Source organism: Ambystoma mexicanum, chromosome 14 (assembly GCF_040938575.1).
Source record: "Ambystoma mexicanum isolate Mex_15411 chromosome 14, UKY_AmexF1_1, whole genome shotgun sequence".
NCBI lineage: Eukaryota > Metazoa > Chordata > Amphibia > Caudata > Ambystomatidae > Ambystoma > Ambystoma mexicanum.
In genome coordinates, this window is record NC_090940.1 from 291,219,545 (window position 1) to 291,291,633 (window position 72,089).

The following is a 72,089-nucleotide window of genomic DNA, read 5'->3' on the forward strand; positions in this document are numbered from 1 at the left end:
CGAGAGAGGGAGGTATGGGAACCTCGCGGGACGTGATTTTCAGAGGGGAGTTCAGCGCCTGTAGGCCCGTTATGTTGGAGACGTGGCGGTCAGTGGGGCCCGTGAAGACAAAGCCCGGAGAGATCAGGTGAGAGCGACCCACGGGTCGAGAGCAGTGGCGCGTAGTGCTCGCCGCAGGAGCCGGGTGGTAGTTCAAGTGGGTCTATGGGGGGGTAGGGAGGAGCCCCGACCGGCCCCCCAGCGAGATGGACAGGCTGAGATTCCAGAACAGCCAAGTAAAGTGTACCAAGTCCCGAGGTTTTTCAGGCCATGAGGACCCTCAATGTAGATGACAATACTGCTGTGGGTGACTGGGTCAATTGGGACAATTGCCAGATCCGCAGGAGAGAGGGGCCCCCAGGCGGTGCAACTCCAGGGCGCGGTCGGCTGCGCTGAGCAACAGCGCCAGCACACAGCAAGGTGGACCCCAAGGCAATGAGGCTGGCGCTACCCCCACGTGCCACGTACCTTACTGGGCCCGGGGCCCTACAGTGTGTGTCAGCAGGGGGAGCGCGGTGCTGGGCGCCCAGGAAGGCACCGCAGCTCGACCCCTCCGTAGTGGTGTCCCCGGGGGGGGGACTCCAGCCGTCGGTCCCCACGGTTGCAGGTCCACCGTCCGGAAGGGGCCAGGCCACAGCGGTGGTGAGGACACACCGCGAGGCGGCGCCGGGTCCGACGCGGCCGCGGCCATGTGTGTGCCGCCCTCCCACGACGACAGAAAGCGCAGGGTCTGGGCTCCAGGGGAGGCCCCACAGTCAGTGCCCCCCGGCGGGGGTAGGCGATGATCCTCTCCGGAGCTTGTGGAGGCTCCAGCCGTCAGAGAAGTCCGGCCCGTCCCGCGGCCGAGGAAGGACGTCGGCCCGAGGCCGCTCCGCAGGTGGGGGAGGGGCGGAGAGGTAACTGGATCTCGGGGTCCCCGGCTCCGTTTCGCGCCGGGGTTCGATCCGGATGGAGCACGGATCGTCCTCGGTCGTGTCGTGCCCTTCGGGGTCCGGTGCGGATCAAGGAAGGTGCCGCAAAATAGGATGCTGTGACTGCCCGCCGCGGAGAGTCACGTTCAGGCGGCCATCTTGTTCGGCGCTCAACAGCGCCCCCGAGATGGGCATCTTAATAGATATTTTGGTTGTGTATTTAGTCTGTTTGTTGTAAGTTCTAACAGAAAAGAATTTTTTAATGACGCCCTTTTTTCACTATTCTGGATCCAACATGATAATTGGAAGCGTTTTTTAACCAATTGCGGTTGCCACTGCAGAGACGCTATTTCAATATCGGCTGCTAACAAAATTTGATCCACTTTGTGAGCCCAGTCCTTTATGATGTTTGATGTTGGATCTGATGGATTTGATTTAAATATTTTGTATGCTGGTTCGCCAGGATGTTCTCTTATTTTGCGTAACAATGCACATGCTTTCCAGACAGCTGTGTTATACAGAGAGGTGATCGCCAATTCATGGCGCAGAGTGGTCATTGAGAGATAGCGAGGTAATCTTAATACTTTGTGCCAGAACAGCCCTTCAAGTACGTCCCATACCTTGAAATCAAGATTCCAAGCACATTCAGTCATTCAGTCCCAAATGTGATGGCCGGTGTAACTTTGTTCAAATAGAATGTTAACACTGGTTGGATGGAGAATTTGCCGTATTCGTTGTGTATCTTCAACCCTTGTAGCGCATAAGTTATCATTCTATTTCTCAAGTCTTGGTACCATGGCCTTTCTCGGATTGATGTATTAAAAATTACTCCAAGGTAGCGTATTGATGTCGTTGTTTCAATTTCCTTATTTGCAACATGCCATTTAAAGTTTCTATTTTTCTGCCCCTTCATGTATGTATTTAGTTTTGTTAGCAGTCGCTGTAGGCCTATTGCTGTTTGGTCCGCCAGGACTATATCATCTGCATATATAATGCAGTTTAGTGGTTGGCCATTTATTTTCGGTGGGAAACATTGCACCACTTTTAATTTGTCTGGTAAATCGGAGATGAATAGTTTAAATAACAGGACAGCCTTGTTTTACTCCTTTTGATGTAGGAATTATGTTTATCAAATCACCCTTCTGGTTTGTCGGAATGCGCATCGATGTGTCTTCATGTAGGGCTCTAATCGGCTCCAATGTGTTCACTGGACATTGCCAATTTTCAGGTTTTTGCCAAAGGAGATGTCGATTTATTTTGTCAAAAGCTTGCCTCATATCTACAAACGCCAGGAATATGTTCTTTTAGCGAGGCTAATTTTAATAAGTTCAGAAGCAATACGTTTACTTCAGTGCCTACACCTTTTGTAAATCCTGTTTGTTGACAGTCGGCAATCTCTACATGTGCGGCCCATGTTGTCAGTTTTTTTTAAGGAATGAGGCGAATAGTTTCCCAATTGTATCTAACAATGCAATAGGGCGGTAGTTTCCTGGATCAGCCCTTGACCCCTTTTTGTGTATTGGTACTACCACCGCTATTCTCCAGGATGAAGGAACTTCTTGTGTAATTGCTATTTTTTAAAATAACACTGCAATAAACTGTGCCCACAGTTCTGCTTCTCGTTTAAGCATCACGTTTGAGATGTTATCTGGTCCTACTGCTCTTGAGTTTTTCAACTGCTTAATTGCAGTCAATATTTCAGCACTAGATTCCACTACGTTTCATCGTTCAGTTGATATCTTTTGGATTATTTCCTTCTCTTTCTCTCCATCATTGAATGATTTGAAGAAGTAAGATTCCCAGGTTTGGGGAGCTACTTCATTGATCAGTAGTTGGTTGCCTTTAGTATTACTAGTGTTCAAAATAGCCCAAATTTCTCGAGAATTATGTTTTTGAAATAATTCTAGCATTAATTCAGCACGTTCTTGATCTCTTTGAGTGGCAAATGCTTTAACCCAGTTTCTATATTGTTGTTGGCGATGTCGTAGATGCTCTTCTCGCATAATATTTTTCGATTTCTGCATTTTCCTTATGTCTCGCAGAAAGGATTTTTTTCCGTCGCCAACAGCCTGCTATAATTGTGTTGATGTTGATGACCGACTATCCCCTTGGCGTTCGTTTTCACTAAAAATGTATTTAACAACGGCGCGTAATTGGGGTCATGTGGTGCTGTAGCTTTCCCAAATATGTCGGTCAACTGACAGATCTGATTCTCATTCATTCAAAGGCGAGTTCCACTTGCATTTGTAGCAACAGCGTGGGCGTATTTGATTGGTGGATCTTGCTCAGTCTCATGCCAGGTCAACTTTAACTTAACTTAAATTATAGTAGAAAAATGTCTCTCCTTGTCTGGTATCCTCTTACGGTAATGTCTCTACTTTTTCCAAAGTTCCCTTCAGTATGATATCTTCGAATAGCCTCTTGTCACCTTCTGGAGAAGGTCCTTTAGCTTGCTTATAATGTACTTAAGTTTGCTCTTCCCTCTTGGGAAAGTTGCTGCACAATGCTTTGTATTCCTCTTTCTTCTACTTTGTTCCAGGTATATATCGCTTTCTGACTTCTGTATCTCTGGCCTTTTTAATTTGGCTATCCTTTGTAGCAACGCGAGCTTACCCCTTTTCTGACGTGGCTCTGTTTGATTAGTTCTTCCCTGTTCTGCTCGACTTGACTTCAGTTCTGATTTAGGCTTCCACCCTTCTTCCCTTGGTGTTTGCATCCAATTCCTAATACTTTCTCTTTTAGATTGATTAGTTGCTCTCCAGACCACCTTAACACATTTCCCCTTTTTGGGCTTTATATTTTAGACACTCTTCTAAATAGGGGGAGGCTCCCACTTGGGGAAAAGGGATGGAAACCCTTGATACATCACACTAACCTCTTAAACCTGGGCAAAGTTTCTCTAAAATGATCTGCAGTCTTCCTCTAATCTCATGGTGACACTCCAGTATGTTTACCGTTAACCATGAATTTTAATGCCAGCCTGAATCTACTCAAATTTCCTTTTAGAGTTATACATCTTCTAGGAACTTCGGGGGACATTTGGGCAATTATGTGGGAAAAAATGCACACAAAATGACTTAAGAGGCTCCAGGAAGAGAGAGAAAAGGTAGGGAAATCTTATGGGTCGGGTGAGGCTGGGTGGGAGAGTCAGCAAGAGGAAATGGACTCTTGAGCGTCTGTAGATGTCATCCAAATAGGGCAGTACATTAACCTCTGCAGTAAGATATCTCAGTAGATCCATGTACCTACTGAGATCTATGTGTCTGGGTAAGAAGATCTCAGCCTTTAATCCTTCTGAGGTTGATCAAATAGTAAAGATGACTTGACTGGCATACCTACGTCTGCTTTGCATCATTTAAAGGTTGACACATTGTGTATTATTGAGGTTTATAATATTACAATATAGGAAATTCATAACAGACATAGACCTCTGAAAAGTCTAGAGGGCTGGGGAAGAGTCAATCATGCATTAGAGAGGCATGAACCTTCTATGCTGAGTTTGCTTCCATGAGGAACACTAAGGTTATTTATTTAATAATAGGAACAGTTCATAATTGCAGTTCAATGACCCCAGAAAGGCTAGTAGGGCTGAGGCAGTCAGTCCGATGTCAAGCATTCATGATGTGGACGTTCCAAAAAGCAATACCATTTAGTGAGGTAGGATTTTAATATTATGAACTCTTGGGAAAAACAATTCATAAATATCAAGAGTAAGACACCTAAGGGTGCAGGGAGTGCCAGACATGCTACCTACCTACCTACCTACAACAGTGTAACTTAGGAGGATGGCCAGCACATCATTTGTGCTGCAGAATAGTCCCATGGAAATGTGCAGGCCATAATTGTGAATAGGGTGACCCCTGTGCAGTTCTCAAAGTGATGCAAATAAAAAAATCACGGTCTGAATTATTTTTTTTGCATTCTTTTTTGAAGTGTGTTTAAAATAAAATATATATATATATATATATATATATATATTTCAATTATTTGTCAGCTCCAAACAAATAATGAACTTTGGTTTCTACATTAAAGAATCAGCCAGGTTCAAGCCATTAGTCATTTAGACAATGTTCTTTTTAATGAGAGCATCCTTGTTATTATTATTATTATTATTATTGTATTTATTGAGCACAGACCTAGCTTCGGGGCGCTTTACAGAGGTATACAACAATACAGATACACAAAGGAGCATTTTAGAGAGGTACAACAGTACAGATGCATAACGGAATGCTTTTCAGAGGTAACAACAGAACAGATATATAGTGGGGGGAAAAGATACAGAGGGGTACAGGTGTACAAGGTGGCGAGTCAGATGGCGTGGGGGGTGATGTGATGACCTAGGTGTGGAGGAGGAGAGACTCCTTGAAGTGGTGGGTCTTAGCAGCATGTTCTGAACTGCTGACCTATTCTATTAACTTTATACTTTGCTTACTTTAAACATATGCTAGCAGGAAAAGGTCAGACGAATGCAACTGTTTACAGAAACATTTAATCAGCATGAATTTGTTAGACACTTAACTCAAATTTGTCATCCGAATCCCTTAAATGTTCAGCGGAACCCGAATCACTCGAATATAGTTAACATTCATTTGTTTTGGGGATCAGCATTAGTTATTAACCCAGGCTTTTAATCCATATCCCATGCTCACAATAGGGGATAACGTGCAACCACTTCCATTCTTAAAAACAAAGGAGCGAAAACAATATAACAGCCTCCCTCTCTTTCCAAAGGAGCTTATAATATTCTGACTGTCCTGCCGAAGACAGAAAAAGGTCAAATCCAATTTCAGGAGGAGAAAGCTTTCCAACAAGAGAAGGGAGCGAGAGTTGCAGGAATCCAGCAGACATTGAGAGAAGCAGATCAGAGCACTGAAACCCAAATGTGCCAATCCATATCTTGTAGTCTCTGTTCCATTAGACACACAGATTTAACAAGGGGGGTCCTGGGAGTCCCTCTGCCAGACATTAGTCCTGGTTGCGAGAGACTTACCCAGAGTCTTTAGCTCACTATCTTTCACAGAGAAGAAATATCCCAAACATATCAGTCTTTGTCCTGCCCTGGGGCAGTCCAGCACCGAAATGCAAGGCAATTCTCCTCTGAACAAGAGTACCAACAGAAACCCCAGACACGTGTTTCGGTCTGGTTGGACCTCATCAGTAGGGTGGATCTGTGCCTCTCTAAGAATAGTGAGCAAGGGGTCCACGTCTGGATTCCCCTAGTAACTTAGGGTGAGACCCAAAGTTACTTAAATATGCAGATTTAACAAGGGGGGTCCTGGGAGTCCCTCTGCCAGACATTAGTCCTGGTTGCGAGAGACTTACCCAGAGTCTTTAGCTCACTATCTTTCACAGAGAAGAAATATCCCAAACATATCAGTCTTTGTCCAACCAGACCGAAACACGTGTCTGGGGTTTCTGTTGGTACTCTTGTTCAGAGGAGAATTGCCTAGCATTTCGGTGCTGGACTGCCCCAGGGCAGGACAAAGACTGATATGTTTGGGATATTTCTTCTCTGTGAAAGATAGTGAGCTAAAGACTCTGGGTAAGTCTCTCGTAACCAGGACTAATGTCTGGCAGAGGGACTCCCAGGACCCCCCCTTGTTAATTTGCATATTTAAGTAACTTTGGGTCTCACCCTAAGTTACTAGGGGAATCCAGACGTGGACCCCTTGCTCACTATTCTTAGAGAGGCACAGATCCACCCTACTGATGAGGTCCAACCAGACCGAAACACGTGTCTGGGGTTTCTGTTGGTACTCTTGTTCAGAGGAGAATTGCCTAGCATTTCGGTGCTGGACTGCCCCAGGGCAGGACAAAGACTGATATGTTTGGGATATTTCTTCTCTGTGAAAGATAGTGAGCTAAAGACTCTGGGTAAGTCTCTCGTAACCAGGACTAATGTCTGGCAGAGGGACTCCCAGGACCCCCCCTTGTTAATTTCCATTAGACACACACCCAGAGGAGATACAGGAAGGAAGCAGCCTCAGCCATTCACTACACATCCCTCCCCATCAGCCTGAGAGCGAGCCCACGGGAGGAGCAAACCCCCAATAAAAGGAAACTCAGCCTAGCTAAGTTGGTGGAGAGCTTGAGAGGAGAACAGACCATGTTTGTTAGGAGCCGTAGAGAAGGAGGATCATCCTGGAGGAGCAACGCATGGAGGGGACTTGGTGACACTTTAGAGGGAGAGCAGAGCCTTCTGTACCAACTCTCTGCATGTCAAGCATTTTGCTAAACAGAGTGCCGGTGGCCGATCTCTTTCAGCAAGACTCTAGAAGATAAAGCACTTCGCAATAAGCAAAGTCTAGAATATTACAAAGGTGGTAGCCACTATACTGGCCGTAAGTCCCTTTTTTATTCTCATAACATACAAGCGTTTAATATACAAATTAAAAGATGGCGCCATTATTCTGGGAAAACCATCAACCCGTGGCCAATGGACCACCAAGAGCTTACATGCCCTCCACTGCAGTAGACACAAAAATAAAGAAAAGGAAGAGGTAAGATGGAATACAAGTGAGTTAGATTCACTTATAAGAATGAACAAATAATTCTAATACGCAAAATAGTGCGAAACTAAACACTATATAGCAAATATAATGAGTACATGAAAAACGTCCTTTTCTCCTACTAACTTTTAGATAAGCGGGGGCATGTCCGGCAGCCATGGGGTGAGGACGTGCCGCTGAAGAGCTCGTAGCAAATCCTAAAGCAGATGATCTTTCCGTGTTCATAATTGCTTGTCTACAAGATTTTAAAAGCCCTTAGGACCCCAAGGCCCTATATTGCTTAGATTGATGCAGCTTGGGTTGAGGGAAGACCCTGGGAACCGAGACCGATACCCCAGTAAGAAAGCTGGCACCAAGAGAGGATTAGACGGGACGGTGCAGCCGTGGAGAAAGAAAATAAATCTCTGGCGTCTTGGGCCTCTACCTGGGGCTCGGCTGCCAGAAGAGGGTGGAGATACCACAGCAGTGCACACAGGAGTGGGCCAGGCTTAGGAATACCTCCACTGGAGTGCGCACAGAGGTCAACCGCCGGTAATATGGGGAGAAATGCGGGTGGACTCAGGAGGATGACAAGGCAGAGGGTGTGGCTGAGCACATATGAGGGGATACGACCAGAGACATACTTCAGGAGACGAGGGTACCCTACGGGTCACAAGTAATGGCAGGGGTTGCTGACAGCCAGGCCTAGTTGAAAGAGAAGTTCGGGGTGCCCAAGCCTGATCCGCTAATAAAGGGGGAGCGTGCCAGATTTGTATATGGCAGCAAGCATGAGAGGAGTGCAAGCAGTGGCATTGGAGCCTACAGCAGAGATCTCACACACACAGGGGGCACCTGAGCAGGTGAAATAGCTGTGTTGACCAGCCCGGGGGTGAAGGCTGCAGGAGAATAATGTCAATAGGGGCTAAGTACAGAAGTAACCAATGCTTGATTGGGTCCAATGCCCAACAGGAAAACTGCTGTGAAGGCCAAACAAACGAAAAAATGGAGGCCTTTGCCTGTAAGTAGGAGGCGAGAGTCCATTCTCCCTCAGCACGGGATAGCACCATGGTCATGACTGTACTTACAGCACCTGGGAAAATACTCAAATGCTGGAGGCCGTTTTGGCACTAAGGGCATCTATGGAAACAAGGAAAGACAGGGTAAAGATAGATGTGAGACTGCTTAGCCAAGATGTGCGTTCCCTGACAGAGAGAGTGGGAGCATCATAGACAAATATGGAGGTTACAATGAACGTCACCAAGGAACCGTGGCTAATCGTGCAAGACTTGATGGTACATGTGCAGACCCTGCAATGCAGAGCAGAAGACTTGGAGGGGAGACACAGAGAAACACAATTAGGATTTTGGGTCTGCCGGAGGGAAAGGAAGGAAGTTATCCTACCACTGCTCCAGGAAGTTAACCCAGGGACGCTGATGCAGGGATTCATGGTGGAGAGGGCACACAGATCCGCTATGTGCCCCTCCGTGACCGCAAAGTGAAAACATTTGGAATTTTAAGGATAGGGAGTGGATTTTGGCATTCTCCAGAAGTAGAGGTATTACACAACAAGTGTGCTCTGCACTAGCGATATAGCCAGATTACAGAGTGCATGTGCAGTGATGGAGGAGCCTGTTTGGTCCGACGAAAGATAGACTCCAACAACAAAGGCTGTGCTGACTAATACACCACCAAAATGAAAATTCTCCATAATGGGAAATCCCACTTCTTTGAAAGCCCGATAGGAGTTGAATCATTAGATGGATATCAATAAAATGGTCCCCATGAGAGAAAGGTGGGAAAATAATTGTTGAAGAGAGAATGGGTCATGATAAACTTGCAGGGTTCTAGGGAATCAGAGACAAAAGGCATACAAGCTTCACAAGATAAGAATTGAGTACCAGGTCAGGGGCTCGAGCAGAGAGCATGGACCAGTTGGTGTTACATTTTATTTTTGGTTGTGGTTAAGCCCTGACAATCTGGAGTTGGGGGGTCGGGATCCAGGGGCTGGGAACAGATATGAATCCTACATCTGGAATGATGAGGGAAGGAAGCAAAAAATCAAGGTATGTGGAAAAGCCTAAGGAAAGTGATACACTACTCTTGTCATGCTTCATACTGCTTTTGGGAAGCCGGGAGAGTGGGACGCCAGGGATGATGGGGAGGGGGGAGTTCACATGCGGTCCTGGGTCTCCTGGAATGTGCGGGGCCAGAAAAGCTATATTAAATGCAATAGAGTTAGTACGTACCTCTGTAGGAAATATGTTGGGATAGTTCTGCTGCAGGAAACACACTGTACGTTGGAAAAACAGGCTACTATTGTGGAGAAATGGGGTGGATATGTAGCTACATTCTCCTCATATGCCAGGGAGTCATCATATGGTGACACCCTATGTACCTTTTAAACTACGGGAGGTTAAAATAGATGATGAAGGTAGTATGGTCTTAATTCATTGCCATGTGGAAAGCAGTAGTGGTGGATCCAGGGGAGGGGCACGGGAATGGCTGCCCCCTCCCCCAAGGCTTTGCCCCGGTGCCCAGTGTGTTCCCCAGTGTTGCATGGGTTTTGTATCATCTGCCCCCATCACCAAAAGCAGCCTCTGCTGCTGCCCTACCTACTAGTAATTACCACATCTTGGTATGGTGGAGCTCACTTCTCCTCCTACAGGAGAGAGTGGTAGAGACAGAGAGAGAATAGTCAAGTCAAACAACTTTATTCGGTCAAAAGAAATGACCATCAAAGTACATCCTACAAAACATTTCTAAAAATAAAAATGCGATTCTAATACAGCGTTGCAAAAAAATCAACCACAGAGAAGACGACAGGGCAGAACGGGCAAACCACCCCCTCCAATGGAGACCATAAGCAGATCATTAGGTCTAAAATCAGGTCCCACCATCCCCATGCCTCCTCCAACACCCATGGCGCCTAGGGCCTAGGACAGTCAAATTAGCACCTGAAAGGAGGCTGTTACTAGGGAGGACCCCGATCTTTACTAAGGCAGATCTAGCAGGGGTGACAGGGCTGAGGAAAGGGGGCATACTGATTGAAATCCCACTTTTCGATAATTTGCTGGCCCGACTGCAACCTCCCCAAACCCTGTGTGCCAAACTATGGTCCCAAAAAGTCAATTTAATGCTGTCCAGGGAGTTTTTGTCCATGCTGGAAATTCTGCTGCACCCCGCCAAAGCCTCTCTACGTACAAACGGGCAGCCTCCAGTGGTATTTAGCCAGAATAGGCATTTGTTAAGTAAAGCGTCCCTTGGCTCTGGCTTGTCTGCTGCCAGTTTGGGCACCCCCTGAAGAAAGACTATTGCATGATTGGGACTTCCTGATTCCAGCAGCTTTAGTTGAGCCCCCAACTTCCATGGACCCAGGGCTTTGGGGTTGATACAATCGGAGATCATGGGGGCAGAGACCTGAACCTGTATTGGGTCAATGGCAGACCCGTTGGGGGTGGACAAAACCAAAGGGACCTCTACAGGAGGACAAGCTGAGGGATTTTCCAGAAGTGGGCATGTGTGCCCTTCGTCAGCTGGGGTGTTGGTCATAGGCTCCTCCACTTGAACAGTTCCATCTCCCTTCTTTTGAGCCTCTAGCAAAGTGTACAACAGATCCTTGATGATGGCCAGTTCCGCCAGTACTTGGGTACACCTGCACCCCCTATGCAAAGGCGCTTCCTCAATGGGTTGGTCAGAGGTCAATTTGGGCTCATGGTAGCTCTCAGCCGGTGTATTGTTTTGGATGGTTACCTCGACCGGCCTAGAAGGGGACACACCAAGGGGGGAGCTACCCCCTAAACTAGTAGATGAAAGAATATCGCTCCACGAACTATTGTGGGAGCTATTGTGGGAACTGGAGGAGGAGTTGCCCCCTTGGGCAGTTTGGGCAGTTAGTGTCAGTCTGTCCCCCGCAGCAAAAACAGATGAAAGAGGAGAGTCCAGCCGGGGCCCAGAGGGTAAAACAACCTGACTCCGTGCAGGTAGGGGGAAGGGCTCTTGTACTAGAACAGAGTTTTGTCCATCCAGATTTAGGGCTTTGACTGGCACTCCCTTCTGATCCCGGGCGTGGGACCTCTTCACAGCCAGGACCTTCCGCTTGGAGATAGGGCCACTCTTTTGGCGGGCGAGATGGACCTCTGAGCAAAAAGGAGGAAGGTGGAAGGGTGAGAGCGCTGGTGACGGAGGGGGGGGGGGGTTTCCTAGGGGGGGCCATGGGCTTTCAAGGATCTGAGGGACTTGAGGAGTGACATTACGGGTTTGGTTGGTCCACACCAGTTTTCACCAGTTTTCAGCCCCTATGTCCAGAACAGACAACAACTCCTCTTACAGACCCTCGCCAACACTTACTTTCACCCTTTTTCTCCAGGCGGCCGGGCCTTCCTCTTCACCTCCTGAACACTGCGTCCTTGCACCGCCTTAAGGTCAGAGTGACAAAGTCCTGAAGTCCTGAAGTCCTGAAGGTACACCTCCACGGGATCCAAACATACTAAATAATGACCTAAATAGTACGCTTTTATTCTTTCTTTTGTTACCTTGGCATTATAGAGGACAACGGATCTTCTTGCTTTACTCCCCTGTGGCGGAGCTCATTTTTAGCAGTAACTGTCTGAAGCCACGCTGTGTGAGATTCTGCCAATGGGGAATGTCAGAGCTTTGCTCTGTGTTCTTTGGCGCTCTTCATTGACTATACAACAGGCTTTACTCTGCTTTGCCCATGTTTACTCACCTGCGGGGACCACACATTTTCAAGCGGTGAGGCAAACATCTTTTTACAAGTTGCTCTGCCACCACCGTCCGATCAGCTCGCTTCTTTACAGTCACGTCACCTGAGGTGAATTTACGGTATCATGCTGACACAAGGGCATTGGTTGAAGGATGAAGAGAGGCCTAGTCAATACTGACACCTACACCACAATACAGGTGCTACCTTCCCCTATTCTTTACATTCTATTTATTTACTGTATCATTTTAACACTGATTTAAACATTACTACTTCATTTAATTATTTTACGATGTGTAAACAAACTCCTTCTGTTGGCTCAATGGAATTAACTACCATAATTATGGGGATGGAAAAAATAAGAAGTGAACAAACTATCATTCAATCCTCAATATCTAAATTAGACTCCAGGTCCTTGCCAATTCAAGACGATAATGGGTTGTTTACAAATTAAATTAAATTAATTAATGGAAGATTAAATGAGGCGGAAGAGCGCAACTCCACTAGTGAAGATACAATCGAGGGTTTAAAATATTTGCAGCACAAATTACTACAAATGGAATCTGAAATCTCAAATTTGCAGGACAGAAACAGAATAGGCAACATAAGAATGTATAGAATCCATGACAATTCTGAGCTCAATGACCCTATTCAATTCTTGTGTCAATGGATTCCTGAGTTGCTGAATATATCTTTCACCCCGCCTCTGGAATTTCAAAGGCTGCATAGAATTAGGCCTCGGTTCACTAATGATACCTCCCATAGGCCTTTCATTGCTTGTCGTTTACACCATCAACAAGCGCATTTAATTCTACAGACAGCAAATGGTGCCTTTTATGGTGATAAAATATACTTTTCTTCAGCCTTTTCAAAACCAACTCAGGACAAAAGGAAAAGCTTCTTAGAATTGGGGCCAATGCTGAAGAAATTGAACATTACATATGGACTATTGGAGCCAGCGAAGATGGCCATGACTCCCCCCCACATGACATCACCAAAGAATAGTCTGACCCTGATGAACTCTATGCCCTTGTCAAGTCACACGAGTCTCCTCAGATGGACACCTCACCTGTTACTCCGTTTTCCTCATTCTCGTCCTCCAACTCACATCAGCGTGTACAAGCATCCAACTCTGCCAACTACTGTAAATTCAAAAATAGCTAATTTCATTACTCCAGAACCAGATTTGATTCCAAACCCTTGGCAAATTCTCATGACTCTTCAGAAAAACGTACAATCCACATCACATATTAAGCAAATTGACTCAGATGCAGCAACCTCATAACATTTATTTCTTATCTATCATTAATGTGGTTCTCTCAAGATATCTTAATATTTGCAAATGTATTCATACAGTATTTACCTATACCATGCTTCATTTTGGCCCGTTCGGGTGCCTGTTGGCTTGTGGGTTGCCGTTTTACTATGACCTATGGCTACCGTTTACCCCCTTATGCTATCCTTTTCTGTGTGTTCTACTCACTCTCTTCTTTTCTGTGTTCTACTCACTCACTTCTTTCTCACTATTTGATACTTCCTTTTTGTTCTTTATTTCTATCTTTGCCTTCCTACCTGTGTTCCATCCCTTTGTGTTTTCTTCCCCTACCAAGTACTATTTTATTGTGTTATGTGGATGTTTGTCAATTTCATTGTTTTGCAATATTTTTCAATGTACTATATGTTACGCTTGTGAACAGGCAGATTGTTTATTTACAATTTGTACTTTTTGCGTTATAATCTCTCAATCAGATTATTACTAAAATTAGTATAAATGTTGTCTCATGGAATGTTAAAGAATTAAATAATCCCATTAAGAGGCAAATAATTCTGAGTCAATTAGGAAAGAGCAAGGCTGATATAACTTGTATTCAAGAAACCCATTTAGAGTCTATGAAAAAATAAAGAAATAAAGTAACTTTGGGTTTTTCATGCATCTGCTATACGGAAAAAAAGTTGGAGTTAGCATACTTGTCAGCAAGGGATCCAATTTTCAACTAATTACTGAAGAACATGATCTTGTGGGCCGTTGGTTGATTATTGAAGACAATATTAACACTTTGATGGTTACTATTCTCAATATTTATGGTGCTAATATCTCTGCTCCACAATTTTGGTGGAACTTGAAACTAAGAATGGTCAATTTAATTGATGAGCGCATCATTATCTGTAGGGACTGTAATCAAATCTGTGATTTTGTTCTTGATCGAAAATCAGATACCAGGTTTATTAATTCTAGTTCGCATAAACAATGTATTAACTTCAAAGATGATTTAAACCTGTTTAACTCATGGCATTGCTGTCATCCAGACTAAAAGAATTCACTTTTTATTCCCCTCCTCACAAATCCCTTTCTAGACTTGACTACATTTTCATTAATACTTATATTGCTTGCACTATTCTTCACACGGAAATTGGCCCAATTGTCATCCCTGATCATGCTCCTGTCTCCACTGTTCTAGAATGGGACATTCTACCCAACTTTTCATCCAGATGGAGATGTAATTCATTCCTATTAATGATCACACTTTTCTACAAAATATAAAACATTTTGTAATGATTTTTTTATTATAAACAATTCACAAAACACTTATATACAGAACATCTGGGATGCATTCAAGGCAATGCTGCATGGCTTTATGAAAAAAAGCAAGATGATAAAATCTCAAATGATTTATTTAAGTCCATTAAATTGTTAGAATCCTCATATCTTAATAACCCCTCAGATACCACAGTCAAATCCCTTGTAACACGGCACATTAAATTCAATAAATTAAGTTCCAATAAAGCTTGTTCCTCTTTGTTAAGATCCAAAGCCAAATATTATGGAGGGTCTAACAGAGCTGGGACATTATTAGCTGCATACCTGAAAAAGAAAAAACTTGTATCACTTCTATTATTAATCAACAAGGCATTAGAGTAATAAACAGTAATCAAATCAACAAATCCTTTATCAATTTGTATTGGAGATCTTTATAAACATGATGACACCATTCATAATGATATAATAATACATTTGTTGCATGAAAATAAAAAAATATAGGCAACCAAGTTGTTCTATCCTTTTTAGACTTTCCCACCACCCTGCAAGAAATTCAAAATGCTATTCTCCACCTCACAAATAGTTAATCCCCATGTCCAGATGAATTTCCTTTTGATTTTCATTGTTCTTTTTTGGATGTACTTTCCTTTAAACTTCTTAAATTATTGAACTACTTCTTATCGCAAGGTTTTAGTTCCATACCTTTGGGGGAGCATTATTAATTTTCATTTCCAAAGCCTGATAAAGACCCCTTCTTTGTTAAAAATGATCACCTTATCGCTCTCATCAATTCTGAATCAAACATTTCTGATAAAATAATCGCTAACAGATTAGAAGAAGTAATGCCCAAACTTATCATTGTAGATCAGTCTGGCTGTATTAAAGGCAGATTTGCCTCATCTAACACCGGACTTCTTTTTAATGCCCTTTCTCATGCTTAGAAATCTTCTGTTTGACTTATCCTCCTTTCACTGGATGATGAGAAAGCTTTTGATCGCGTCTCTTGGTCATTTATGTTTCAGACCCTGAAATGGCATGGATTCAGTTCTACTTTTTCTAAATTTATTAAGTTTGTATATTCATCACCCACTACTAGACTATTCATTAATGGTACTTTTTCTCAATCTTTTCCTTTCTCTCGTGGTACTAGACAAGGTTGCCCACTCTCTCCATTATTGTTTGTTTTAGCCTTACAACCCTTATTACAAATCATTAATTCAAAAGAATACATCAACAGTATTACTATAAATAATGTTAAAATGAAATTCTCTATGCAGATAATATTCTCTTATATGTTTCTGAGTCATCTCCACCCATGCCTGAATTGATGAATAGTATTAATACATTCTCCAATGTCTCTGGATATAAATTACATTATAAGTCCAAAATCGTACCTTTATTTGGCATGAAATGGTGCACCTCCTCTATCAAATATCAAATATTTAGGTATCCACATATGAAAAGATATTCCTTATATGTTAAATTTGAATAAAAACATTCTTTTTGATAAAAAAATGAATGCTTTAATCAATCAGCATTCCTCACTATTTCTTTCCTAGTGAGGATGTCTTGACTCTGTCAAAATGATGATCAGGTCTATTATTTTATATTATCTTTCAATGATGCCAATTATTCGATCCTTTGTATTTTTTAAAATAAATTCTAATCTGAGAGTCAGAAATTTGAGGCGGACAACTTTGTGAAGGTTTTTCAACAAATGCCATTTCAGTAAATTAAAGGGTTTGATAAACATTTCACTATCCCTACACTGACGAGGATTTCTCTGCCTCAAATAAACTAAAGAAAATACTCTAAAAGAGGATATATGTCCCTCACAAATATACATATATACAACAAATAAGGTAATGCATGGCAGTTCAAAGATAACAACAATAGTATAATGAAGTTCTTAATGTACCACACAGTCTCTCCTTATAACCTGGGTGAATTCCCCTTCCCTAGATTTTAGCAGGATTCTGTTCCACAATTAAAAAAAAACAAGAAAATCCTGGTTTGCAACAAAGTTCCAACACAGTTCTTTGCAACTTCAAATTGTCAACAGAAAATTCCAGCACTCCAATGATTCAACAAAGAAAATAGAAGGATCTTTCTCTTCCGTGAACTAGCGTAAGATTTATCCTCTTCAAATAAAGAACATTTTTGCAATATGTCAATAACAAAAATAATTGTCTTGGTCAGGATGTTTTGCCATGCTCGAGGAGTTCTAAAGAAATGTAACTCCTTTCGAGCAGTTTTGCACAGTTCCTTCTTCAGCAACACAAACAACATAAATTGTCTCTGTCAGGATCGCTTTATAGCACTTTGTGAACTTCTACCTGATTTAATTCCATGCCAGGCCTAATACCTCAGTATATACTTGATTTTACTCCCATGCCAGGCCTACTCCTTCAAAAGGTTGCCATCTGGGTATACTCCCCTGCCCTAACATCTTTTCAACAAGTGCTTTTGTAGTTAAGATCAACTGACAAGAGGTTCACAACAGCTTCATAATATTCATCATTTTGCAGCTTCGACACTTTTAAAAACTCTTCAGATACAACAAGAGTCACATTGGTGCTCTTTAATACTCCTCTGCCAATACTGCTCCTCTCCTTCTGGAAAAACTTTTCCAGAAGGGCAGCCTTTTTGCCACTCTTTTTTCTCCACTGGGAAAATAAATAATTACTGACAAGGATAGGGCCATATTCTGTTTCTCGCTTGGCCTTGGCAATGTGAGTTTATACCAGCGTTTGCTATATGCTGTGGAAAGTATGGGAACAAGTTACATCACATATGGACCTTTCGTTGGACCCCTTTTGCCTTTTGCAATGTCTGTTAGATTTGAATTGACTTGATTTCCGTCTCTCTAGGCTTGGGAAATGGTTGTAGGTATCAGTTTTTAATAATATTGCTCTATCAGATTGCTGAGTACTCCACAAACTCACATACTTAAATATATTGTTAAATGTGTCTTTCTCAGCTGTTTAATGGTTCAGTATTCAAAATCACTTTTAGAACCACTTTCAGTCATACGCGAGTGCTGTTTACTTCTTGAATGCCCAAAATCACTTTTAGGAATATTTTCACTCATACTCGAGTGCTGCTTACTTGGTGAGTGCCTCCCCTGAAAACGTGAGCGGATGCGGAACACTCCAGGGTCACTACCAATTTGAGAACTCACTGGGTAAGGCGTGCACATCCTATCCACTTGCAGATGGCAAGTCTTCTGCTTCTGTGGCTCCTCCCAACTCTGCAACCTGCTTCTCCTGGTCCGCCGTCACCCGCGCCACCTGTAACTGGAGTGCCTTTTGCTCCCAAGGCCCTCTGGTGCACACCAGCCACCGGAGACAGCTTCCTGGGAATGAGATCTTCCTTCGCTTCCCGCTGTGCAGCTGCTGCAGAACAGGTCACCAGAGGGCAAGCTTCCCTCTTGCACGCTTACCGCGGCATGACCTCTGCACTTCAGGTTTCTGGAGGCACAGGCCCTCTCAGGACCGGCAGCAGTTTTCTGCAAAACAGTGATCCCAGTGTCTTCTCCCTCCTCCAGCTTCCACTTTAGCTGCCTGCTACTCTGCAACTTCTTGCTCTTCCTCTTGCTATTGCTCTTGCTAATGGCCTGCACCTGAGGGTGCCTTTTAAGCAACTCAGTATCCCTTAGCTGTGGGTCATCTGAATGAATGATCTGACCACTTATGCAACATTGTACCTTTTTATCCTTCTTCATCCCAGTACCTAGAGAAATATGAGACTTAATGGCAAAGTTAGCTTTAAGCCCTTATTATTCACAGCGTTCCATTCATTGTACCTTTGGGCGTTAAGGACGTTTTTAGCATTACAAGTCTCTAAGATTTGGACGGGTTTGTATTTCTCCTGATGTCTAGGAGTTTGTGATTGTTTTCACCCATACTTATATGTTTTGCTTATGAAACCAAAAGATGATTATTACAACAAGCCATTACATACTTTGGCATTGAGAAAATATCCTCGCTAGAGTAAGACAAATACTGCGACTTACCCCACGGAATTCTCTCTATCCACTGGGCCCTTTCTCCTCCCAGGTTAATCCTCCCGCAGAGTACGAGCTCCTAGGTCAGGGTCAGGAAGCATCTGCCTTTACCTGGCCACCTGGGAGGAGAATTTAGACAGGGATTTAGTGAGGAGTCCGTTAGATTAATCACAAACTACTATGCAAATTTCTTTGGAATTATCAAAATCCCAAACTAGCTCTGAATAAGTTTAAAGTGAATAAATATAGTGGCAGTGTACAATTTTCAGACTTCGTCACATATCAAAAAGGCTTTTTATTACAACATATTATTATGCATTTACATAATGAATCACAACTGAAAAAAGCCCTTCTTAGATTAAAATAGAGTACATTTATTGCACTTTTGTCACTTGCTCACTTCTTACAAACATCATCGTGGCCCAGTATTAAAAAGTTACCTCTCTTAAATTCCACGAAAAATGCTTGGCATTGTTTATTAAACTGTTCCTGTACGGCTGGAGATATCGCTAGCACCATTCTATGGTATAAAAAATCCTTCCCTTTTAAGCCCATGCATATGTTATTACAAAAATGGTACACTGCAGATGTCTTCCATATTAAGCATATATTTCATAATTACGCTGCTATTCCATTTCCTCAATTATGCCTTCCTTTAGGCTCGACAACCATGACTACAAAACATATATTACACTTGTAAATTTAATTACTAAAGCTTTACCTTATTATAGTCACAAAGATCTTTCCAATTTCATAAAACTACAAATTAATTATCCTTCCACTAAAGCATCTAAACTATATTCAGTTCCCAATCAACCCATAGAAGATAATCTTCTAAATTCCAAAATGTGTAAACAATGGGAATTAGAATGGAACCTTCACCTGACAATTGGATTAAAATTTGGAACCAGTCCTTTACCACATCAGTTGCTTTTAATCTTACACAGTCCCACTGTTTTATTCTACAGAGAGCTTATCTAACACCAGCTAGACTGGAAACAATGTCTAACCCTACTTCTAATTTATGCTGCTCCTGTCAAACCCTGGTTGCTGATTTTACTAATTTACTAAAAAATATTTGGGAATGTGCACAGCATATCTTTTCATTCAAAGAACCTCTAACATTGGGTTATTTTATGGTTGGTTATTTCAGTTAACCCTTATATGATGACTATTCAATCCTCTGATTTGTTCTGTTTTTTCATCTTTGTTGCTTTTCACCTTAGTGCATCAAACTGGAAAACTGCTAATAAATTGTCTCAAAATCTTTGGTGAAACACCATTTGTTCCTTTCACAAAATTGCAAAAATGTATGCTTTTTCCTACAAGAATGTCTCTAAATTTGACAGTAAATGGAGTGTCTTTGCAGCATATTTAACATAACTTTCACATAACGTTTCATAGTTTTAATTAACCCCTTCTCCCCTCCCCTATTTTATCTCCTGTATGTCCAGTCTGTCTCCCTGTGAGTCCTAGCATCAATTTACATTGTTATGCTCAGTGTCATGCTATATTGAAACTAACCACTACTTTGATATTTATTCCTTAAGTATTATACTGTATTTCATGAATTATACATACCTTAAATTATCTGTTATCAATTTGTTTGTTCATCAATATATTGTAATGCTCTACAGACTATTAATAAAAATAATGTAACCCAAATGTACTCTGACTGTGAGTATCTGGAAGGGGTATCAAAGAAACACGTTCCCCCAGGGTCTTGTTTACAGTAACACATCTTTCCTGAGAATTCTCCCTTACATGGTCCATTAGGCCCAAAGGGATGCAAGGTAGAGACCAAGTTTCGTAGTTCATAGGGGGAATGAATGTCCAGTACTGGGATTTAAGGCCTCTTAGTTTTGTCTGATTTGGGGCATGAAAGCAGAACCCTGCCATTCAGACTAGAATGTTCTCTGCACAGTGATGGTGAGGAGTCTCAGAAATGTGAACACCTTCCAAATGAAAAAGAACCCTGCATTGAGTTTGACAATGTTTAAATGTCAACGACAAACCAAAAGTAAAATGCCTGGCTATCTAGACAGTAGGGGTTCTTCCATCACCAGACTCCATTTCAAAACGCCCTCTCATGAACAGGGACAGGCATGAGGGGCAACAATAGGGGGTGAGTAGGATGAAAAGGAGTCCAGAGAAGTCATTTTTCGGATTCCTGGACTAAGCAGTTCCATGTGTTTTAATTAGTGTCTGGACTGATGGCCGCCCACTCATTAGAGCAAACACTATATCCCTCAGGTTTTGCTTAAGCAGGAAACGCCCCTACCATATTCTTTTTCCTTTTCCTACTACCCCAATCTCGAGTTTAATACATAACCCACTGGCAGTCGTGCAACAGCAGTCTATGCAGGTAAGCTACTCTGCTACTTTAAGCTCTGCCTAATGTTGCACTTGTGCAGAATCTGGCGAAGCAGAACTCTCCCGCCGTTAGAACTGGATTTGAATATTGCTTTCGCCGTTACTATTTTCTAATTGGTCATTCAATATTTTTATATTTATTTAGGTGCTTTGATTACCTGTTGACAAAGGTAGCATAACTACAGAATATAAAAATAATCGTGTTCTTGGTTGAAAAATGCACTACTGTTTGGCCCCATTTTGGATTTCTTTTCTTTGCATTTTTGGTTGTTACTTGCTTAACACATTCAACTTCTGAATAATGTAATCATCTGATGTACAACAAGGCTTGAATCTTATCTATCATATAATTAGATTACTTTAAAATTGGGTGTGCAGAAAAATACCAGGTTAAGTTAACAAACAGTATATGACAGCTCCCTTATATTGTTCTGAAAGCTCTCCACTCCATTTCTTCCTCACTTGCATCAATTGGCTGGCTATCTTTTCATTCTCAACTCAAATTTAATTTCTTATGCGTAATCTTCAAATCACTTTACCAGCTTGCACCTGACTATCTTGCTTAGCTTCTATCGTTCTAAAGTCCATCTTGCCCCTACACTCTTCCTATCTCTTCAGATTGACTGTTCCTTGTCCACCATGTGCCCAGTGCTGTTTCCGGTCCTTTCAGCTTTTTGCTCCCCCACATTGGATTGCCCTTCCAGTGGCTATTCATTCTATCGCTGACTAATCTATCTTCCGCTGTTCTTTGAAATTTCATCTCCTACATTGCTCTTGATTGTCTGCTACCAGTATTGATGTTCGGATGTTTTACTTACCATTATTGTTGTACCGCACTCTGTTTTTAAATTGTACAGCGCTTTGGGTTAAAGCGCTATATAAAACACAATAAAATACAAATACAAATCCGCTGGCTGCCAGGGAGGCACCTTGCCTTTCACGATGGGTCAGTGAATGGCAACTAGTGCTACAGACATGGGGCCCAGCTGATAATGTACAGAGTCCAGTGTTATCATCCTGAAAGGTCCTCATTGTCAGGGCATGTTTGATATACAGTAATGAGCGTTCATGTGTAAGATCAATGGAGGAACATCGAGGCTTAGTACCACCAAAAAATGGATCTGCCAGTCACAAAGTCAAAAATGTATTCTGTACAGATTCAAATATCAAAACAGATAGCTATCTGGCTCCCAACACCTCACAGTGTGTACCAGAAAACATTGTGAGGGGAGTGAGTACTGGTCATCACAAAACATGCAGGCCCTCATTACGACCCTGGCGGAAAGTAACTGACCTGACCGCCATAGCGTAAATAGCGTTTCCGCCATTGCACGACGGAGTAAAGTGCGGCTAATTCTGACCCATCGGGCAAGAGCACTACGCCATGGCGGAAGTGCAAAGTCCGCGATGGCGGAAATGTCCCCAAAACACCCCTCACCGCCGTCGTACGGCGCCCTAGGTGCAATTCCGCCACCCATCATAGCGGTCACCGTAATGAGCGGTAATCGCAAAATATGGTGACCGTAAATATACGGAAACGGAAGTAAAAACATGGGCCCGGAACGGGAAACAGCACGCCGTACACCTATAAAATCAGAATCCCAACACAACCATCAAAAATCCTACCCTGAGACACATCCCAGCCCGTTAGCCACCCTAGTGAAAACAATCAAAATGGGAAAAGTTGCTAAAAAAGCGTGCAACCGCAAGCGGCAGGTCCACTTCTCCCATGAGGAACTCACCGTGCTCACAGAGACCCTCCAGGAGAATGCTGCCGTCGTCTTCTCGACGCAAATGACCAGGACGGCACTTGCGAATAAGAAGGCCATATGGGCCCTGGTGGCACAGCGGGTAAGTGCGGTGGGGACCGCACCCCGCAACCCACAGCAATGCAGAAAGCGATGGGACGACTTGCGGATACGCGTACGGAGCATACTATCAGCCAACCGTAACATTGCCACAGCTACCGGGGGAGGATCGGAATCACCCATCAAGTTGACCCCTTGGGAAGAAATCTGTGCCTCCACCATTGGAATGGAGAGTATAGAGGGAGTCGGAGGGATGGAGAAAGGAGTGCAGACATCCGAAGAATCAGGTAGGTGGGCCAAATAAAACAATGCTAAATCCACAATGTCCAATCATGTGAAGTACCATGTGTCCACATAGTGCAACAGAAACACATGTCCAGGAGAACGTCCACATACATTGGCCTGATAGCGCACTTTAAAAGTCACTTCAAATACATAAATAATTAAAAATCCTAAAAACACCCTCTACACGTGCAGCATGCACACCCTAACTGCAGGCTGCAAAACAACTGCATCCTCAATCCACACAAAAATGAAACCACCTCCAAGGCCCTGACCCAAATCACCCTCAGGTACCACCCCGATGCATGTGATACATTGCCATTCCAATTTCCACAGACCCATGAATAACGCTCGCCCTCCTTTACTCCAACACAGGGTCCGATTCAAACGACGAGCTTCAGGACACCCCTACCAGCACACCTCCAAAGAGGGCCAAGACCAACGGCCAAAGACCCTCCACCTCAGCTGCACGGATCAAGACACGGCAGCAGCACAAATCAAGTGGCAGCACACAGGAGGGGACTTCAACAGGCACCCCAGCAGCCAGCATGCCCACAACAGCAGCACCACAGGTCCCCCCAATGGATGCCACAGAAGGCACTGCTTCTGGTGGCAGCAGCACCATAGGTGACACTGCATTAATGGCAGCATGCTCCGACACAGAAAACGGTGCTGTCGATGTAGGATCCATCCATGACCTGTCTCAATCCCCCTGTTTGTTTCATCCCGTACACCATGAGGATACCACGCAGGGGCACCCACAAGACGACGACTGGCCATCCCCCACAAGCCCTGTGGCAAGGCAACATGAGGTGATCAGCCCCTCTGTGACACCACCGCAAATGGGCATGGCCCAGCAGAGGCAACAGTCCCTCGACCAGGTGATCGTGCAACAGCAGCAACTGGCCACGCTCCTCAAGGAGCATGCTGATGAATGTGGGGGTACTAAGGCAGCCATAGAAACATCAACTGAGACACTTAGGTCAGAAATGGAGAGAAGCACAGAGACACTAAGGGCACAAATGGAGAGAAGCACCGAGAGCCTGAGGGTACAAATGGAGAGAAGCACCGAGAGCCTGAGGGGGGAACTGCATGCGACGTCCAAAGACGTATGTGCTGAACTTGCCGCTGTGCGCTGTGTGCTCACTGAGCTCTCACAAACCCTTAGGGACATGCATGGACGTGAGCAGGCAGAGACATCATCCGTTGCAAGTTCCGTCCAGGGCAGCCCCCAACGTAGATCTGGGAGGAACCTGCGCTCCACAGGCAGGGGTGCCCCTGATACCCGGAGAGGGGGCTTGCAATAGCGTCTGCCCACTGACAATGAGCATCTTTGGACACTGGTGTTCGGGGGGGAGGTAGGAGGGTGGAGGGGGTGTGTTGGGCTTTCTTGGGTGGCGGGTCGATGGGGTGTGTAACATAATTTCACATATGCTATAAACATTTCACAATCATCCAATGAGATGTGTGGACATTGATCTTTGTGTACGAGGCCTTTATAGGCGTACAGTCCATATTGTGCATGTTCCAGACACACACAGTGCCACAAGTCCCGTGTCCATGTATCAGCCACCAGGCGTGAGTGCTAGAAGCATGAATCTATGAGAATCTGACGAATTTCACGGCCCTCCTGTGCCTCGCGGACTCCTTGAGGTGCTGCCACATCCCCACCCTCATCATGACCATCTTCAGGTGCTTGCAGTTCTGCGTCAGGGGGCATGGGCACATTTCTACGTACGCACATGTTGTGTAGCATGACACATGCCATGACCATCTTTGCAACCTTCTCATGGCGGTACAGGAGTGCCCCGCCAGACCTGCTGAGGCAGCGGAAACGAGCCTTCAGTAGGCCGAATGCCTGTTCTATGACTACACGGGTACGTGAGTGGGCATGGTTGTAGTCCTCCTCATGCTGGTTCTGTGGGTTCCGGAGTGGTGTAAGGAGCCATCTCTTCAGTGGATACCCGGCATCACCTGTATGTGGACAATAAAGGATGTTTGTGGAATGACATTGCTACGTACGCATCCCCCCCCCTTCCTGCCAGGTCATTGCCGCATCACATACCCCACATTATCATGCATGAAATGAGACTCACCGAGTAGCCAGGATCTGTTCCCTGCGTGTCGCTCCATGTAGCGTGGTATTGTAGAGTTCCTCAAGACCATAGAATCATGGGTTGATCCAGGAAATCGGGCACAACAATGTGTAATGATCCTGTTGGAGTCACACACCATTTGTACATTAAGAGAATGATATTGTTTCCGGTTGCGGTACTGGGCCTCCATGGCATGTGGGACAACCAATTCCACATGGGTGCAGTCGATGGCACCAATGCAACCCGGTATGCCGGCAAGTGCATGGAATCCCACTTTTGTGTTCGTAATTTCCTGCTCCGAGCGTGGTAGAGAGATGTAGTCGTCTGCGTGCTTCAGGAGGGCATCGAGCACTTGCAATAGTGTCCGTGACAACAGTGGCTGTGAAATGCCATGCAACTGTCCGACTGTGTGCTGGTAGGTGCCTGTGGCCAGGAAGTGTAGTACAGACACCACCTTCAGTAGGGGTGGGATGGCGGTTGGGCTATCTATCATGCTGGCAAGGTCAGCGTGTGTCATGTCCATAATGGCGGTTATGGTGTCCCGGTCCAAACGGTAGAGGGTGTGGATCTGCTCATCAGTGAGGTTGAACGGATGAGCTCGGAGGCGTGGGATTGCGGGCTGCCTGCGTGGTGGTAGTGGCTGTGCTGGTGGGCCTTGCTGGCCCTGCCTTGCCCTCCTCCTCCTCCTGCGTCTCCTCTGTGCGGCCGGTTGTTGTAGTAGTTGGTGTTCGTCTTCTTCTTGAAGTTGGAGTACTTGCAGTGCTATCAGGTCCCCCAGGGCCAACATCGCTAGTCCTGCCGGTAGCATTTTGGAGTGGGTGTGGTTGTGGGAGGGGGTTGGGTGTGCAATTTATGTGTTTTCAGGCAGTATAGCCTCCACCTGTGGTGATTCATTCCACCTGTGCAAGCTGCAATCCCCTTTGAGCGAGCACGTCCCGCACACAACGCTGCAATTCGACGCATGGCATCTTGCTATTACAATCATGTATTTAATCCCGATGGCAGTGGAATATTGGTTCATATGTTCATTCTGCTATGGTCCCATTGTTTCACATACTATCTTTACAGTCACGAACAAACTTGTGAAGGGTCAGTGGAATGTAGTACTCGATTAACGGTGGACCCTCATGGAGCACTGTACCGAGGTTCACCGACGGGCGGGGCGTCCCATTTGTGAGTGAAGGCAGTTGCCATTTGCACACACTGCCGCACTACATGGATGAATTTGTGATTTCAAGCGGTCACAGATGCCTTTTCGACGTGATGTTGCAAATGAGGAATTCGAAGGACAGCGCTTTCGGTTTTCAGCTAGCGGCGAGGAGACGCCCACAGGTCTGACTGCAGATATAAAGTTCTATTGTTTAATGTCCTTCGGACAGGGGCCATGGCGAGAATGCAATGATTGATATGAATAGTATGGGATGCGCAATAGCGTAGTGGACGATAAGGCAGGACGTTCCCAAATACATGTTACTTCACAACACTAGAATTCCGGGCTGGAGCACAGTGGATTTTGCAGACTGCATTACGCACAGACTCAATGGAAATTTCACATGTTATGTGAGTAAATAATCAGGCGTTTTCATACCGGGATGAGGGTATGATGTATGGATGCATGGACAGATGATTTAATTGAGAGTTTACCATGTACATGGCTTTTTGGAATCTATCCACTTCCCCTGCGCTATGTGATGCAGAGCTGCCATAGTGGGACCATCGTCTATCTCCCTTGTTGAACCCTCCCTGTCTCGACGCGCCTTCAAACACTTGTGTCTATGCACGTTACTAATCCCATCTAATGGATTCTGTTTTAACAGACGCACGCACACAAACACTCGTTTGTAATAGTGTATTCACCTCGATTTATATAGTTATGATTCGCAAGTGATTTTTGGGTGGGAATAATCCTTTTGAGTGGGCTAACATGCATATGGCTGTAGATTTAGTGTGATCATTGAAGTGAGTAATTCAAATTAAGTTCTGATGCCCATATCATTCTTTTTCATTTCATTTGGGTGACAGGTATCTCCTCCCCTTTTGCCGCTGCCATCTGTATGCCACTCCTGCAGATGGCTTTTACTCCCGACACCTGCTGCTTCGTGTTAATCAGTGGAGCACCATTACGATCTTATGGGACGATCGCCAATGGGCCACATGCCCTTACGCAGTACTAGTGGCTAGGAGCAACATATCGACCTTTCAGCTGGACTAGTGCCTACCTAATGGGACGGCCCTGCGGTTCTAGGCGCTTCCATGTTGCCTTTTTGAACGTGAATGTAGCCCCTGTGTACCATGAAGGAACAGGGCGTCACACAAGAAGAAGCTGGTCATTTATTGCGGATGCAGCCCACAATAATGAAATATATTTTGGAGTTCATGACCTAATAGCTGTATGGGCTTGGTGATTTTGTTGTGCATTAAATTTCTATTATGATATTAACCGTGTAGCGTTATTCTTTGCAAGTAATGTAGCATATTCCTATTTGTGGAGCGATGTATTGTGAGAAGATCTGCATTGGGTTCCGGCTTCTGAGTATAGTTGCGTGGTACTGTACTTGGCGCGTTTGCCTACGAAGCCCAGTGAGGTCAGGGATAGGGGCTGCCATTATGACTGTTTTAATGATGTCATGCTCAGGGGCGGGGGATTAGCTTTTGTGTAACAGATGCCGGTCAGCCAGGTGGATTGGTGGAATGATGTGATTATCAGAATATGGCTGGTCACAGGTGCCTGTGTTTGCGTGCGTTTCTTGGAGGGAGACTGAGGTCATGTCCATTGGAATAGCTTCTGTATTCATGCCATCTGTGCCCTGCAGCTCCCATCGGCCCCTCTTGAGATGGGCCTGGCTGCTCAGTCACTCTGCCAACTTGTGTGGTACATGCTTGTGCTGATGGTTGGTTTGTTTACTGGCAAGAGTACAGGGCTGGTGCAGTCTCCCTCAGGTTACTGCTTTGAATGTTGCCTTACACTGGTGTCAAGCGATGGGGGCCTGTTGTTGTTTTGTCTCATATTTCAGTTCATATTGCTGTACTTGAACCTTCACATGCCTGTGCTGCATCAGTACGGCAATGGTGACATGGCAAATATGGATGGCCACTCACAAGGCACTTGGAGCCCCTACATTCATTTGTTCGTTGGCATGCATGGGTGACTTGTACATTTCACTGGTTGCATTGTGTGACTTCATTGCACCTACGAGGAGTTGTGCAATGTGGCCAGGGAGTGGTGTACAGGCACTCAGTAGGGCCATTTACGGTTGGTTCGCGTTGCCGTACTTCTCACCATGGCGGAATGGTACTTTCCGCCATGCTTGATGGCGTTAGGTAAATGTCCGCTAGGGTCAGAATTCGCGTACTGTTGCGCCATGGTGGTAATTACGGTTTCGCATGGTGCGCGTGCGCGTACTTGGTGCAGTTAGCGTTGGCGTTCACTATGGTGTCGCTAATGGCATCGTACTTTACGGTGACGGGTCATAATCGCACCGAGCGCTATTCGATGGCGGTATTGCATTTCCGCCATCGTTTTTCGATTTCGGCCAGGGTCGTAATGAGGGCCGCAGTATTTATACACAGTCCTGGTCATAGCCCACCCCATCTCCAAACGAATAGGTTACACATTTGGGTTTGTGACCAGTTCACATAATAAATATACAATATTGGTTTGTACTTTTGACATGTTGTCCCATCCTTGAAGATTCAATGGTGTTGTTGGTTCTCCAGCTTAGGTTGATCCTAGTTTCATGAAACAAATTCAATAGTTTATGGCTAGGACCTTAGTTCTAGTTTATCTACCATTCGTTCTTATGTTTGAATATGGCTGAGGCTATTGATGCAGACAACACTTTAAATTGAAGTTCACCTTGGCTCCAAGGTTCATTAAACATACTGATAAACTTTGTTGTAGTCAGCTGTGTGGATCTTTAGTTTTTTAGAGTAAGTCCTGTTTCAAGAAATGTACAAAGGATTCCTTCAAAAACACACAGAATTAGTTTACATGCATTGTATATCACTGTTTGAGGGAGGAGGAGTTTTGTAGACATAGATTACACTTTGAATGAGAGTTCATTCTGACTACAAGGTCTGTTTGCACAGGACAAATAGTCTGCTCTGCCAGCCCTAGTGTTGACATAGGCTCAGAGGTCGTTTCTGCTCTGGGTGCTGAAAACATGTTTAATCATTACTGAACAGAGAGCAGAAGTTAGAATCAAGATGGAGGATATTTTCCAAAATGGCGTTTGAAGTCAATTCTAATTAACTGGAGGTTTTAATACAAATGCAAAATGCTTACGACAATATTCATAATCAGACGATATTTATGCAAATATGGTTTAACAAACCCTCCTTTTGGCCTAAGCCAAGAGCATAACTCAAACATTCTGACCATACAATGACCATGTGTCATAATCATAACACTCTGAGTGGTTGGATTGAAAAACATCAATTGCCATTAACTCTTTAATAGTTATTTCCTGCATTATTAAGGCATTTGTTGCTTTTTCAGGCATTTGTATCCTAGGTCCTAGTGTACCTACTGCTTGTGTACAACATCCTCCTATCATGGAACATATGACACGGAGGCATTGTACACAACAACAACACAACAGGAGAATACCAAGAATCACCATTAAGACTGCAAAGATCTTCCAACTCCATGATCATAATAAGTCCCAGAACCAAGTACTAACATTCCAGTTTCCCTCTGTGACATGTACTTCAGTACTCAAGGTATGTAGATTTTGAATTACCTTGAATATGGTAGGGGAGGAGTCAGGTACAAAAACACAACAAGCAGATCCCACCAATTTACATACTCCACCACGCTCAGCCAGGATGACGTCTAACACCATCCGGTTCTGTAGAGCCACTAATCTAATTGCTTTTTGTTCTAAAGTCATGTTGTAGAGTATATCAGTGGTTCGGTTGATGGTTCTCTCCAGTACTCTTGCCAGTCTCCTAATATCCTTGGAATTCATGATCTGTCCCCAAAATGGTACAAAGGATTTTGTTACATCACCCACGACTTGTGAAGGAGTATCAAAGTTCTCGTCCCGCTTTGGACGAGCACTAGAGATCTCAGTGGTACTAGCTACATACCCCTGGTAACAGGATATCCAAATAACAAGTTCCCTGCCAATCCCTAGGTAGCCACGGATAAGCTTCATTCCCGCAAACAAAATAAACAGGCTCGCCTACATACAAAGGTCTGTCCTCACTGGTCAAGTTTGCGACATTGGTACAATCCTCAAAATTACCCATTGACTGAGAACCATTCCATTGTATGCAGAAGGAGACAGAGTTGGGGCTATGATTGATAGTGTAGGAAGGTGGCGTGGCATCCCGGTTGCCTACACGAGCCATGTTGAAAGAAATCAGTGATTGGAAAGGTTGAGATAGGTCGAGATAGTCTATCAGAAGGCCTAATAGAAGCAACATTAAGCTTGCTCCTATTTGCAAAAAGTGAGCATCCCAGAGGCGTCAGGACTCGCCTTTCAAACTCATTCAAATGAGCCCCGTCAAAGTTCCCTGAGATGCTATCATTCCAACAACCAAAGAATAGCGAGGCATAACATGCAATAGTTAAAGGCAAAGGATGAATATACCAGCCCATCCCTTTTTCCCCATGCTGTGGCAAATGCGAACAGATCCAACAATTTGTTCTATTCAAAATCACATGAGTTGCATTCATTATTAACAGAAGTGTGTTGTAGTGATAGCTCTGTCTGTGTTGAGAGTCCCTAGGAGATAGAGTGTGCAGGTGCACAAAAGGTGTAGACATAGTGGGAACATTCTCAGTAGGCAAAAAAATGTTTCAAGTGGGTGCACCTTTTCAATATACCAAAATCCAAAAGCAATCAATATTGTTAGACTGGTCAACACAATTACAAGAAAACAATAAGTCCTTAAGGACCATGTATTTGATTGTCCAATGTCTTTGTTGGCCACACAATTGATTGGTTGCTCTGCACGAGTAGAGATAACGACAGGCATTGTTCCTCAAAGCTCTTTCCCGAAAAGTTCCTGCGAAAAACTCTGTAGTCTGTTCGCTGATGATCTCCTGATCACGTGATTTCTTGATTGAAGACAGTTTTTCGCCGTCCCCAGACACTTGCTTATACTTCAGCGCAAAAAGTGGCAAAGGACAAGCTCAACAGTTGTTTCCAGTGGGCACAGCCATGCCATAAGTCTAGTACCGTGGATGCAGATCGTACCTTGAGACTCCTGGTACTGTGTGATCTGGGAACAGTGTGTCATTTCCTGGTGGAAGTGGTGAAATAACAGCAGGATCGTGCAAGGGTGCAAGAGTATCCACAGAAGAGTTCAGAGACAAAGCAGCAGTCTCCCCATGCCCCGTGGGCTCAGGAAGTGTCTCCGAAATACCCTTGATGCTGTTCAAGACTGATTGATCATTGGGAACAGAGCAAGTAGGTTTCTTCTTATCTTCTCCGTCGTGTGGTAAAGGAAAAGGTATCCTCTTGACATGCGTAGCGTGGATCCAGTGTCTCTTTCCAGCTACTTGTACGGCAGTCTGTGTGGCCACTAGGACCTGGAAAGGCCCTCTCCAGCGAGGTGCGAGACTGGATGCTCTCTCAAATGACTTCGTGAGCAACCAGTCGCCGGGTCGAATTCTGTGACCTGGCCCCTCATATTTAACTGGGAGGGCTTCTCGCACCTGTTGATAAATCAAATACAAGTTTTGAGTTAACCGATCAAAGTATTCAGAAAGAAGTAAGTGCTCCACATCTCTTAAATATCTAGGCTTGAGGATATTCCAAATGTTAGCTGGCCTCCCCATAATAATTTCATAAGGGGAGAGCCCAATCCTAGTCTGTGGCGTTGTGCGCATTGAGAGGAGAGCTATTGGTAAGGCGTCCAGCCATTTCAAATTGGTGCCGGCGCAAACCTTAGCAATTTTATTTTTCAGAATACCATTGTGACGTTCTACAAGTCCAGCATTTTGAGCATGTCTAGCCAAATGGAACCGTTTATTGACCTGTAATCCCGAGCATACTTGCAGAATAACAGCAGCGATAAAATGTGGACCATTATCCGACCAGATGACCCTCGGCAAACCAAACCTAGGCAAATATTCCTTAAGCATGGTTTTCGCCGTTGTCATTGCTTTGGCATCTTTCACAGGGAAGGCTTCAACCCATTTACTAAAAGCACAAATAACTACCAAAAGATATTTAAAATGGTTTCAATGAAATCAACGTGAATTACCTCAAAAGGGACAGAAAGAGGACCAAAACTACCCCTTGGTGTCGATGTACCCTTCCCCACATTGTGCTGTAGACAGACCATACAACTCTGGACAAAACGCTCAGCAGTTTTCGGGATGTTAACATTTACCCAGACAGATTCTAACATTTTGCAGATCTTCCTAGCAAATATATGAGTGGGACCATGGGCCATTGAAATCATCATAGTAACATACGCATCGGGCAACATCCATTTTCCCTCTGAGTTATCCACCCAACACCCTTCTTCATCCAACCTCACCAAGCCCTCAGCCCATTGCTTGGTTTCTTCTAGAGAGGCATCTGCTTGGATATTTCTTATGGAATCAATCCCTTCATCTATAGTACAAATGTTTGTGGCTTCCCTTGTAGTATACATATCTGAATAGAGGTGAGTAGCAGTCTGTTTGGCTATCTGGTCAGCAAAAGCGTTCCCTTTTCCTACATCATCTATGATTTTCTGATGTGCCGCGCACTTCATAATTGCTAGTTCAGTGGGAAGCGCAAGCGCTGAGAGTACCTGAACTAACAAGATGCCATATTGGATCTTTGTTCCATGTGAGGTCAAGAAACCTTGTTCTGCCCATAGTCTACCGAAGTTGTGAACCACCCCAAAAGCATACTGGCTGTCAGTATATATATTCACTCTAAGTCCTTCGGAAATTTCACAAGCTTGAGTCAATGCAATAATCTCTGCGGCCTGCGCGGAGTTATGCGAAATTCTCTTGGTTTCCACGATCGTGCTTAGTGTAGTGATGGCATAAGCAGCAGTGAATGAACCATCCGGAAGTTTGAAGCAGGAGCCATCGCAAAACAGCTCCACTAGAGGATTGTTCAAAGGCTGCCTTTAGTTTCTTGTTCTGTGGTATAAAGGCAGACATGTGACATTTCGTCACTGCAAGCAATGTCTTGCGGAAGAGGTAACAATTCAGCCAGATTTAATACATAACATCTTTTAATTTGGATATGCGGTGCAAACAAGGTCAATTCATATCTCGTTAATCGTGCAGAATTAAGATGTTGTGTTTGAGTTATGGTTTAGAGAACGTCTACAGAGTGAGGTACAAGCAAGGTTAAAGAATGGCCTAGGACGATACCCTCGCTCTGTTTTACAGACGCAGCAGCAACAGCGATAGCTCTCAGACATCTCGGCAAAGCGCATGCAACAGGATCAAGGGTAGAGGAAAAGTAACCGCATGGCCTACTCTTCCCCCCATGTTCCTGCATTAACACAGCCAAAGCACATCCATCACGTTCATGCACATACAATTCGAAGGCCTTTTCATAATTTGGTGTGCCCAAAACTGGTGCTGAACACAGTGTAGTCTTGAGCAGATCAAAAGCTTTCTGGTGTTCCAAGTTCCACGGTAGTGGCAAAGAAATGCTCTTCTTTGTCAATGCCAACATTGGTGATATCACTAGTGAAAAGTTTGGGATCCACTGTCTACAGTAAGAAGCCATTCCTATCAAGGTTCTAACCTCTTTCTGCGTATTTGGGACAGACATGCTAGAAATGATTTTAATGTGTTCAGTTGTCAATCTTCTTCCCTCCTGTTAGGCGATCCTCAGCACATCAGGCCTCCCCACATCAGAACACTGCTCACATTCCCCAAACACCTCCACCCCAGCTTCGAGGCTCAAGGGATTCGGTGAACCCACAGAACCGAAAACACTGTTCCTTCTTTTGTGTACGGGCTCGCTTACAACCTTTCCTGCATTGGCAACTGCCTTGGAGGATGTATCGCAGAAGGGACGGCGATACGTCATCACGTCGGTCACGTGATACAGTGTGGCGTTCCTCACGTGATCTTGGTAGACGTCACATGACCCAGGGACACACAGTATAAAGAACTGAGAGACAGGACGATCATTGCTTCTCAGCTGGCTTCGGACTCTGTTTGGCGTTTATACTTGCTCCTTGCTACCTCGACCACGGAACTCTATCTTGGACTCTCTTGGACACCTCTTTGTACCTTTGCTCGGAACTGTTTACCTGTTGCCGGATTTTTGGACTGCATATCGACTTGTCTTTGGATCATCCCTGAATTTCTTGCTGTACTTCTACGCCCAAGTCAAGCCCTATCTTACAGGTGGCCTACCTGTATCCACGCTTACCTGCGGTTCTACCACTCCCGGGACCGCTGTATCTTTTTGAGCCTCGAACCTCCCTACTAGGTTACCTGGGTCTCCCTTACACCAGATAGGTAAGACACTTTAGATTCTTTTGTTTACCTGCCTGTATTGTGATTGCCTGGTGCTTAACCTCATTCCTTCTTGACAGCAGCATCCGTGTTCCAGAGGCTCCGTGGATCTGGGAAGACATCTCTCACCTGTGGCCTCAAGGGTCGCACAGCGGGTTTCTATTTTGTTCCCCTGTGCGTCACTTGGGGACGGAGGTCTCATCGGTCTACACGACACTCAAGTCAGAACAGACTGAGAAGCCGTATAGTCGTGTTAGACGATGCAGGGATCCACGGACGAACCCATAACTGCTCTAGTTCAGGCAATTACAATATTAAGGGCAGATATGGCCGCCGCGAACACAGTGATCCATCAAAGGTTGGATACCATACAGAGCGTTCAGCATTCCCTTCCTGCAGACCCGGAGTTTGGAGATGGCAGCTCCTCCATTACACCCCCAGTCCCGACTCCAATAATCCTCCCAACTCCTTCCCCCCTGGCTGCTCCTGAACGTTACCAGGGTGATCCCAAGAAATTCAGAACCTTTGTTAACCAGTGCAAGTTACATTTCTTATGCAGGCCTTTGGCTTTTCCCACGTCCACTGCTAAGGCCGCCTTCGCCCTTTCCCATTTAGCTGGAACAGCTGCCGCTTGGGCTAATCCCCTGTTAGAAAACAATAGCCCGGTTCTTTATGACTTTGATTTGTTGGTCCTAGAAATGTCCCGAGTATTCGATACTCGACACAAGGCACAGTCTAGGGATTTGGAGTTGTTGGAATTGACTCAGGGCAAAAGAACTCTGATAGATTACATCACCCGGTTCAATCAGCTAGTTGCGGAAACATCATGGCCAGAAAACAAGCGGGCGGTGGTCTTTTATAGGGGGTTGAGTAACACCATGAAAGACGCTTTAGCAGTGATCCCTTCTATGCCCACTCAGTATCAGGAATTGGTTGATCTCGTCCTGCAGGTAGATGCACGCCGATCGGAGCGTAGAGCTGAATTGGGGGCCTCCTCCTCTCCTACTCTTGTTAATACTCCCGCTTCCGGTACTGAAGAACCTATGCAAGTGGGAGGGGTACGCAGTCCTATTACAACATCTGAGAGGGAACGAAGAAGGGTAGATAATGCGTGCTTTTACTGTGGCACCACTGGACATTTCGTGAAAGAGTGTCCTCGACGTCCCAAGAAGAGTCAGGTTTTTCGGATGGCTCGACCTTAGAACCGGAGACCAGGTCGAGTGTCCCATCATCTTCTCCGGGAACCCCTCTTGCCTTTGCTCGTGTTCAACCCATCTCCGTAAAGGCTACTCTATGTCCCTCTACTGGCCTTCTACATGCAGTCAATATCATTATTGATTCCGGTGCCACTGGTAATTACATAGATATTGATTTGGCCCATTCCCTCAATCTACCCTTAGTGGTAAAAACACGACCGGAACATGTCCAAGCCGTAGACGGCTCCGCATTGGTTTCTGGTCCTGTTAGACATCAAACTGCACCCCTCTTGTTGAACATACAAGACATACACACAGAAACCTTATGTTTTGATTTGATCACCGCACCTCAATTCGGTATCATACTAGGGATTCCCTGGTTACGTGAACATAATCCACTGATCAATTGGCAAGCAGGCACTGTACTCTTTGAGTCCGATATTTGTCAGAATTATTGTCTCCCGATCCATCAAGCCCCTGACACACCCTCTCGGGTCTTGGGAGCCTTAGCACAACTCACACTGACAGTTGACGATCCAGAAGTCATACAGTCCCATACTGTTGGGGGGTTGGTGTCTGGGATTCCGCCAGAATATCGGGCTTTCGAATCAGTTTTCGATCGTGGCTCGTCTGAGGTACTTCCTCCACATAGAACTTATGACTGCCCAATCGAATTGCTTCCTGATTCCACTGTTCCTTCGGGCAGGATCTACTCTTTGTCTCCTTCGGAGGAACTGGTGTTAAAAGAATATGTACAGAACGCCCTGCGTTTAGGACACATCCGCCCCTCCACTTCACCAGCGGCAAGTCCTATCTTCTTTGTACCCAAGAAGGAGGGGGATTTACGTCCTTGTGTGGATTATCGGCGTCTTAACGCGATCACCAAGAAGGATAGATATCCCATCCCGTTAATCACTCCACTCTTAGATCATTTAACACATGCTTCCATTTTTACCAAACTCGATCTACGCGGCGCATACAATTTGGTACGCGTTCGCGAGGGAGACGAGTGGAAAACTGCTTTCTGTACTCGTTACGGCTTGTACGAATATCTTGTCATGCCCTTTGGCTTATGTAACGCCCCGGCCACGTTCCAACGATTCATGAATGACATTTTCAGGGATATTCTGGATGTGTACATGGTTGTGTATTTGGACGACATCCTGATCTTCTCTCGTGATCTGGATGACCATGTAAAACACGTCCGAGAAGTATTAACCCGTTTAAGCAAACATTCCTTATTTGCCAAACCTGAGAAATGTCAGTTCCATAAGACCTCTGTTGAGTTTTTGGGTTTCCACATCACCCCTGGGGCGTTATCCATGAACGAGTCTAAGGTCAAAGCAGTCTTAGATTGGCCAGTACCTCAAACACTCAAGTCCTTGCAGGCCTTTTTAGGATTCGCCAACTTCTATAGGCGTTTCATTTCTTCCTTTTCCACGATTGTAGCCCCACTCACGGCCCTGACTAGTCCTCGGGTACCATATCAGTGGCAGAGAGAACAGCAGGAGGCTTTTGAGACTTTGAAAACCGCCTTTACTACCGCACCGGTACTCCAACATCCCAATCCTGATCTTCCGTTCATAGTCGAGGCAGATGCCTCTTCCTTTGCCCTCGGGGCGGTACTGTCACAAACATGTCCTAATACAGGCAAATTACATCCAGTGGCATACCACTCCCGTAAGTTTTCCAGTACTGAGTCTCATTATACCGTTACGGAAAAAGAACTCTTGGCTGTCATGGACGCTTTCCGTGTTTGGCGTCATCATCTTCTGGGGGCTAAATATCCTATCACAGTATACTCCGATCATCGGAATCTACAGGATTTGGCCTCTCTGAAATGCATTAATAGCAGACAGGTCCGATGGCATCTTTTCTTTTCCTCCTTTGACTTCCGTATTATGCACCGTCCTGGAACGGCACATGGGAAGGCGGATGCCTTGTCACGTTCCCCGGGGGGGGTCCAATTGCCTACATTCCCCGACACTGTTCTCGGAAAGAGTCATGTGATTTGTCTCTGTACTCCCTCATTGTCACTGATAGACTCGGTTCGATCCTGGACTAGCGATCATTCTGACCAGTTGCGAGAATGGGACCCAGTGTTCTCTGATGGATTACCGTTCGTACATGAACGCCTGTTGCTTCCCACACCTGACACACGTAATCTGGCCCTTGAGTGGTCTCATGACGCTCCCTTTAATGCTCACCCCGGACAAGAGCGCACTTTAGATCTTCTCAAGCGTTGGTGTTGGTGGCCTTCTATGAAGCGCGATGTAGAATGTTATGTTAGATCATGCGCAGTATGTGCTCAGGCTAAACATCAAAGGGGTCGACCAATTGGGTTGTTGCTTCCGCTTCCGGTACCTCCCAGGCCCTGGCATACGTTGACGATGGATTTCGTTACTGATCTCCCCAAGTCGAAGGGCTTCGACTCCATCTGGGTGGTGGTGGACACGTTCACTAAAATGGCCCGTTTTGTTCCCTGCAAAGGCATCCCTTCGGCTCCTGTATTAGCGGATTTGTTTTTTGAACATGTGTTCATGCTATTCGGCCTTCCTTCGGTCATTATATCTGATCGAGGGTCACAGTTCACCTCTCGGTTTTGGAGATCCCTGACGAAGCTATTGGGCATTGATACCAGGTATTCTTCGGCCTACCATCCTGAGACCGATGGACAGACCGAAAGGACGAACCAATCTATGGAACAATACCTTTGCTGCCTTATGTTGCAACATCAGACCTCTTGGTTGGCCGCTTTGCGGCTTGCGGAGTTCGCATATAATAATGCGGCTCATTCAGCCACTGGTTATTCTCCCTTTTACGCCCTCTATGGCCAACATCCCAAGGTCTTGCCGGTCCCTGATGCTTCTGATTCTGCGAACCCTGCGGCCACGACATGTCTTAGGGATCTTTCTATTTTACACGCTAGTACAGTGGTTCATCTCACTGAAGCAAAGGCTGCTATGAAGGCCCGTGTGGATGGCAAACGTCGGGCTGCTCCCCCTCTGGTGGTGGGTTCCAGGGTCTGGTTGTCTTCCCGTCATCTTCGCCTAGTGGGTTGTCGGAAGTTGCTACCTCGCTTTGTCGGTCCCTATGTGATTTCAAAGGTTGTTAATCCGGTGGCTTTCCGTCTAGTGCTTCCCAGCTCTTGGCGCATCCATCCTGTGTTTCATGTCTCCCTCCTCAAACCTTGTCCCGACTCTATCCGTCTTCGTACCCCTGTTGCGCCGGTGTCCTTGTCCTCTCCTGATGTTTTCGAGGTGTCGGCCATTTTGGGCTCCAGGTGGTTTAGGGCAGGGATCCAGTATCTGGTGGATTGGAAGGGTTACGGCCCGGAGGAACGTTCATGGGTTTCCACCTCTGATCTGAACGCCCCTCGCTTGGTAGCCCGTTTCCATTTAGACCATCCATCCTGCCCACGGGGTCGTGGGCCGTAGGGGAGGGGCTATGTTAGGTGATCCTCAGCACATCAGGCCTCCCCACATCAGAACACTGCTCACATTCCCCAAACACCTCCACCCCAGCTTCGAGGCTCAAGGGATTCGGTGAACCCACAGAACCGAAAACACCGTTCCTTCTTTGGTGTACGGGCTCGCTTACAACCTTTCCTGCATTGGCAACTGCCTTGGAGGATGTATCGCAGAAGGGACGGAGATACGTCATCACGTCGGTCACGTGATACAGTGTGGCGTTCCTCACGTGATCTTGGTAGACGTCACATGACCCAGGGACACACAGTATAAAGAACTGAGAGACAGGACGATCATTGCTTCTCAGCTGGCTTCGGACTCTGTTTGGCGTTTATACTTGCTCCTTGCTACCTCGACCACGGAACTCTATCTTGGACTCTCTTGGACACCTCTTTGTACCTTTGCTCGGAACTGTTTACCTGTTGCCGGATTTTTGGACTGCATATCGACTTGTCTTTGGATCATCCCTGAATTTCTTGCTGTACTTCTACGCCCAAGTCAAGCCCTATCTTACAGGTGGCCTACCTGTATCCACGCTTACCTGCGGTTCTACCACTCCAGGGACCGCTGTATCTTTTTGAGCCTCGAACCTCCCTACTAGGTTACCTGGGTCTCCCTTACACCAGATAGGTAAGACACTTTAGATTCTTTTGTTTACCTGCCTGTATTGTGATTGCCTGGTGCTTAACCTCATTCCTTCTTGACAGCAGCATCGGTGTTCCAGAGGCTCCGTGGATCTGGGAAGACATCTCTCACCTGTGGCCTCAAGGGTCGCACAGCGGGTTTCTATTTTGTTCCCCTGTGCGTCACTTGGGGACGGAGGTCTCATCGGTCTACACGACACTCAAGTCAGAACACCTCCTTTGACAGGAGATAACCTAAATAGGCGACCTCCTGTCGACAATACTGAAACTTTTTCAGTGAAGTTTTATGTCCATGTTTTGCTAAATGAATAAGCAACAACACAGTGCCTTCCTTGCAAGCACTTTCTGAATCTGCAGCTAAGAGAAGATCATCGACATATTGTAACAATGTACAAGTAGAAGGCAACTCAAGTGTATCGAGCTGCTCTTTCAAAGCCCTACTATAGATACTTGGACTCTCCGTGTACCCTTGTGGCACACGGGTGAATGTAAACGAGCGTCACCCTAGGGTAAACGCAAACAAATATCTACTATCCTCATGTATAGAAATGCTAAAGAAGGCATTCTTAAGATCTACAACACTGAAATGAGTAGCAGACGCTGGAATCATCATTAGTATCGTCGTTACATCAGGCACAATTGGAAATTGTGGAGCAACAATCTTATTGATATCGCGTAAGTCAATAATAAAACAGAAAGGAATTGCATTATCCCCTTTTTTATACACAGGTAAAATCGGACTTTTGCACAAACTTCCTGCAATTTCTTCAATTACCTCACGATGTACAAAATCAGAAACTATACACTTCAAAGCTTGCTCAGCATCAACTGAAATCTTATACTGTGGAATTCATGGCAACTTCACTCTTGTTTTCAAAATGATTCCAACAGGCTCAATTTGTAAAACACCAACATCATTATCATCAATCGCCCATAAACACTCTGCAACTTCATTAAATTCCAGTGGCAAAGGTCTAGCCAGAAACTGTGAGGCAGAAAACTGCTGTGGTGAAATCGTCAAACGCACTCCATCCGAAGAACAATGAATTACCGCATTTAATTCCTTCAACAGATTCAACCCCAACAAATTCTCTCCACAGTTCTTTGTCAAAAGAAACGGACAGTGATACGTAAATGGACCCAGTGAAATTGGTACCGGCAAAGCAACTGGACTAAATACTGGCATACCAGAAAACCCTACAGAAACGTTAGTCTGTCCTGACAGTGGAATGTCTGGAACCCGTGAATGGTCAATCGAACACTTCTGTGCCCCTGTGTCTATCAAAAATAGATGCTTCCTATTCCCTACGATCATCTTAACGTAGGGACCTTTCTGAATAGGCATTGGTTCCAGACCCTGCTTCGGGCTGTCCTTACGAAACAATATATCGTCAAAGGGAAGATCTTCAGAAAGATAGGCAGTGGAAGGATTATCAAAAATATTTCTGCTATCCACACTTGGTTGCTGATTATCTTGCGAAAAAGACTAAGAATTTTGAGAAAACTGGCTTCTACCAGGACCCCCTACCCCAGAGTGGCCTCTGGATCGTCTACCCATGACACCATATGTGTTATTCAACCTCTACTGGAGGATCAGGCATTGTTCTCGCCAAAAACCCTCTTGTCTGCAATAAGCACATTGGTTCACGTGTACAGGACACAACGGCACATTACCTTGTGGACCATACTGTCCTCAAAACTGTGTACTACCCCCTCTAGGCTCTCTAACTATCTGTTGCAACACTAACTTAGTTTTCAGATCTCCTTTTTTTTTCAATTCTTTCTTTCTCATTATTGACTCTATTCTCATAATACTGAGCCATGTGCAAAACTTCGGACTGTGATTTAGCTTGTCAAGCACTCTCGGAAGTCATAATGTATGCTTGGATATCAGGCAACAATCCACGCACAAATTTGTACACAAATAATCTTTTCCCAGACTCAGTGCTTAAATCCTGCCCGCTAAAATCTCAGAATACTTGTTCGAACCGATTAACGAATTCGATAGCACCTTCAGATTTTCCTTGGGTACAAGAAGTAAGTTTGTCCCAAACAATTCTTCTCTCGGGAATTAAGGTCTTCAATTTTGCTACTATTCTATCAGGCAAAGTCAGCATCATCTGTGGTGGTCTTTCACCAGCTTTCCTTTCTCTATCCTGTCTGACCAAACTATCCCATGTGTCACCTAACCCTGCTGCATCATCTACAGTCCTAATCTGTTTCCATAAGTCAGCAGGTAGGAGCACGGGAAACAACAAATCTATATGACCCAAAGTGAAAACTGTTGATTGCAAGACAGATTCTATTTCTTTATAAAATCCTGAATATTTGGAATGGACTTTCTAATAGTATTCACTTCCTGTCTGAAGAACGGACGTGAAAAAACTGTGATACATAATGTGCATCAATATCATAAGCGGCTACACCCGTTGCAGCATTAGCCGGGACCTCAACTTTAGGTACAAATGTCGGAGGAACCTCTCTCATAGGCAACTGAGAAATAGGCAACTCCGAACGATTACTAAGCAACAGAGCTAAATCGAGCGATAGAGCGGTGGAAGCAGGGTCAGATGAAAAAGCTCTCTTATAGATATTCAATAATTCTGCGGGACAACAAATCTTTCTCTTTATACATTCATCCTGCAGGTATTCTACCATTACCTGTATCACTTTCCTCTGTATTTCTGGAGAATACTGACTATATGTGTCATATACTGCTACGGGAGATATCGACATGTCTGAAATCCATCTAAGTGCATCTCTTGTACAAATTCGCGTTTCTTCACTCATTGACATACAAAGAGGAAGGAACCATTTCTGTACATAAAAAGCATCCAAACTATCACCATCTATTTCATCATTCGGTAACCTTTCTAACTACCTTCTAAACTCAAAAACCCTCTCGACATGCTCATTTACTTTCTCTGCAGTATCTCTTGAATAAGCTAAAACATTCAAATCCCCCAACCCTTGTGGATATCCCTGTCCTTCAGTCTATTCCACTTTACAGTCAAATGTATTCCCATCCCGTCAATAAAGACATTTTGCTCAGGAAGACTTTCTAGATTAGAGAGTGTAGCTAAGACATCAGATTCTTCACCTTTCTCCATACATTGTCTAGCCCATGCATTCAAGTCTCTCTTCCTCTCTTTGTAAAGTGTATTACGAGTCACAATTTTTGATTCAGCACTTGCTCTTCTATCAACTACAAGTGGAGCAGAACCGCTTGAAAAAGAAAGTGTAGATAGATCCTGCACAACAGGCAATGGAGATGGTATTTCAGTGATTTGTTTATATCAGGCCTACAGGCCTGATATAAACAACAACAGATAGGATTGGCAAAAACTGCAAGAACACCTATAAGCAACCACAGAAACCCCCAAACCACCTAACCAGGACCGTATACCAGTGTACAAACACTCGGTACCTAAGAACAACAGATGTTTATTCTCTCAGAAACAAGAAGAAAAGAGAAAGAATCTTGTGTATATTACTGAAAGCATTAACAGCATATGTTTGTGTAACAATTATGAAATGTATACACCGAAATGTGAAACGTGACACAGAATTGACACACAAACACAAATTAATGTATGTGCCTTGATAAAGCCCAGGGAAGGGCGAAACAATAAGCATGTGCAAAGAAATGTTGGCACAAAGGTTTTATTGAATACTTTAACAATGTGGTACAAACTGAACAAACACTAGGTGAAGTAACATTTATAACATGAATGTGAAACAAACTGAATAAAGAGTAAAACTGTACAATAAACAACTAGTGTGTACCTTACAATCATTACTCATTTTGGGAACCTGTGAGGACAACTTAATTTAAAAACGCAAAGGCTCACATGGGCAAAACAAAACTTTTACCATGTTATCGCATTTGCAATGCCAGGGAATAAAAGGGAGACATGGGGGTGAGAAAAAACTTGTGAAACTGTCACGAGAATAAACCTAGGCTATGGTGGTTTGTGCCGCTGGGGTGTTACTAATTGCATTCTTAAATGTCCAAACTGTGCCAAGTTTTCAAAGCGTTTGGCACACTTTCCCCTAGACCATTCCTTCCACCATGCATGGCTAAAATCGAGTGGTCTTTGTTATGTCTGGAAATATAATACGTTTTTCACAACACTATAATAGATTTCAGCTGCCGAGATTCACAGCACACTATAAACATGAGAAATGGCTGCTTTCCCTGTAAGGTTTTACTTACTTTGACATCTTTGCGGTTGTTCGATTTTCCCTTGAAAATAGAATCGCCAGTGAAGGCGGCGTCTGTGCTACCACGCCGTGCAGGGCGTCCCAGAAGCCTTTGCGTGACATCTATGGGGCGCTTTGCACATGCGTCACGCTAAACAGTTGGGCCCGTGGAGATCGTTTGGCGTCTGTGTGCTGTTGCGTCATTCTCCCTTGTTATATGGGGGCCGCACGGGAGTGGGGGCTGCTTCAAGAAAGCGTACTTCAGTGAAATGCATATATTACATACGTCATACTTCTGCCTGGGCTGTGAGGGTCTCATTTATCTCTACCATTTGCACTGTCACGCTTTGCCACTCTGTCCATGAAGATTTATTGACATTAGGGACCAGGATCCCCGGAAGAGGACATTCAGAAGAAGAGGGCGGAGGAGGGGGAGAAGGGGTGGCACCTGTGTCTTTTTGCCTTTGACCCTTTTCAGCGCTCTGCTTCTCTGGGGCATCCTAACGCAAATCTCTGCTTTAGATGTGAGCAAGAGGCAGCCACTGCTCTCCAGTGAATCCACAGCCAGCTATTGCGGGATATGAAGCATAGCTCTCAACTCACACGCTTTTGGCGGGTGTCACCGGCCTTGTAAAGGGCTGACTCACCCGCCAAGCCTCCTGCACGCCCATTCATTTCAATGGGCGTCTCACCCGCCAAAAACAAAATCGGGTGATTTCACCCGCCTTTGCAACAGAAATGGTTGAGAGCTATGTATGAAGTCTATGTGCAGAGATAGGGTTCTGCTCCACAGTGATTATATTTACCAGTGGTAGAAGTGTACCAAAAATGTAGTGGAACTGTGACTCTGGTGGCGGACAGAGTAGGAAGGAAGGGAGCAACGTGCAACATTTTTCAAGGGGTGCAGTCACGCTGGTTGATAGCCAATTGAGTTGAGACAGATTTCACTTTATCTGTAACTGACATCCGGTGGCAAAGTGAAGAAGTGTGCTTTAACTTCACAAAGAACAGTTGCTTAATGGTGAAAATGGTTGTAAAAAGTAGTGGCGCTGTTGACAGTAAAAAATAAAAGTAGTGGAACACCACTCCCGACCGTTCCCGCTCACTTCAACCACTGGCGGTTACCAACTGGCCTCAAATAGTCCAGGTCACCTTTCTGCTGAAATAACATTTTAGTCGTCAGGACTTTGTGTGAAAGGGGAACAGACTCCCCTACTTACAATGGGAAAAGGAAAACTGCAAGTCCCAGCATGCAAAGTGCTAGTGACTGAAAAGTTATGTTATTTTAATATGCTTTTATACTGCGACAGATCACCACTGTAGTAGTATCAGAATACCCTGTATTGTCCATAGACTGATGTATTGTCCCGCCAACAGACCTTTTCTGCTCGAAGAAAGAAAATGAGTGAGGGGAGGATGAGGATGGGAAAGCGGGAAATAGATGATAGGAATACATACAGGGGAAGGAAGAATGGAGCTGGAGAAACATGTTTTGTGACAGCATGGGTGTGTGTCAGTCCCGTTAGGTGAGCTCTGGAACCACGAACGGGAGGAGGCAAATGTGTACTAAAGATTTGTGATAATTGGGTTGGGTTTCCAAGGCCGATTTGTAATAATGTAAGTTTGTACAAAATGTAGCGTTGGATGAATGGGGGCCAGACAGTGCGCTTGGCCAAACCTTGCGGTCTGGTGGCTTATGTGCCTGGCATCTCTATACTTTGAACAGTACTCGATCAATATAGCCGCCCACTCTCTCCCCACCCCCGTACACCCTCCCGCTGCCCCATTACAAGGGCCCTGTTTGCCACAATATTGTAGGGCATTTAATATCACTCCAAAAGTGGGGATTCCTGGGTGTTCTTTTAAGATGCTCTCTTGCCCTTTGGGGTTTTGCCTATTTTTATTCTCACAACTGTATCCACCTTTATCCATGGCATCTGTGACTCAAGCCAGGGCGTTTTGTAATTTTATAGAAAGAATACTGAGTTCACAGGGACTTGGGTTGCATGCTTAAAATTGAAAATGTGAAAGTGTAAGTGCCAGAATGCAAAGTGCTGTGAGCTCAAACCCCAGAACTGGCTGAAGGTGTAAAAAAAACACATAACCAAGAGTCACTAGCAGCTCCCCACCCTGTTCCCTTGCTGTAATTTTCTTTGTCGCCTATTCTATGTGTGTTTATTTTTGGTGGTTTATTCATGTATTTTTTCATTGTATAAACGCACAAAGCCCGGGGGCATTTAGGCGCTGGTTACAGACATTGGGCACATTTTCATCTGGTTAATTGAAGAGATGGGTCTTCAGGCATTTCCGGAAGCTGAAATAGGATGGCTCAGAACGTATGTGCAGGGGTAAATCTTTCCAGAGGTTGGCTGCCACGGTCGGGAAGCTGGAGCCACCGGCTCTTTTGCGTCTAAATCTAGGTTTGACCAGTCAGTGGCTCTGGGTGGATCTCTAAGGTCTGGATGATGTATGAGGAGTAATTCTTTGGGTTAGGTAAGGTGGGACCCTGTTGGACAGACAGATATGCGTAATTGAAAGGATTTTGAAAGTAATCGTCTCTCTGACAGGGAGCCAGTGTACAGATCTCCGAGCTTCAGAGATGTGGTCAAATTTGCTTAAGTCCAGTGCTGCCCGGAGGGCATTGTTTTTTATGACCTGGAGCTTATTTATGTTTTTGTCAGATGAGCCACAAAGCAAGGCATTACAATAATCCAACTTTGAGCCTACAAGGGCTTGTGCGATGGTGAGGTGGTTACCAGATGATATGAACGGTTTGCTTGCTCGAACTGGTTTGGTAGTGTAAGCTGCCAAAGGGGTGATGTGGCTGATTCGGCATGACATGCTTAGTGAGGCTTAGTGGTTCTTTGTCGGCTTGCAAGTTACAGGAGCAAGTGGTGCGTCACAAAGGTCATACACACCAGCATGCTCCATGAGTTGTGTTTTTTCTCCCCAAACCTGGATTACCCCTGGATTACCCCATTATAATGCAGGACTACAAGTCCCAGAATACAGAAGGAAAAAAACGCTTGATTACCATCTGCTGAATGAAACGGGGCATGGTGGCGTGTATGCAATTCTGCATACAGCTCGAATTTCCAGCACTCCATTGGTAAGTATTTTAATGCAAGTACATGCAGTGTTTTATTGGCCTCAAAGTGCTTGTCTTCAGATGGTGTGTGTCTCCAACCAGTGATATGATAGAGCTGCAGGGGACCAATGCCTGAGCGTAGAAGAGCTGGTCATGATTCTGTTGACTTCCTCACTCCTTATCTTGGGTTCTAGCAATTCTACTTATGCATGGCTTGACTCTTGATCAATTTCTCTCATGCTATTCATGGTTTGGCTCTATATCTTACAACTCTCTCATGGATGTGTGGTTCCTGCTTCTTGTTTCACTTTGCACAACAGTGCTGCTCTCTCTAAAATCCAAACACGGTTCTCCTCTGCCGGGACATCATCTCTGCTTCTTTAGATTAACTTCATGAGTGAGCTATAGTTAGACAACATGCATGTGTCTTTATGCTTGTGACAAATTGACTTTTGCCCTGCAGGACCCAGGAGTACAGGGATGAGTAGTAGCTAAAGCGCCTACCCAGCCCTCACATTTTACAGACCAAGAGTGAACCCAAACATAAAGGTAAAACAGGCACCGTCAAGGGATGTTGCTCCTTCGCCTTTTGTTGTAACGTGAGCTGAGTGAAGGCTATACTCTATAGAATGTTGTGAATGGGAAACAGTAGCAACCCAAACAGCAAAGGAGAAAACTCAAAAATAGAGGAATGTCCAATCAAGGTTCTATATAAATAAATATACTTTAATTAAACACCCCATATGCAAAAATAACTAAATACAAAACAGTACAAAATCCCACCCCTGCAGAAAGAACATAAAATATGAAAATGATAGAAGAATACAGTCTCTGGGTAATGAAACAGGGGTGCAAACAATAAACACAGTTTTCTTTGAAAAGGATACGTTCTTGCAAACAAAAGGGATTAAAGTCACCTAGTCAAACTCTAGGGCCCAAAACACCACCAGGGAGCAGTTATCAGTCAATTAATACCTTTGCTGTTTTTGCAGTTCCACAACAGCTATCCATGATCCTTGGTGCTGTGCGGAAGGTACGATTAAGGCTTGAATGCACCAGTTGCGGTAGTCCATATGACAAGCAGTTGTGAAGTCTGCGTCGAACTGAAGGTTGCTGCGGTTTGAAGTGATGCTTGAGCGATGCAGATCGTGGAGGCCACCAGATTCAGTTTGGCGGTCAGGGACGTCACTTCACCAAAATGCCAGGGAGAGCGGAAGTGACATCACATGACCCTTGACCTCTGGTGCCATCACATGACATGATGTCATTTGACCCCACCCTGAAGTGATATCACGGGAAGCGATGGAACACAGCCTTTTACCCCTTGACAAAACAGGAAGTGCCTTCACATAGCATTGTTCCTAAGTACACTATGAAAAATAGGTTTACAATATCTCTGTAACGTGATACACATTTTATACAAGAATGGATCACCATATGTATTGGCAGAAAAAAGCATGCTATAACTGCAACTTGCGAAAAGCAAAATACATAGTCCGCAATTGATGTTTATTCTACTCCAAATTCTTTTTGGAGGATTTTGCATTGTGAATTTGATGTGTTTAAGACCAGACTAAATCAGTGACTCACCCCTGAAGTGTGCCTGAAATAAACCTTTAATGAGTCTAACAATTATTGTATAGAATTCCAGAAAGACACCTTATTTGGTATGATTTGGTATTCCTATTCTTTCTTATTTAGTGTCAGTGCTGAAAGTGTTAGACTTGAACAAGAAAGCCAGCCACTCCAGAAGTAAAGAGCCACATGCTGCTGGCCACAGCCCAGGAGCGTTCATTTAAAAAAAAAACCTTTTTGTTTTTAGTTTTATTTTAGAGGTCGTAAGGGAGACCACAGAGGTTGCAAGGGAGACCTCAGAAGTCGCAGTTGCGACCTCTGGTGACCCCTAAATGACATCCCTGTTGGTGGTCAAGGATCAAAGGTGGGGGAGCTGATGATGGATGCGCAATGGCGAGTCAGTTTGATGCTGTCCTCAAAGGTATGGTTCAGTAAGAACACAAGCCACGGTTTGACAATTGACTGGATCAGCGGCAAAAAGGCATAAGGTTGGAACAATGGTATGAGTGTTGCAGGTGCAGTGATGCTTCTTTGTTTGAGCTGGAGCAACAACAAGCTCAGCTGGCACAATGTGGCAGCAAACTGGTTAGAAAGTACGCCACAGCTGTTCAAAGGTTGGCGAGTACCAAAGACAGCTCCAGAGGCTTCTGTTGGTTCAAACAGGGTTAAATTAGGCTCGAATCATGGTTCACAGTAGTTTGATGGTAAAACACAGGCATCCTGTTTGTTCTGGCTCTCAGGTGCTCTGAGACCCAATTCAGGGGCTCAGGGTCAAGATTGCTCCTCGTTCTCAGACTCCCAAACACAGGTGAGGCTGGCACACCGCTTCAGCACAGTGACGACCCTGGCAAGATTGTGGCTGGCAGAGATGCATGTCTTGCTCCAGCAGCAGGTCACCCCCAATGTGTCCTGGGGATGGGTAGGGATAGAGCATGCCTCTGCCTTGGACGCTCAGTCTTCGCCTCAATGGCAGAGGACTTTGGAAAGGTCAACTCACCCAACAGAGGCCCAGCAAAGTCTTGCTCAGGTGTTTGTTCCTGAGTGAATCAGAGAAGGAATGGGAGAGCCATCTTAGAAAAGTCAAATGCTCACAGCTGATTGGGCAGCAGCAAACTCGATTTAAGAGGTCCAATCCCTGGCCTTGAGACAAGTGGTCTCTGCCTTCTGACATCATACCCAAAGTGTTTTGTGGTAAAAATAGTGGAGGGGACAGAAAAAAGTGTGAATACAGAGTGGAACAGGATGGTGGACGCTTTCCCCAGATGTGTGGATCTCCCACTGTCTACACTAACTCTGCCCCCTTCCCTTGTCAACAGCATCAAATTATCTTTTGGTATGCAGGTCCATTGTGGGAGACTAATCCTTTTGGAATGGGTATGTTATTTGATTCCTGTTTGATTCCTATTTCCCAGGATGGCTCCTGCTGGGAAACTGGCTCATTGAAGAGAGATGTTTTATTGAATACTTTAACAATGTGGTACAAACTGAACAAACACTAGGTGAAGTAACATTTATAACATGAATGTGAAACAAACTGAATAAAGAGTAAAAACTGTACAATAAACAACAACCCCATAAAAGAACAAGAGGAGAGGCATGCCATCCGGTCTACTGCCCTATCGATTGTCAGGGCCAGGCTGTGTGACCACAATGCACATAACCCTTCCACAGCTGACCTGGGCTCACACTGCTGACACTGTAGGATATCAAATTGATGTGGGTGTAATAAGTATAAGAGATACTAGCCACCATATCTTAAACTCAGGTATGGCTTATATCTAAAGTTTACAGCTGCCACCAGGATAGTAACTCTCTTAGTTTTGAGGTTTGAGGATTGAGGTGAATATTTTAAATGCAGCCCTTGCGCTGTAGTGACAAGGCTGTTACTGAAGCTGTCAAGAGGGCACCTGTGACCTGCTCCTGCTCTGTGCCACTGGAGGCCAATGCTACAGACCAGGCTACTGATTCAACAGTGCGCAGGTGTACACAATGCTTTTGGCAAGGAGTTTATGAGCTTATAAGCCACCTCAGAAGACTGTGCTCTCGTAAAATGTGAGCCAAATATCTACATACATACTGCCAAAACTGCAGCAAAAGCTGTTTTCTTAATTTTGGGAACAGTTTCACTCTAGCTTGGTCAAGCGTCTACTAAGATACACAGAAGGTTGCTCCACCCCCTCAGAGTTTAGCTGCCCGAAAACTGCACCAATACTTACTTCACAAGCGTCTGTCTGAATGATTAATTCCTGCACATAATTCTAACTCTTTAGAAATGGTGCCTTGCACAAGCCATCCTTCAAGCCTCGGAAGGATGTTTGACGTGCAGAGATCCAAGTGACTTCTTTGGTATTTTCTTAGATGTCATCATTGGGGGCAGGACAAAGATTCCATGCTCCTTGATGAAAGGCCTCCAGTACCTGTGAGGCCCATGAATGCTCTCACCTGTCTCTGGGTGGTCTTTGGCCTGGAGAGGCTCTTCCGTACTGCCACCCACTTGTTCTAGCACTATCTGGCACTTTGATAGTTCAGCCAGCCTTCTACATGGCTTGAAACGCCAGCTTCAGGTGGGGTATTTGGTATTCCCAGGTATGTCTGAGAACTGCAGTGTCATCTAGATAGGCAACACTGAAGTCCTCTAGCCCATGTAGGACCTGACTCACCATCCTCTGAGAGGTGGCATTGGCATTTTTTAACCAAAAGATTATGACACTAAACTGATAGTGCCCTTCCGGAGAGGGAAATTCTGACCTCTCCTTTGCTTTGTCAGTTAGGCTGAACTTGTTGTGAGGTTTTGAAGCAAAGTAAAAGCCAGAGGTCTAGCCCAGGGGAAATCCCCACACCCAAGTCACGGAGGAGTCCAGGAATTTGACAAACGTACTGCTTTAATAACATTTCAAAACACAGAGATGTGCACAAATGTCTCAGGGTTTCCAGTGCGCTCGCAACTCGTTACAGGATTGTCAGAAAGTTTTATTACAGTGACATCAAAAGATACATTTCTAAACCTCCAGATGAGACGAGATTGGGTGAACAGTTTGGATAGATATAATGGATGGATGATCTAATTGGTCTGGACATATTGATTAGCTCCGCCTGGGACCACCTACAAGATGTTGCAAGTGAAATCATGTCATGCTAGTGTGATGTGAGTGGCTGCTGCAACACACTGTGAGCAGCGTTAAATGCGGGTAAGGATTGGCCAGCATGAGCTTTCTTAGCCTGGGAAAATTACCAGCACATGAGCACAATGGGGATGGGGAGATGGGCGTCAGGGGGCTGTCTGTTCTAATGAGGTTGCCACCCTCCAACTCCCCTGGCCGCAAGCAAGGACTTGTAACTTCATGCAGTGTCACTTTTGTATCACCTATCTTCAATTTGGTGGGAACAACGGTCTCTGCCTGGTGCGGATGAGTGGGCTTTGTCTCCCAGGTTCAGAACAAGTGTGTAGGGACCACAAACTGGCCCTTCTTTGCTTGCTTTTATGAGGAATTTCAGCTTTTACTCTTGCAGGTGTCCTATCTCTTCTGTTAACTTGACACTTTCTCTCTCTTGGTGTCCTTCGCAAGACTGTGCACAATAGCTGCACTGACAGCCTGGTCTGCGCTTCTCAGGGAAATCAGTGTATGAGGCCTTGCCCTGTGTTTTTGAGCCTCTTCAGTGTCTTCCATTCACTTCAATGCAGCTCTGGCTTCCATCTTTATTGACATGGCTTTTCGTGTTTGTTGTGTTTAAGCATCAGTAAGCAGTTCACATGTATTCCTGTGCAGCTTGCTGTTTATGTGTAGCATGAGTTTGCCAGTCCTCTATCTATGTGAGTCATAAGCATGTTCTTTGTGTCTGCCAGCAATAAATCTAAGTGTCGGCCTAAATTCATGCAGGGATGAAGCCGGCCCCGTATAAAGGACCACGGGAAAGGAAATCTTCCCTGTCTGGGACTGTCCGGGCAAGTAGGGGCCCTGCCTTGTAACTAGTCTCTGCCAACACCAAGAGTTGCCTGCATTCTTTACTTCCCTTTCCGTCTCCACCACTTAACACCTTAGTTACTTTCCCTCTCTTTTTGGATGCAAATGGCTGCCGCCACACCTGCCTCTGATGTGTGTCCATCCCTGTGATCGTTTTGTCACCCTCACTATGCCCGAGACAGCCGCCGGCCCTGCCCTCCAGCTTTCAGGATGAGGCTCTGCCTGCAGGTGCCTTCCGGGTCACTGCTTCGCTGTTCCCGTGGCTGCTGTTGTTCCACTCGAATGCCCTGCTTGGTGGTTCCTGTCGTTGCCCATGCGTCAGACTGTCTAGCACTTTGTAAGGCTTGCCTGTTTTTATTTTCTGACTTACTGTGTCCCTTGCTGGTCTGCATGCCCGTGGAAGCCCACGCTCCATCAGATGAGGCTTTCCATTATGTTTTCACTTACCTACTGAGTCCTGCCTGTAATTACTGGATTGACCTTTTCCAGCCCTGAGCTGTGCTTCACATTTAACTTACCCTCTTCCACTGAATTGACTTCCCTGCACAGTGTTTTGCATTTAACCACCTTAAACCACTTGTTTGTCTTTCCCCAGCCCTGTGCTGTGTGTTGCATTCAACATACCTGCAACCACTAGAGCATCCTTTTCTTTGATTTTCACCTGCAGCCCCACGCTGTTCAATTCACTTATGTACTGAATCAATGCTCTGCCTGACTGTGCACCCATTCTAATTCTGTACACCTGATGTAGCCCCTCGCACTACGAGGCACGGCTTTGCCAGTGTATGTGATTTTACCCTACTTTGACCTGTCTTGCATTGTATACTGATCTAGCCCCTCGCACCACAAAGTGTGGCTTAACCAGATGCTACTAATAACCACTTTTTTCCTTCAAATTAGCCGTTATTAACATTTTTAGAATGATAAAACTAAACAGCCTCCATCGAGGCAACGGACGTAATGAGATGAATGTCACAAATGCGCTAACACCTATTGGGGAATCCAAGTTCGTCTTCGGCCTTCAGCCGTCAAAACAATCATTGAACCATAAACATTAACCCCATTCCCTTCCCTCCTCCCCTCATCCGCCCCCTCAACCCCCAAAACTATGACTCTTTCCCATCTAGTCCACATGGCATATCATACAGCGGCAGTGTCCACCTGCATTGGAGTCTCATGAGATTCTAGGCTGTTTCAGGCGATCCCTTTATCCCTTTTAACCATTTGCATTCACCATTTAACGTGTTATTTTCACCATAGTGCTCCCGGCACTCTCAGTCCAATTCTCCAGCGGTGTGTCGGCTCAGTCTACTTCGGGTGACACATATTTCTTAACAAACTCAACCCATTCCAGTTCCAATGATCCTCCCACCTTGTGGAGCCCCGCTGTTATTTGTTCCATCGAATACATACTTTTAGCCACACTGATCCATTCCTTCTTGCTTGGGGTGTGTACATTTTTCCATCGGGTCGTCAAACATGCCCTGGCTGCCAATAGTAAGCCTGCCGCCATCGGGGAGAGTCCAGGATCGGACTGGGACAAGAAATAGGCCCTCACACCCAAAAAAAGTGTCCCACTCCTCGCCTCAAAAAAGTGGGCCACCCCTCGCCTCACGACCCTTGACCTCTGATGACATCACCGGAAGTGATGCGATTTGACCCCACCCCAAAGTGACATCCCAGGAAGCGATGAAACACAACCTTTCACCCATTGACAAAACAGGAAGTGGCATCAAATAGCATTGTTCCTAAGTACATTACAAAAATATGTTTATGATTTCACTAATGTGATATACATTTCATACAAGAATGGATCACCATAGGTATCATTAATATCTGTGTGTATAGATCCATATTGTCCAATTACTGTGAATGCAAGCAGGCGTCCAAGGCTAAATGATAATATGTTATTGTATAGCACTTACGCTTAAGCTCTTTTTTATAGAATAGATATGCATACAATATCACCCAACTCATTTATCAACCTAAGAAGGATGAAAGGCTGAGATGGCCTCACTGGGATTCGAACCTGCAGGTCAGACACACATTGCAGCAGCGAGTGCTCAACCCACTGAGCTATCATATCGGCTATAGTAAAATGAGCAATTATTCTGTAGTGGATACCATTAAACTGGTAACTGAGATTTAAAAGCAGACCAGTTAAGTTCAACTGCAGGTCTGGTGCAAAGTTGGACACATGTCAAGCCTGCATGCATCTACTTTCAGGCTTGAGAGGTTGGCAAAATAGGAAAAGCAGTGCACTCACAGGACATACCATACTTTCAGCACTTGTTACCTCATACATGCAAACAAACATCCTGAACAGCATGCCAGGGAGATGGGAAAGATAGACACATTACAACAAAGCATTCATTGTGGCACAATGAAGTCAATGGCCACTTGATGTGCTATGGTCAAATATTTCTACACTGTTCAGAAGCTTTTAGGCACAAGGATTTTGTCAAGTTACCGAGGATACCGAGATGGAATGTCTTGTGATGATCGTAACAGAGACAACGGCAGAAAAGAAAACATGCTATAACTGCAACTTGCGAAAGGCAAAAAACATAGTCCGAAATGGATGCTTATTCTACTCTAAAATTGGTTGTTTATCCCTAATATCACTAATACATATTTATCACTAATACAACAGCACAGCCACTCCAGGGGACACCATGCCCCCTGGACTGGTGGCACGGTGAAAGCCGGCGGCCCCGGCCCTTCAACTTTGCATGCTACAGCAGCATGTGAATGAAGCATGCATCATAATTTATGATGCACACATCATGCATGCAAATCAATCATCAAAGCAAGGTAACATGTGTTACCTTGCTTTGATGAATTATGCCGTTGCAGGTGTTTATTTTTCTTCCAAAAATGTAAACAAAATCAAATATATGTATTTTTTCTCTTTTTATTTTTCAAACCAGCCAAGGTGTGTGCAGAAACTGTCCCCCACTCCCCAGGGACGATTTCGGCCCGACCATGGGCCAAGAGGCAGAGGGGCCAATCCAACCCTGAGAGAGTCTAGATCACTCCCCCTCTACCTCCTCTGATCTGAACAAGACCAACAAAAGGGCTGTCGCTCTGGGGATTCCATCAACCTCCTTGATCCATCCCAGAATTAGGTCCCAGAACACCTGCACCCTAGGACACCCCAACCATATGTGTCCAGTAATCTGCCCTCAACCCACATTCATGCCAACATAAGGAGCTGACATTCTGGTACATCCTGGAGAGTCTAACCGGGTCGTACTGCCACGTGTGTAGGAGCTTGATTGCGTGGAGTTTATATTGCCAGGATATCGAGGTCCAGGGATCACCCCTGCAGAGTTTATCCCACAGAGGTTGGTCCAACCCCTCTCCCATGTCTCTCTCCCATCTTTCCCTTAGCTTGTCCATTGACCCCTTGCCTGATTCTACTAGGGCTTTGTACATTGCCGAAATCAGCCCTTTCCCCTCAGTCCTGGTGTCTAGGAGCCTCTCGAACAGGGTGAGGTCCCCTGGATCTGTTCCTTCCAGCCTGTTAGTGCCCACTTAAGTTGGAAATAGAGAAAGATCGGGAGTTTGCCTGTGCTCAGAGCCTCCTCAAGTTCTTGAATGGTAATGAATCTCCACTCCCTCTAAGCTGACCAACTCTCTCCAGTCCCGCCTCAAACCAGGGCTGTATTCTTTCAGGGTTTTTTATGGCATCTCTGACTCCCGGTACCCAAATGTGTCCCAGCGGTGAGGGCCAGGTTGTGACCCCTACCATTTCAATGCACGTCTTCCAAACATACCAGACTGTCCCCAGAATCGGGTGTTCCCTGATCCTACAACTTGGACCAATTTATTTATTTATTTTGGCTTTCGTAAAGTGCACCTAATCTTGAATCTGGATATGGCGCTGTATTGTTCGATCAATTGGACTGCCATTGGTACTGAGACCAGGGGGTTCACCACATGTAACATCATGTCTTCCGCATTTAATGCAACCTTGTACTCCTGCCCTCCCACACAGAGTCCCTCATGTCTGGGTTCCCTTCTGATCCTCTGTGCTAGTGGTTCTAAGGAAAGCACAAAGAGAGTCAGTGAAAGGGCACACCTCTGCCTAGTTCCTCTCCCCAGGCCGAACCAACGTGAGTACCCACCATTAACCGTGAAACATGCCCTGGGTGAAGAATGCACTGCCATGATCCCCCATAAGAGTCTGTCCCCATACCACATTTAACCAAGACTGCTTTCAGGAAGTCCCACTCTAACCTGTCAAATGCCTTTTCGGCATTCACTGAAAGAAAGGCAGGGTCACATGCTACCCCTGTTGCTTCGTGTAATAAGTGAAGGGATTTCCACATTGCGTCCGCCCCCTGCCAGCCTTTTATGAAGCCCACCTGGTCCGGGTGTATCAATCGAGGCATGTGCTCCACCAGCCTGACCGTGAAAACCCTAGCATATATTTTGACATCAATATTAAGGAGGAAGATGAGCTGATAAGCCCCACAGGTCTTGAGATCTCTCGCTTCCTTGGGTATTACTATAATGAGTGCTTGAGAGAAAGAATTGGGTGCCACTCCCATTTCAAGTATGTCGTTAAAGAGTTTTCTCATGAAGGGCAGGAGAACTTCAAACAACGATTTGTAAAAATCTGCTGAAAACCCATCTTTACCCGGCGCCTTGCCCAAGGGCATTCACGCCTCTGCTCGCCTGATCTCCTCCCCCGTTATGAGGGCCTCCAGTTCCCTGGACTCTGCTCTGGATAGTGGGGGCAAATGGATATCTGCCAGATTTCCATCAATTCTTACTTCCTAATGCGTGGACTCCGACTTATACAGAGTCTCGTAAAAGAAGGCAAAGGTCTCTAGTACCAGTGCTGGTGATGACACAGGCGCATTATCTTTCCCAATGACTTCGGAAACCTACCTGTCCGCCCGTTGTCCCTGTAACCTGGCCGCCAGCAGTGCGTACGCCTTGTCCCACTTCACATAAAATATTTCCTTGAGGAATTGCAAGTTCTGGATTATTTTCCCTTCCTCAAGTAGTCTCTGCTCTTTCCTTTCACCCCTCACCTCCGTGAGGTATCCTTCCTTTCCCTACAGTGTTGACCGTGCCTGTTTTTCCAGTCTGAGAATCTCCTCCCGCAATCTCTGTTCAATGATGTCTGCTCCCGCTTTTTCCGTGCTTGCTCTCTAATTAGTATTCCATTCCAGGTCGCCTTCCCTGCTTCCCAAACATTTCTCTTTGCTACTTCCCCGTATGATTTATGGTGAAGAATTCCCTAATTTCTGTTTGCAGTACCTCCCAGAAAACTGGGTCTTTCATCAGGGATTCATTACACCGCCACCTCGCACCTTTAGGATTAATTCTCAACCAGCACAAGTCCAACGTGACCAGTTCATGATCAGTCCATGATATACAGTGAATCTCTGACCCCTTGGCAATGTCCCACAAGTCTCTCGAGATGTACAGGTAATCTATCCTCATGAAAGCTTCATGGGGGGTGAAAAGAATGTGTAGCCCCTGTCCTGTGGATGGAAGTGTCACCAGATATCTCTCAGACCATGCAAATCTAGTGTCTCCCCGATCTCCCCATGGCCCTGCTTCGGGAGCCCCTGTTCCTGGTCATGCGTAGTCTTCCTGTCCATTGCCACATCAGCCCAGGTGTTGAAGTCACCTTGCAGAACCAGGTGTCCTGAGCTCTCACTAAGTATCTTGGGGCGTGTACCCTTCATAAGTCTCAGTTGCCCCTGATAAGGTGCGTAAATCGTGGCAAACGTTAAGTTCACCTTACGGATGCTTCCTGTAACCCTACACATCTGACCAAACCTTTGAACCCACCATTCTGAGTGTCTTGAGTACCAGGAAGCCCACTCCCGCTTTCCTGCAGGGGCCAGAGCCCCATATTTCGAGTCCCACCGTGCTATTCAAGATCCTCAGTTCTTCCCCCTTCATGAATTTCGTCTTCTGTAAGAAGAGGATGTCCGGCCCTGACCGACGGAATTCCCTCGCCACCAATGATCTCTTTGTTGGGGAGTTAGGGCCCTTTACATTCAGGGTACCAACCCTCAGGGAGCCCATTTGCTGCCCATCAACTGGCGCTATCATCATGTTACCCCACTTCCAATGCCCCCACTACACCACTTGCTATGCCACGGTAAGGTGCGAGCATTGTCGTGAACAAAACCAACACTCAACATAACTAAGAGCCAATGTCCCCCCATTTCCCCTCTCACCTCCAACACCCTCCACACATCACCCACCCCCTGGTGCTCGTCCCGCCCCCAAGATCAATCCTAGGATGTGGTTGAACCACCAACCTGACCCATCATACAGGTAATTTCCCCTCGCACCTTTGAACCTTTGAGCCCCCACCACCACCCTATTTCTCCCATTGGCACCAACAACAGGCAATCACATCAATGCACACACACCCCTTAAGCCCCTCGTCCCTCGGCACTCATCCATCAGTATATCTATTGAGTTTGAATTTCCACCCTACTCTCTACTGACCTTAGGGACGATCTATAAGTCTGTGAACCTGCTTCTAGAGCAATTCAAGTTCTGGTAGCCGGGGATGTACTCAGCTTCCTGTATTTCCTGGCCCCAGGAATATGTTTCCTTCTTGGGTCTTTGAACTGTCACTGTCTTACCTGGGCACCTGTCTCCTGCGAGCCCGAGGGAGCCTCTGCGTCTCCCAGGAGTTTGTTATTCGCTCCGTTGATCTCCTCCTCCGTAACCAATTTTTGCCTGTGTGCATTCATTTCAAAAGAAATTGAAAATGGGAACCCCCATCTATATTGAATGCCTTTGTCATTGAGCCACTTGGTGAGGGGCTGGAACAGCCTTCTCTTAGCGAGAGTCAGCGATAATAAGTCCTGAAAAATGGTGATTCTGGCTTCACCGCAGGTAACGGGCCCTACCTTCTTTGCCCTCTTCAGAATTTTGACCTTGCCTGGGTAATTGTGGAAGCGAACAAGGACGGATCTTGGGCCCCTGGGGTGTCACCCGCTCTATGTACCCTTTCAATTTCAGGTTAATCTATGGAGTCATTCCCAGAAATGTATTTTATGATTTTGCACAGATTCCTTTTCAGGTCTCTCTCTGTTTCTCCTTCCCTGTCCGGTATCCCGAAGATCCTGAGATTGTATCTCCTCTCTCTGTTTTCGAAATCGTCCATTTTCAGGGGGATCTCAGCTTCTCTGCATTCAATTTCTGTCATCCTCACGTCAATATAGGTTTACAATACGTCTAGTGAGGACAAATTGTGCTCCACCTCCTGCAGTCTCTCCTCTATCTTGTTGATCCTCTGCGTTATCTTACTCACCTTTCTACCTATGTCCTCTCTCAGCTTCTGATCTCATCCATTATTGAGGCCACATCCTTCTTTGTTGCCATTGAGTCTTCCTCTTTCCCCCCATGGTCTCTCTGTGGCCCTCTGTTCTTGGGTCAGACCTCGAAGTGTAGTTATAGCCTGCGAGCCTCAACGTCCAATCAATGTGACACCGCCACCTGCGGAGTTCACTTCTATGAGGTATCTAGGATGAGGATAAGTCCCTGGGGCCTTCAAGATCAGTCCCATGTGTTGAGAGCCCCAGCGCACCCTATGCAAGTTCTACATGACCTACACCGATAGAAAGATACTCTATCTGCAGCGGTTGTAGGTGAAAGGGTCACCGCAATTGATTCGAATGCAATCGTTTTGAGTCAAAAGGACCGGGAAAAAAAAGGTTGAATGTTTTTTTTTTTTTTTTGGGGGGGTGTCCCCCGCCAAACCCCCGTTTTTGGTGTAAAAAACATTTTTTTTCCTATACGGAAGCCAAAAAATAGAAATACATTTAAAAGAAGGAATTCAACCTTTTTTTCGGTCCTTTTGTTTCAAAACGATTGTAATTCAAAACAATGTATTTGACCCTTTGACTGGACACCATCCGCAGCTGGGCTGCGGCTGTTCATGTTGGGCCACTCTCCTCCAAAGGCGGGAATATGCCCTGGTTATGGGGCCCCACTCCTTCTGTGGAGGATGAGAGGCTGCCCCAGGTGCTCAAGGGGAGTTCCCCCTCTACATTAGAAGATGTGGGAGGGCTGTCCAGTCCCCCTCCTTCAGGGTGCCAGAAGCCTGCTTTCCCCTTGTGTTACTCCAGTCCCCAGGGGCCCTCCAGCACATCCCTCTACATATCTTCAACCTCACTGGGGGGCTCTCTGCTGCCCACTGTCTCCAGGAAGTGGGCACACGCCCCAGTGTCGGGGGCCCACACCTCCCTGTGCTAGTGCACCTCCAATTCCTTGCACCCATGGCCTCAGGCCTGTGTTGTCCACTGCCTCTCCCCAGGGGTGGGGTCACATATAGATCCCACAGGGTCCCTACCCGTACTGCCCCTGGTTGCTGTGAGTCCTTATAGTGCCTCCAGATCTCTGGGTGCTCTCTAAGTCCCAGTGTTGTGGAGGGAGGAGCCGTCGGCCGTGACTCATTGGGGGCAGGGGGGCAGGGTGCAGTCTTCCTCGGTCCACAGGTGGAGGCCACCCACCTGCAGCTTCCAGTGCCCTCGGCGTGGAGCTCTCCCCCAGGGACAGTGCAGGGCCTCAAACAACGCTCCTCCTCCGACCTCCGTTGTGTGCGCCGGAGGCTGCGGGCGGGGAAAGCTACTTTCACTTTCCCGCTGTCAGCGTGGCCGGCCCAAACTCCTCTCCAATGGCACCGATTGTGCCTGTTTTTTAAAGCTCGGGTGGCGGGGGGGTCTCACATTGCTCGAACACAATGTTGTCTCCCACTGAGGGTCTGGAAGTGGCGCCTCAGGTCACTTTCCCGAACTCACGGCCCACGAGCACACAGCTAAACTGCCATATTCCGTGTGCCCCCTGTTGGCCTCCCTAAGAACCACTTTTAACCTGCATATGTGATCTTGCACTCTTAAGTATTTCAATGTTGCATTTTACCTACGTGTTCCTTCATACTTAATTGTCTCTCCATTCCATCCTTGTGCTGTGTTAGACCATCCTAGCACTTATTCTACCATTCCCCTCCAAACCTCCCCATCATTGCTCCTTCCTCTCCTACCTACACTTCCCTCCTCCGCCTCTCCCGGCATTTCTGTTACAACACTTGCATGATCCGTATTGTCTCATGGCCTAGTAGGAACACTTTTGTTTTGTTTTCTTTATCACTGTTCCTCCCAGACCCCTCTCCTTCTCCTACCCTCCTTCATTTGATGTTACAGCACTTGCACAATCTGAATGTCTCAAGGCCTATTAGGAATGTTCCTATTTTTGTTTTCATCCTTGTTCCCCCTTTTTCTGTCTTGATGCACCTTGAAGCACCTATTTGCTGTATAGGCTCATTACAAATAACCAATAAATAAAAAAAATAGAATATAAACATGGCCTAGAAATAGGACTAAAATACATTGCTCTACCAGTTTTCAACATGTGGAAAATATGTGGTCTTCTGATTGGAGCTCAACTAACTTGTTAAGGGGGCGCAATATGAGGTGGAGGCTGTTGGCCAGCCAGACATAGACTGCAACATGGGGGGATCTCAATTAACAGTGATATAAAACAATAGAATTGCTTTCTTGATACCAACAAGGACTCTGATGAACCAGAGGGCACTTATACCACTGAAAAGAAATTTGCTCACACACTTGCAAATCAAAAGGCCAATCTGTGCATAGGAAATTGAAAGAAAATACTGAAGATGGGGATTGTAAGGGTGCTGAAGTCAGGATGTCAAACAAATAGTCACTGTTGTGTTCAAAAACCCTGCTTCGACCTTAACACTAGTAACTTAAATCTAATGTGCAGAGACGTTATTTTCAGAATAAAAGTGGTGATGACAGTTTTTGCCAACAGAAAGTTCTCAATGTCTCGGGTTGTGAAAACAAAAGTAATGTTCCTCTTCCCTTAATATAATACTCCAATGATTATGGGTTAGCACTTTTACCCTAGGTTCCTTCTGGTTGATAAGCTAAGAGCTTGTCTTCTCCTTATGCACTTATCTCCTCGGGTCCCAGACCCCATACTTTCTTGAATAAACTTCACCTTATTCTTAGAATTTTGTGTGGGTGCAAGCCCCAGACTCCCAATGAGTTATTATACCAAAGAAATTAAATAATGAAAATACAGGACTCTGCGCCAACAAATAAAGTTGAGTTTAAATCATAGTTTCTGATTTATTAATCATCAAAGACCGTTGAGCCCATAAGTGATAACATGTTTCGGCTCCACTGAGCCTTTTTCAAATCCGGGCTACCCATGATTATAATATAGGACATACAATATATCATAGTCAAAAAACAATTCGTATGAGCGGCATTATAAAGTATAACATAATTCCAGTTTTCAAATATCATGACCAAAAAATGTGCATAATAGCATGAAAGAAATTAGACAGAAAAAAATTAGACAGAAAAACAAGGATGGGCAAAAGGGAAGGATTCATGGGTGTACCAAAAAAGACAAGCATATCATGATACATTATTATGTTTAGATGTACAGAAAAATAAAAACAAAAAGAAAGAAAGAAGAACCCATTAGTAATCATTGATCTTCAATTCATTGAATAATATAACCAAATTCTTCAGTGGTCCCTTGAGACAATCTAACAAGTTAGTGCATGTCCTTACCCGAAATTGGATGTAACCGGTTCTTATGACTTATGTCCATGTAGTAGTAACGGGGTAAAATCCCCAGTAACAATCTAAACAAAGAATGTAGGTAGGACAGGTAAATTATGATATTTGTCCAATTTGGAATATACATAAATTGCGTATGTCAAGGTTGCCAATGGCAACTACGCATTTTCACTCATGCGAAAAAATCCCGCCCTTCACCAAACGGGCAAAACAACTCTGCTTAAAGGTCACAAGCCATTTTTACTTTATTCAAAACAAATTAATTTTATGAGCCATTGTAAGTTCCGTGATAAAGACAATTGTAATTAACCATCATTATGTATCCAGATAATTGATCAACTACGTGACATGATAACGTATTTCAAATATGGAAAGCATATTACAAATATGGAAAGCACAACATATAACTTATTTTGTTGCTACTCCTTGCATCCGATAACAGTTGTCGAGTGCCATTAAAGCTAGATCCCATTGAAAAGTAAGCCATAACATATGCGGTCCTCTCTTACCAGTTCCTGGAACACAAACAGTCACACGCGTCGGCAGGTAAGCCGAGCACTTACTAGGTATGCCTTCTTATACTGTACGTCATCACTGTGCGCGGTTGCCACGGCGACGCAAGAAACGCGTCATCATTGAAAACCGCATTCTATCCCCCGGCATTCTACAAATTACATGCGCTGTGTAAATCAATGTTTTGAGTAAAGCCTGAAAAACTGACAAAGCATATATACGCTTCTCTTGACCCAATTTAAATTTGTTAAATACTTGAATACATAATCACGGGCACTAATGCACCTAAAAACAAAAAAGTTGGTAAACATTAAACACAACATTCAAATGACAATGATGAACTACCAATTATGATGGGGTATCCCTTTAAAGCACCCTGGGTTACATGTAACCTCATGATGTACGATGTGCCCTGTTCTTGATCAAGAATAGCAGTGAAAATTATTCGAGCTTGAGAAACCAGATTGCAGTGTACTACATCTCACAAGAATGAGACCATTTCATTATCTGTATTAAGTCCTGTATTTGTCGAGTTGAAGTAACAAGTTGCTCTTTCTTCCGCTTGTCGTAACGCCTTCACTCTGTCACCACCTCTTTTGTTCAAGGTTACTTGTTTGAGACCAATGAATCTAATTTCCGATTTATGATGTAACTGATGTGTTTTTTGCCAATGTTCAGCTAACGGAAGTGATGGGTCTTGACTGCCAATTTTGGCTAAATGTTCACGGATACGAATTCTCAACTGTCTCTTGGTGCTACCAATATATAGTTTGTGGCAGACACAGATAATACCATATACTACAAAAGTTGGTTTGCAGTTGATTCCTTGTTTAATGATCCAACGTTTTCCATTTTTGTCTTCGAATTCCGTTGTTCGTTGGTATGCATTGTTACATTGTGGACAGACACCACATTTCCTGAAACCAGAATCTTTCTTATGTAACCATGTACCTTGAGTAGTGCTATCAATGTCCGGTAATAATGATGGACTAAGGATAGATTTAGGTGTATTTGCTCTTCTGAAAGTAATACGTGGGTGATCACTCACAAAATCACCAATATGACTGTCCAATTTAAGTAAGTACCAATGTTTGTTCAAAATTTTGCGTAATCTCTGGTGGTCTGAACAATATTGAGTGATGAAGCTAATTGGCATGTTAGCTTCCAAATTATTCCCTTGTCTCTGTCTCAAAGTATCCTGCTGTTGCATCAATTTGGTTCTCTTATATGCTTTGCTTATATCTTTTTGGGCATATCCCCTTCTTCTGAAACGTCGTTGTAACAAATTACATTCCTCTTCAAATTTTAAGTTACTGTTACAATTTCGTCTCGCTCTGATATATTCACCCAATGGTATATTGGTAATAGTTGGTCGAAAATGACAACTCTTAGCATGTAATATTGAGTTGGCTTCAGTTGGTTTTCTGAATGTAGTTGTTTGTAGTACTTGGCCTTCCAAGTATAGTGTCAAGTCCAAAAAATGTATCCGTTGTTTGTTACATTCTCCAGTAAATTGAATATCAAAACAATTAAGATTTAACCTTTCCACAAATGCGTAAAATTCCTCTGTACTACTATCGACGATGCAAAAAACATCGTCGATGTACCTTGTCCAAAATTGGATTTTATCAATGAAAAATGATTCAGTGTATATTGCTTTGTCTTCCAACATCCCCATGAAGATATTCGCCAATGCTGGGGCATATTTAGTACCCATAGCTACCCCCTTGGTCTGTTGGTATACCTTGTTGTCAAAGGTAAAGACATTGAGAACAAACGTGAGATGTAACATTTCTTTAATCATGTTCAAATGGTTGTAATACGAGGCTGATTCATGCCTGAAAGTATAGTCAACTGCAATCATGGCCCATTTATGCTGAATAGACGTGTACAGTGCCTTCACATCTAGAGTCGCTAGAAGGAAGGTACTCTGCCAAGTAAAATTTTGTAGCTTCCGTATAAGGCTGGTGGAATCTTGCAAATATGAATGAAGTAACATAGCCCTTGGTTTGAATAATAGGTCCAGATATTCCGAAATATTCTCTGTAACCCACCCAATCCCACTCATGATCGGGCGGCCCTCTGGTATCTTTTCATAAGGCTTATGTATTTTCGGTAAGAAGTACATGGTTGGAGTTACCGGTTCTTTTATCCATAAATAAGTGCGTTCATCATCCGTTATCAATCCTTTTCTATGCCAATTAAGTATGTGCGCTTCAACTTGTTCCAATGCTGATTTTCGAAAATCATCCGTTCTTAATTCATAGCACCCAGGAGTATTTAGATGTCTGGATGCCATTTCCAAATAGTCCTCCCTATCCATTAGCACAATATTTCCTCCCTTGTCAGCCTCTTTGATTACTATCCGTGAGTCCAATTTAAGCGAGACAAGTGCTTTCCTTTCTGATTTAGTTAAGTTGTTCTGAGTGATCCAATTCTTATGTTTTTTGCAATTAAGATTATATAGTTCTCGTGAAACTGCTTGTTGAAAAGTGTCAATGACGTTGTCAGATGCCAACTGTGGCATGAATTTTGAACGTACTTTAAGTTCCTTTGTGGTAAGAGTATCAGATTTTATCTTGAGTTCATCTAATAAGTGAAATACATGATATTGATCATCTTCGGTCAATGAGCGCAATGTATACGTATCTTCAATGTCCTGAATCGACTTATCACTAATCGGTATTCTTACCTCTTCAGGTGGGAAATCACCCGGTGCTTTAGTTGCAAAAAAATTTTTTAACTTCAATTTTCTAGTAAATTTGAATAAATCGATTTGTACGTCCAATGGACTGAAGTTACATGTGGGTGCAAAGGATAGACCCTTATTAAGAAGAAGTCTTTCCTCTTGAGATATGCAGGGTAATTCATAGAATTTCGCAGAAAAGTGTCGCAATCGGCTGGCGCAGAGTGTCCGCGTGCGATTGACTGCGCCAGGCACGTGCGATAAAACCGATTTCCGCGCACAGCGTATTCATGGATTACATGCTCCCAAACCAGCCGTGGCGCAGAGTATCGCAGCGACCCTGCAGCAGCGCCAGTAACGCCCCCAAGAACGCCCTCTCGCAAGGAAAAGCCAGCAAAATCGCTAAATCATCGCAAAGGGCTGCGCTAACTCTGGACCAGTTTACAGGGCAGCCAAACAAGGAACGCAAAGCGGGTAACGTGCATATCAGGGGTACACGTGAAGTCATACACGCGATTAGCCAGGGTACGTGTATTACAGGGGTACGCGGGAAGTTTAACACGCGATTGGCCAGGGTACGTGTATTACAGGGGTACGCGGGAAGTTTAACACGCGATTGGCCAGGGTACGTGTATTACAGGGGTACGCGGGAAGTTCAACACGCGATTAGCCAGGGTAAGTGTATTACAGGGGTACGCGTGAAGTCATACACGCGATTAGCCAGGGTACGTGTATTACATGGGTACGCGGGAAGTTTAACACGCGATTAGCCAGGGTAAGTGTATTACAGGGGTACGCGGGAAGTTCAACACGCAATTAGCCAGGGTACGTGTATTACAGGGGTACGCGGGAAGTTTAACACGCGATTGGCCAGGGTACGTGTATTACAGGGGTACGCGGGAAGTTTAACACGCGATTGGCCAGGGTACGTGTATTACAGGGGTACGCGGGAAGTTATACACGCGATTAGCCAGGGTACGTGTATTACAGGGGTGCGTGGGAATCATCACACGCGATTAGGCTGGGTGGGTCCTCACAGGTGTTCCCTGTACACCCTCCACGGCCCCTGCAGGCAGTCTACAAAACAGGGGACTACCCTGCACACCTGCTCATGTCCCCCTGCACCCCCACCCCCCCAGCAGTGCAGGGGCAGCCTCCACCAGGCCCCCACTCATGTCTCCCACCACCCCCACCCTCCCGCCACCAGGGGCAGCCTCCACCAGGCCCCCACCCATGTCTCCCACCACCCCCCGCCACCAGGGGCACTCTCCACCAAGCCCCCACCCATGTCTCCCACCACCCCCACCAGTGCAGGGGCACCCTCCACCAGGCCCCCACCCATGTCTCCCAACACCCCCACCCACCAGCACTGTGGGGCACGTGGCCAGCAGGCAGTCAGGCAGCAGCAGATGGCAGGTGGGAGCGTGCTCAGGGCTCTGGGGGGCAGTAATTTCGCCTCCTGGCCAGGAGCGTGGTCTCTCGTGTGTGAACGCGTGGACAGCCTGATAGGTAGTGAAATCCCACACGTCAGCAAAGGCCCTTAGCGCGTAAACCCGTCAACAGCATATGCGCGCCTATAGTCACCTGCACGTGCAGGAAATTGTTGCGTGACACGTCCCAGTGTCAAAGCGTGTGATTGGTGAAAATGGATGTACACGTAGAAGTGACAAAGCGTGTGATTGGTGAAAATGGATCTACACGCAGGAGTGACAAAGCGTGTGATTGGTGAACGTACACGCCGCGTAAGTGACGCTGTACGTGTGGGCCTGTATATAAGGTACATGTAGAACACCATTTCCTTGTACGTGCTTTTCGTGGAGAGCGAGTGGGTGAAATCTGTACTTCTTGTCGTTTCACACGCGATTTACTTCACGGCGTTTCCAGTTCGTATTCCCTGTTACCTCTGACAGCTTTTTCTCTTTTTTCTCTTTTACTGGTTTACCTGGGCCTGTTCCCTCAAACAGTGTCCCCTTCTACTGTTGTCCTGTCTTCTCAGACAGCGTACACATCTTCTTTTGGCGGGGGTTTAGCCAGCCAAACACGCTCATTCTTCACGCTCTTTTACCTGGCAGACGGTGAGTCACGCACGTATCCAACTTCTGTGCTTGCCCCGTGTGTTGCCTACCCCTTCAGAGGTCATTCTAGGCTGCGTGTGACACGCATACGTTCATTCTTGTGTTACTGGGTGCCACAGCGTAGTGCAGGTTTTTCCTTCTGCACACGTGGTCTAGGAGGGGTTGCGTGCACGTCATCTCCCTTTTTTGGGCCTCCTGTGCGTTGCGTGACCCGTCATCTTTCCCCAGGGGTTACAATCAGCCGTGCTAGAGCACTAGGGTACAATTACCATCTGGTACCCAACCCCTTTGACCCCCAATTGCCCAGGACAATTGTCTACAGCCACTCCCATACGCACATTAATATCAGTGCCATGGCTGGGAGGCGAGGATTCCGTAAGGGTGGCAAAGGTGGAAGAGCCACAAGTGGTGGCCGTGGTGGATCCGGTAGGGGACGTGGTCGTAACTTGCAGGGTGAGCCTGTCCCCCCATGTGTGGAGGACCAGTCAAGGGCACCCATCATCCCCCCCCCTCCCCCCCCTCCCCCCCTCCCGTTGAGGCTGAAGTGGCTGACACCATCCATGCTCAGCCCTTGTTGGACCAGCCCATTGTGGCACCAGACCTGGCTGACTCCATGGCTGACTTCCAGGTCAGCAGGGCTACGACACGTGCGCTGGTGCACGTTGATGCCATCATGCCACGTGGATCTGGGGCAGCAAGGTCATCTACTGCACCAAGGAGGCAGGGCGGAGTGGCTGCAGGGGCAGCTGCGGCTCCATCCACCCCAGCCCTCACACACCCAGCCAGGACAGTGTCGGTCCTAGTCCATGCTGCTGAGATTCCCCCTGACACCATCACACTCGAGCCAATGCCTGCACCAACTCCCATGCTGAGTGTGCAATCCCACACTCCTGATACAGAGTCCACCAGGGCTCCTGCCCCTAGTGTCCAGAGCGGCGCAGGACACTCAGGATCACCACCACCTTCCAAGCGGAAGAGGAAGAGTGCTCGTCCGGCACAGGCTGATGCCCCAGACACGGCTACACAGTCCGGCCCGTCCAGGAAGCCCAGCTTTACGGATGACGAACTGAATGCACTTGTCGAGTATGTGTCCGGACATGACAACGAGATGGTCATTGTTGCAGGATCCAAGACCACACCTGCACAACGCCAGGCACACTGGCAGACCGTTGCGGACATCGTAAGTGCCCTTGGAATCGTGAGGCGCACAGCCAATGATTGCTATAAGCGCTGGAATGACCTAAAGCGCAGGGCAAAGAGTAAGCTGGCCTCAAGTCATGCCGCAACTCTAGTGACTGGAGGTGGGTCTCCAGTAGTAGACATGGAACTCACTCCACATGAGTCAGTCGCTGGGACCTACGTCACGGAGGAACAGATCCAAGGCGTGGGAGATCTGGCTGATTACGAGGCATTGTCCGGTGAGTGCACATGCATGTGTGTGTCATACATGTGCATGGTGTGTGTGTGAGGGCTTCTGTTTGGGTGCCAGGAGAGAGTGTGTGCGCCTCAGTCGTATGGGTCAGCCATGTGCTTCATGCAATACTACCTGCGCAGCTGCATTTGGCCATAGCAGTATCCCTTCTGCCAACAGTAGACATCTAGCACAACTGCACGCCAGTTGCCCTTGAAGTGTCACCTTGACACAACAGATTTGCTTATTTTTCACTGTTCATTCAGTCAGTTTGTTTGCATTCCACCACTTTCACTAGGCATGTCGCTGTCCACTAGTCACATGTCTGACATGGGTATGGTAAAGGGGAGTGACTTTGTTACCTGGATATCATTTGTACACACATGTCCCTGTGCAATTTGACCATTACAGACTGGCAGCTCCAGGTGAAAAATCTGACCTGTTAGAATCAGAAAAGCTATTACATGCGGGAACTGGACTGAATGAATAGGTGCTGCCCTCCTCTCCATCTTCACTCAATAGCAATGGTACATGCCATCTGTGTGATGGCATGTGTGTTTCACCTGCCAATCACAGGCCAATGTGTGATGCCACTGCCAGGCAGCATGCAGAAAATTTGTTCATCTTCCATCTTGGTGTCATCAGTGTGTGCCGTTTGCCTGCACTTCATACGCAGTGAGGGTGCATGCATGGGAGGGTTTTAGTCATGTGGGACATGTCAATCAAGTACTGGTTCTCTTGCTTCTCAGCCCTCAATGTGTGCCATGGTGCTAATGCCTGTTTCCATTACTTTGTTTTCATGTCTTTGCAGGGGAAGACGCACCTGATACTGCTGGGGTTGTGGAGATGGTGCAGACCCAGGAGGTGTCCCAGGGCCGACCAACCACCAGTGAGGGACGTGGTGTGGTGGTGGGGGAGAACCCACAAGTGCTGCAGGTCGTGCTCTCAAGGGGTGTCTCTGGCTGCACCTCCCCCGAGCTGTACTCAGGTGTTGATTCGGATGAGACCTACGTGCCGTCGCTGGTGAGTGTTCCAGGGAGGGATTCTGTTCTGTCTCACCCACCTGCACCAGGGTCAGTACCCTCCATGGGGATGTCAGTGTTGGCAGCTACGCCTTTGGTGGTTACGGATGCAGGGTCACACTCCGCGACATCTGATCCTGTTCCTGGGCCAGCAGATCAGAGGGGGAATGCAGTCCTGCAGCCTCAGGCAGTGCCGGCACAGCAAGGCGCAGTTCGCCTTGCCCCAGACAGGTGTGGTGCCCGCCGACGTGGTGGCCGTACGCCACCTGGCAATACCGCATGGGAGCAATCCATTTACGGTATGGCTACCCAACAGGCTGCATCATCCGAGATGATGGCTCAGGCCATGGATAGGGTGGCCACTTCCATTGTCCCCCCAGAAAGGCTGATGGAGCGACTAGAGCAGGCAACTGACTCCATCTGCCAGTCACACAGGGAGGACATGTTGGGGTCCAACAGGGACAGGCGGGCGGCACTGGCGACTCTGCAGGAGGCCATCTCCATTGAGTCCCAGGGCCACAGGGAAGCCCTGAGGCAGGAGCTCCTACACCTCAGGACGACTCTTGTTGAGCTTGAGGCCTCAACACACCAAAGGACAGAACAGCAGCTGGAGCGTCTCACCCGTACGCTCTCAGCTGAGATGCAGGCAACGAGGGCGGAGGTCCGGGCATCCCGTGAGTTGTTGCATGGGGACCTCCGCACACTCATCCTCCAGAACCAGACCTACCACACCCGCATGCTTGCAGCCATGGAGGAGCAGACTAGGGCCTTGCGTGGGCTGCCTCCCATAGTGCAACCACCTCCGGATGCAGCTGCACAGGGTGATAATAGCGACAGCAGTGACACTCCCACAATAGGGTAGCCGTGTGGGCCATGAGCCCATGGAGGTGTTTTATTTTCCCAGGATCCACGCAGGTGGGTTCTGGTGTGCATCCTGTCCTC

The 72,089-nt window shown here is 45.7% G+C and overlaps 1 long non-coding RNA gene across 1 annotated transcript; it reads right to left on the reverse strand.

The window, feature by feature from the left end:
- Nucleotides 1-14,700: 14,700 nt before the first annotated feature.
- On the reverse strand, nt 14,701-44,314 carry LOC138527290 (uncharacterized). The gene is made up of 3 exons (XR_011283858.1): nt 44,225-44,314; nt 18,713-18,822; nt 14,701-15,021 (listed from the first exon to the last, which is right to left on the reverse strand). It is a non-coding gene; the product is annotated as an uncharacterized lncRNA (long non-coding RNA).
- Nucleotides 44,315-72,089: the final 27,775 nt, after the last annotated feature.